Source organism: Medicago truncatula, chromosome 3 (genome assembly GCF_003473485.1).
Source record: "Medicago truncatula cultivar Jemalong A17 chromosome 3, MtrunA17r5.0-ANR, whole genome shotgun sequence".
Lineage (NCBI taxonomy): Eukaryota > Viridiplantae > Streptophyta > Magnoliopsida > Fabales > Fabaceae > Medicago > Medicago truncatula.
In genome coordinates, this window is record NC_053044.1 from 48,818,709 (window position 1) to 48,879,373 (window position 60,665).

The 60,665-nt window shown below is 32.5% G+C and overlaps 8 protein-coding genes across 9 annotated transcripts; 4 read left to right on the forward strand and 4 right to left on the reverse strand.

Annotated features, from left to right (window-relative positions):
• Positions 1–4,703: 4,703 nt before the first annotated feature.
• LOC11435068 (SWI/SNF complex subunit SWI3A) lies at positions 4,704–10,546 on the forward strand. 2 transcript variants are annotated; one of them, XM_024779590.2, is made up of 8 exons: positions 4,704–4,846; positions 4,938–5,036; positions 5,127–5,680; positions 6,938–7,429; positions 7,878–8,011; positions 8,138–8,187; positions 9,951–10,096; positions 10,214–10,546. In XM_024779590.2, exons 2-8 carry the CDS (start codon positions 4,970–4,972, stop codon positions 10,391–10,393), a joined length of 1,623 nt encoding a protein of 540 aa, XP_024635358.1. In that variant the 5' UTR covers positions 4,704–4,846; positions 4,938–4,969; the 3' UTR covers positions 10,394–10,546. The 2 variants fall into 2 exon arrangements, with proteins under 2 accessions (XP_024635358.1, XP_003602787.1); XM_003602739.4 differs by lacking the exon at positions 4,704–4,846 and having other exon boundaries at positions 4,853–5,036.
• Positions 10,547–11,494: 948 nt separating this feature from the next.
• LOC11421298 (HVA22-like protein e) lies at positions 11,495–12,734 on the reverse strand. The gene is made up of 5 exons (XM_003602740.4): positions 12,498–12,734; positions 12,361–12,387; positions 12,164–12,286; positions 11,811–12,057; positions 11,495–11,686 (listed from the first exon to the last, which is right to left on the reverse strand). The coding sequence occupies exons 1-5, from the start codon at positions 12,542–12,544 to the stop codon at positions 11,666–11,668; spliced, it is 465 nt and encodes a 154-aa protein (XP_003602788.1). The 5' UTR covers positions 12,545–12,734; the 3' UTR covers positions 11,495–11,665.
• Positions 12,735–15,345: 2,611 nt separating this feature from the next.
• LOC11419965 (palmitoyl-acyl carrier protein thioesterase, chloroplastic) lies at positions 15,346–18,651 on the forward strand. The gene is made up of 6 exons (XM_003602741.4): positions 15,346–16,038; positions 16,254–16,387; positions 16,471–16,584; positions 16,680–16,857; positions 17,994–18,062; positions 18,213–18,651. The coding sequence occupies exons 1-6, from the start codon at positions 15,622–15,624 to the stop codon at positions 18,462–18,464; spliced, it is 1,164 nt and encodes a 387-aa protein (XP_003602789.1). The 5' UTR covers positions 15,346–15,621; the 3' UTR covers positions 18,465–18,651.
• Positions 18,652–19,816: 1,165 nt separating this feature from the next.
• Positions 19,817–21,321, reverse strand: LOC11424388 (heavy metal-associated isoprenylated plant protein 7). Its single transcript, XM_003602742.3, has 4 exons — positions 21,189–21,321; positions 20,685–21,056; positions 20,507–20,591; positions 19,817–20,334 (listed from the first exon to the last, which is right to left on the reverse strand). The coding sequence occupies exons 1-4, from the start codon at positions 21,195–21,197 to the stop codon at positions 20,000–20,002; spliced, it is 801 nt and encodes a 266-aa protein (XP_003602790.1). The 5' UTR covers positions 21,198–21,321; the 3' UTR covers positions 19,817–19,999.
• A 2,676-nt stretch (positions 21,322–23,997) lies between these two features.
• On the reverse strand, positions 23,998–25,659 carry LOC11419966 (heavy metal-associated isoprenylated plant protein 7). Its single transcript, XM_003602743.4, has 4 exons — positions 25,539–25,659; positions 25,054–25,425; positions 24,865–24,952; positions 23,998–24,485 (listed from the first exon to the last, which is right to left on the reverse strand). Exons 1-4 carry the CDS (start codon positions 25,545–25,547, stop codon positions 24,046–24,048), a joined length of 909 nt encoding a protein of 302 aa, XP_003602791.2. The 5' UTR covers positions 25,548–25,659; the 3' UTR covers positions 23,998–24,045.
• A 9,986-nt stretch (positions 25,660–35,645) lies between these two features.
• LOC11431174 (uncharacterized) lies at positions 35,646–37,915 on the reverse strand. The gene is made up of 2 exons (XM_003602745.4): positions 37,193–37,915; positions 35,646–36,100 (listed from the first exon to the last, which is right to left on the reverse strand). Exons 1-2 carry the CDS (start codon positions 37,822–37,824, stop codon positions 36,091–36,093), a joined length of 642 nt encoding a protein of 213 aa, XP_003602793.3. The 5' UTR covers positions 37,825–37,915; the 3' UTR covers positions 35,646–36,090.
• A 6,279-nt stretch (positions 37,916–44,194) lies between these two features.
• On the forward strand, positions 44,195–47,895 carry LOC11431176 (squamosa promoter-binding-like protein 13A). The gene is given in 4 exon segments (XM_003602747.3): positions 44,195–44,557; positions 44,560–44,953; positions 45,961–46,097; positions 47,146–47,895. Coding segments are annotated over 4 exon segments (1,128 nt in total). The 5' UTR covers positions 44,195–44,523; the 3' UTR covers positions 47,709–47,895.
• Positions 47,896–48,201: 306 nt separating this feature from the next.
• Positions 48,202–57,472, forward strand: LOC11431237 (F-box/LRR-repeat protein At5g63520). The gene is made up of 10 exons (XM_003602748.4): positions 48,202–48,603; positions 48,707–48,814; positions 48,895–48,987; positions 49,071–49,205; positions 50,090–50,191; positions 50,292–50,331; positions 50,715–50,867; positions 51,551–51,726; positions 53,261–53,379; positions 56,893–57,472. Exons 1-10 carry the CDS (start codon positions 48,364–48,366, stop codon positions 57,332–57,334), a joined length of 1,608 nt encoding a protein of 535 aa, XP_003602796.2. The 5' UTR covers positions 48,202–48,363; the 3' UTR covers positions 57,335–57,472.
• Positions 57,473–60,665: the final 3,193 nt, after the last annotated feature.

A 60,665-nucleotide genomic window follows, 5' to 3' on the forward strand; every position in this document is an offset into this window, starting at 1 on the left:
ATCAAACTAAGACACATACTAGAAGCTTCCCACCTCTTCACCAGTAAAGAAACTTTCATCAAAAAAATTAAAACCTTCCCTAACATGATATTACTATCCAATTTACAGTATAGCAACATGTGGGTTTCTTCTTTTAAATGATGGCGGAAGGAGCAAAGTGGGAACCACGTTTTTCCTATATTCTCACCGGAGTCGGAGACGAGGGACGGTATTGGAGATTGCACAGGGACATGAAGCTGAAGTAGCAACACTAACCCAATAACAAAAGTGATTTTACATTGGTTTGGTGTGTTAGAGACAGGGTATTTCTGGAACACCAAAAAAATAGGGCCACTATTTAGACTTTCATCGCATGGGTGGAGAGACTAGAAAAAGTAATATTTTGGTCTTTCTTCTCTCACTCTCTTGTGTTTCTCTCCCCAACCAAACATGAGAGATTCTATATCTCTCCCCTCTTTCTCTCGCTTGCATCTATCTATCTCTCTCTCTCTCTCTCTCTCTCTCTCTCTCTCTCTCTCTCTCTCTCTCTCTCTCTCTCTCTCTCTCTCTCTCTCTCTCTCTCTCTCTCTCTCTCTCCAATTTCACATGTACCAAACACACCATTAACGATTGGAGATTATGATCCGATGCTATTGAAAGATATCTTTTGATGGTGTATTTATTATATTTCATGTGAATCGAAAACTGCAAGGCTCTCAATATTCAATATTAATTGTAGTGTAGTTTCTGATCGTTGGTTCTCGTGTATTTTTTAACCATCGAAGGAGCTTTTTATTTTACATCTTGTCACACTCTCTCGTTCTTCTGCACGTACTACATCCTATGTTCCCTTTGCATATTTTGTTTCAATTTGTTACATGAAAAAAAATACAACTAACATGAAAAACCTTGGAAGGGATAAGTTAGCAGTTAGATATTTCATGAAGAGAAGCTATATTTATAACTACGTTAAATATCTCTACCAGCTTTGAAACCTTTTCAAATTTTTCCCAATTGCCTTCATCGTAAAGAGTTTAGTCTAGTTCTCATTAATGAAAATGTGAGAAGACTTCTTTGAATCACATTGCAACCGACAAAGTTTGATAGTTGGAGTTCCAACGAGTATGGCAATCAACAATTTATTTATTACCAGGGAGCTTTAACTTGTGAACTATATGTGAGAATGTTAGTGCACTTGCTTCGGTCTAATTAATGAACTTCACACTTTTTCATGCGTTATTTCAGATATTTGTGCTATTCTTCCAGTAATATGGAGTACTAAACAAGCATATTTAGTATACATGCTCAACTTTCCATCCAACACTAATTTGTTGTGCCTTAAAAATATAACTTATAGTTCTTTTAGTTTAAGTCTCAAAGCAAAACACTTGCATTTTTAGCACTTCAAATTCCTTTTTATAAGTGTTTTTTGACTGATACGATGCTGAAATTTGAAAAACAATAAAAGAGGTTGTGTTGAAGATAATGAACTGCCACATTTTATTGCGAAGTAATTAATTATATCATGAAATAACGACATAGATGAAAGATGACACGTATTACTTCCAACAAAGAAGCGAATCTCAGTATTTGGAGGTAACACTTTCACGATCGAGGTAAATACTCATCATATATCATTTGTCGGCTCATTTGTCTAATTTTATTGTCTGTTATTGCAAGTTTATTTCAAAGCACGAGAAAAGTTGTTGTTTATATCCTCTAATGTACATTCAACAACAATTTTATTGTATACAATACAGTTAACGAAGACACGATTCTCAACACGAGGGACAAATTTATCAAATAACATGAAGAAAAAACTATAACAAATGAAAATTGCATAAACATGAAGGAAAAACAACTATAAATTCACATAGCTATCAAAGACCGCGAAGGGTTCAAGCATTGGAATGACAAGGGTTCAAGCAAGACGGACATGACGAGTGAATGAGAATACTTGGGTTTATATACTACCAAATTGTTTGGTTGGAGTAAAAGTAAGATGAATGAATCAAAGAGGAAGAAAATCACTAATTTCAATAAACTTTCCATTGTTTGGTCGTAGTGAGAAAGGGGAAAGCAAAAAGGATATACTTACGGGGCCCACTAAAATTGTATAAGTCCTTAACAAATGAGAGGGAAGCTTTAGACCAATGAATTTTTTGATATTGTTCCAAATATGCCTTTTTGTTTTTGTAAATGTGCTATGCATTTTTTTTTCCGACAACATTTTTTTTTATCACAATGAACATAATATCAATTTAAACAACATTGTGTTGTCTTAAATTTTTGTGTTTATCAAATTCTACTTATTTTCATTCCTTCCTCTTACTTTATTTCCTTCAACTTTATTTTATGATCCAAACATAGCACTAGTTGTCGTGCGTGAGCTGAATAGATCTCGCACCGTGCGCCACCTCTGTTTTGCAAGCCCATGATACTCTTGCATGCACCATATCATTTCTCTATTCCCCGTTTTTCTTCTAACTTTCATCAAATTTAGTGTCATTAGTCGCTGATCGACCACTACCGTTATATTATTTTCCTTTCTCACTCCATGCTTATTTCCAAACGGACACACAACCACACGTTCAGATTTTCACTCATGTTCAACATGCACAAGTTCCTCTTCCTGCGTCGAGTCGATCACCTTCACCGCTTATTCGATCTTAAAATTGTTACCCGTGGCTTCAATAAAGCTCTCTCTTGGCTCCAATTTTTATTTTTTATTTATTTTTATAAAGGCCCCGCTATACATCATCACTCTCGTTGTTCCTAAATTGATGTTGGCAACAACCCAATCGATAAAAAATGGAAAATTACTAAGGGTCTGTTTGGTAACACCCAAAAAGGAGCTTATAGCTTATAGCTGATAGCTTATAAGCTCGTCTGACAAAAAAAGCTCTGTTTGGTAACGCTTTTTTACAACAAGCTTATAGCTTATTTCAGGAGCTTATAAGCTATTTTTCAGAAGCTACTTCAAGTAGCGTTTGAGCTTATAGCTTATAACATCTTACTTTTAATTCCAATTTTATCCTTATTAATTTATCTAAAATCCATTTATACCCCTTTATAATTTATTTAATGTTAGTTACATTTATATATTTTGTTTTGACGAATATCTTTACCCTTAGCACATTTCAGTGACATATATATATCTCCCTGCTGTGTGATTTTTTTTTCTCTAAATGATAATATGCCTCACTTGTTTTTTTTTCCTTGTTTTGAACTGTATAATTTTTTTTTGAACCGTATAAAATTGTTTTCCTAGTTTTGAACTGTATAAAATTGTTTATAGTCTTTTGTGAAAAAAAAAAGTTTTATGTCTATTTATACATTCCTTGATTGATAATGCATTTAATAATTCAGTAAAATAAATTTCATGAAGGTCCCGTAAAAAAAAATCAAGAAGATATTATTCATTATATCTATCAATTATTGTTAATAATACTTTTTTTTTGTGTTATTAATAATACATTAGGATAACTGTCAATTTTTTTTTAAGAATTGTGATAACATCAATTCTTACCAAAAAAAAAAATTCAATTGTTGGGTAAAGTATAAACACTCAAATAAAAATAAATATCAAATAAAATTTTAGTGAATAAAATTTGATTTATAATATAGAAGATATATTAGATAGGCATTGTAGCTAAGTATTTTTCTAAATTTATAAATTTAAAAAAAAAAAAAAGTTAAACTAAGAATTCCTCAATACTTTAATATCAATTTTTATTTTAGGGTTACATATCAATTTATATAAACTATATTATGAATTAATAATATCCTTTTATGTCATTTTACATTTATCAGTTAGTTGAACAACTTATTTTACCAAACACCTCAATTAGCTTATAAGCTATAAGTCATCAGCTATCAACTATAAGCTATCAGTCATCAGCTATCAACTATAAGCTATCAGCTAACTTATCAGCTATCCGCTATTTTTACCAAACAGAGCTAAGTTTTTTTTTTAAACTAATAAAGAAAATATTATGTTGGGTTTTCGCTTTTTATGCTGGCAATATTCCAGTAGCAACATGACTTGTTTTTGTAAAGGGGATATTTTTATGGTGGATTTTTTTTTGCCTTGAATTTCCAGTTTTAAGGGCATAAAGAGTGAATTAACGAAGTGGAATTGGTTGGGGGTGATAAGTTTAGTGGAGTTTTCCAATCGTAGCTCTTCATCTTAGCCATGTCTTGGCGTTGTTTTTAATCGAGCATCAACATGTTTTTTATCTTTTAAGATTATACTTTTGGGTCTGGTGTGTTCCCATGTTACGAGTGATGTTTTTGTGTAATGCAGAAGTCTTTTACGAGTGATGTTATAAAGGGAAGTCCGATGTGGTGGTTGTATATAAAATAAAAGTCGAGAGAGACCTGATGTTCTGGTTGTGTCTATCATTGATGAAAGATCGTGAGAGGGAGACAAATGTTTACATTGATGAATGAAAAATTATCAATTATAGTTGGTTCATAATATAATAGGGTGCATTATATCAATTTAACGATTATAAAAGATGATATACGGTAGGAGATCTATCAAGATCGCCTATACTAAGTTATCTCCCTTGAGAAATCTACGAAGATTGAAGATCAAATTTGTCATCAACGAGAGAGAAATTGTGTTTTGCTGCGAACCACAAACGCAGGAGCAATTATAATTAAGGATTATTTTTTCAATAGTCAATACTAACTCGTGTTCTTAAGAACATGTTAAGCAATAACAATTTTGCATTGAAAAATATAATACTCCTTATAGGAAAAGGGTTTATGGATTAAATAAAATTAACAAGAAAGAAAAACGATTCGCACGACTCGGACCAACAACAACTGCGATTAAATTCATTCGTCCACTATTATTACGGTTAGTTCACTGACTCTTGTTCATACACTTCTACCTCCATCATTCCACTGACTGATCAATAGGTGGTTTTATGCTTCGTTTTTCTCTATAGATCAACATCATTCCCCTCCGGCGCATTTTAGCATGGAAGGCTCAAAAGACCCAATTTCAGATTCAGAACTCGAACTCTACACCATCCCAAGCTCTTCAAGTAAGCGCTCTCTCTCCCTCTCCCTCTCTCTCCCAAAACCCTAACTCCGTTAATTAACACATTACAATCTAAACTGTGTCGTTTTTGCAGAATGGTTCGCGTGGGACGAAATTCACGAAACAGAGAAAACCGCATTCAAAGAGTATTTCGACGGAACTTCAATAACACGAACACCGAAAATCTACAAAGAATATAGAGACTTCATCATCAACAAATATCGTGAAGAACCTTCTAGAAGGTTAACATTCACCGAGGTACGAAAATCACTCGTCGGTGACGTCACTTTCTTGAACAAGGTTTTCCTTTTCTTGGAGTGTTGGGGTTTGATTAACTACGGTGCGCCTTCTGCTGGTAACGATGGGGAAGCGGAGAAGGAACATGAAAAGGAGAGGTGTAAGTTGAAGGTTGAGGAAGGTGCTCCTAATGGGATTCGTGTTGTTGCTACACCGAATTCGTTGAAGCCGATTTCATTGCCGCGGGATACGAAGATTGCTGCTGGTGGTGGTGATGAGAGTGGGGCTGGTGTTAAAATTGCGCCGCTGGCGTCATATTCAGATGTTTATGGTGATTTGATTCGACGTAAAGAGGTCAATTGTGGGAATTGTGGTGATAAATGTGGCTCTGGACATTACCGAAGTACCAAGGTTGATCTTTTCTATGATTTTATATGTTAATATATGTTATGGTATTTCTCTTTTAGTTTTATTGTTCATAATTATTGTTTAATAGAAGGATTTGCTTATCATTTATCATCAACAACAATAATCAAAGTTATCTTTTAATTGGGCCGGGTTATATAGATCAAATGACGTCACAATGTTTTGTTGATTACATTATTGATAAAAAAATTGGAGAAGATAACTGTTCATTTGGACTTAGGTCGGGTGATTTAGGTTTGGTACCGTTTATGGTAATGGAACGAGGTTCTTGTTGATTACGTTATCGATAAAAAAATTGGAGAAGGGAACTGTTCATTTGGACTTAGGTCTGGTGATTTAGGTTTGGTAGGGTTTATGGTAATGGAACGAGGTTCTGGGTTCAATTTGTGGTGATAGCTTTAAACAAAACCTTTCAAATCATGTGAACTTAAAATAGTGTTTGGTTGGGAAAAATGGAAGGGGGAGGGGGATTGTTTTGAATCTATGCTGTTTGGTTAAACAATTTAAAGGGAATGAGAGTGAAATGGAGGCGAGTGACATTTATTTTACTCAAATTTGGCTCCTCTCCCATATTGGGGGTGATTTGCAGGGGATAGAAGATGGATTTTAAATATTTTAGATGCATTTACTTAAATTTTCTTACATAAAATGTAACAAGAAAGGTTAAAGTTAAAAGAGAGTAAACAAGTAGATTAGTTTTCCCCCATTAAAATCATCTCTACTTCCGAACCGAACAGCGAGAGGGTTATCACCCCGCCTCTCCTCCCTTTCCCTCCCACCCTTTCATTTGAACCAAACACTGTATTCGTTAACGTGAATTAGGGTGTGATTTCAAGGATTGAGTGATATTCTTCTAGTTGAAAAACTCACAAATTAGTTTTTTTTTTTTTTTTTAATTCCATCTTCCCGACCAAACATGGCGTAGGTTGAATAGGTGAAAAATGAGGTGTTAAGAATGAAAATAAATTTGCATTTGCTTGGTGAAACAAAATTACGAAGAAATGGAAAATACAATGTTAAGTTGTTTTTTCTCTGGGCTGTCAATTTCAAAACCATTTTCACCCTCTTCATTTTGCTTGCAATCAGTAAATGTCATTGATATGTTCATCTGTCTAACTAGCGTTTTTCCTCATACCTCTGCTTTCCCCTTCATGCACTGCAAATTTATTATGTTCCATGTCATTAGTTTTGCAAGTTTACATATTTTCTGAAATTAAAAGTGCTGTTATTCTATCATGGCAGGATAATTTCATTATTTGCACGAAATGTTTCAAAAACGGAAATTATGGGGAGAAAAGGTCCATGGAGGATTTCAAATTAAACGAGTCAAGTGAAATTAGTGCCAACCACAGTGCTGTCTGGACTGAGGGAGAAACTCTTCTTCTTTTAGAATCTGTTTTGAAGCATGGGGATGACTGGGAACTTGTTGCTCAAAGTGTTCGAACCAAGACTAAACTTGAATGTATTTCAAAACTCATTGAGCTGCCCTTTGGGGAGCTCATGTTAGCCTCTGTTCGCCGAAATGATAACAGTAATAGTGTTACTGGCATTGTGAACAACAGAAACCAAGTTCAGGTATCTTCATCCGATCACCAAGAAACTTCAATGACACAGGATCAATCTTCTGAGCCTAAAAATGAAGTTGAGCAGAATGGAGATGCTGTGAATGAAAATCCTTCAAAAAGGCGGCGGGTCTCCACACTTTCAGATTCCAGCAGTTCACTAATGAAGCAGGTAAGAGATATTATTGAGTTTTACACCTTTATGTTATCTTCATAATTTTTCATATTTGGTTGCATTCTCCTTTTTCATGTGGATTTTATCTTACATACATATATTTGAATCTATCAAGAAAGATTTAGTGGTAAATGAGTTGGATAACGACATGGTTTTGATAGAACACTATGGCGTCGTTTGATTCATGTACTAATACGTAGAATTTGTGAAAGACTAGTGGCTATGCGTGTCTTTTGTTTTTTTTATTGCATCTCTAGCATATACTGGCCAGGGAAAGGAACATGTAAATATTGATATCATTCTGACCTCATGTATTAATATCCGCACTTGGTTGATTGTATTCTCTTTTACCCTTTTAATATTTGAGAATAAGGGGTGTTTGCGGAAGATCGGTTTTTTTCCACCTTGCTTAGTATGATCATGAGTTCATGATGTTTTGAATCAGGTGGGTCTGCTCTCAACTGTGGTTGACCCTCATGTCACAGCTGCTGCAGCTAGTGCTGCTATTACAGCACTTTGTGATGAGAATTCGCTCCCAAGGGACATATTTGATGTTGAAGAGGATAATGCTTCAGCAAGGTGATCTATATCTGCCAGTTGTTGTTTACTTCTTTTATCTTTCAAATTTTGCTAGATGCTAACTTCCTCCTCTTAAATTGAGCCTTCAATTTATAAAATCCTTATACTTGTTATTATCTTTGTCAGGGCTCTCGAGGCTGAAGGTTTAGAGATGGTGGAGGGGTCCACTCAATCAGGTATTTTTATTTATACGTGCACGAAGATGCTATTCTGATAGTTAAGTCCCGCAAAACTTAACAATATTCTTATAGACTCGTGAACAAAAAGTTTTGGCTCCCTCAAATGCGAGTATTAAATATTTAAAAAATAATAATGATGCATGCTATCCGGTCTTGTGTGAATGAAATCTCAGGAGACAAAGTAGGGAAAACTCCCATTGTAAAAAAACATAGTAGAGTCCTGCCTCATGTGGTTTTGGTATAGGTGGAGAATCTTCGTAGAAGTGTTGGTAAGTGGATGGTAGAGTAGATGAGGATAGTTCAAGTATTAGAGGTGAAGCGAGACTAAGGAAAATTATTGGCCAAATCAAACAAGCTTTGAATTAAATGGTCTATCAATAAACATGGTTTATGATAGGACATTATGGCATTGTCTGAATAACGTCCCCTACTTCACTTGGCGGGGAAAGGTTTTAGTCGTTGTATTTTAAGCTTGCCCATGTTTTTCTTCATAAATTCTTAATATTACAACAACAACAACAACAACCAAGCCTTATCCCACTAAGTGGGGTCAGCTACATGGATTAAATTACGCCATAATGTTCTATCCGAAACCATAGTTGGATCCAAATTCTTAATATTATTCTTCTCAATACTTAGAAGATTCATCGGTCACTAAAATTAGGTTTAAGTAAGTGGACATTGTCTAGGAAACAATCTTATGGAGAGCAATAGTTTCCGAATGATGAGTTCATTTGCCATGTTAGTAGAGAATTTGGGTTAGCACCTTATAGTGGTATTATTCAAATGCAACCAAAGAAGCTGTTGGATGTGCATGGCATTATCAGTAACCTGTTTTGAGGTAAGGGGGGTTCCTGCAAATGAACCTTAAGGATGAAGTGGAAAATTACTGGGAAGTGGCAATAGAGAGGGGACCAAGTTAAAATAATTAAACCTTGGAGACACAAAAAGGGTGGATGGTGGAGAATGAAAATAGGAACAAAGAATTCAAAGGCTAAATGTGCTAATAATATGTCCTTTTTCTGTTTTTAATACCTTTCTGTTTCCCTTTACCAAAATTTTTTTTAACCTAGACACCCATCTGTATATTTTATGAATAAATTCATGACTTGGAAGGTTGACAAATTATAACATGAAGGATTGATTTTTTGCAAGTAATATGATAGGCATTAGATGAAAGAGGGTGATTCAGATTAGCTGTTAAAATAGAAAAAGATTACAGAAAGACGAGAGCAATCTTGCTCCTAGCCAAGGTCCACACCTTTGGCCATACGAAATGCTAAGAAAGTGATTGTAAAACACGTTCTCTCCCATGTCCGACGCCGACCTATACCACTCTACACATACTGGATCCATATTCTTCATTGTTGTAACTAACTTCCCCCATCTTGTCTCCCACAATGTGTTTAATAGCCTGTAACAGAGCAAGAAAATAAATAGGGGAATGGAGTAATTAAATTGTGTGCTTAAAGCCCTCTTCAGTTTTATTTCATTGATGTATTTAAATTTCTGGCTTTTCAATATCTTTGATGAAAATTGGTAAAAGAAAAGTAAGAAAGAAAGGAAAAAACAAATCAATGAAGATCAATTGATATTTGCGACACAAATTGCATTGATTCGTGCATTCAAGTTGCTCTTTCTGATTCTAATTGTGATTGAAAAGATTGTAATAACTATGTTTGGGCATCATCATAACACATTGGTTATGATTCTTGTAAACTATTACTGCATTCGACCTCTAATCTTATCTTATTCTGCAGAAGTAAAAGATGACATACCATTGACACTACGTATAAGAGCTGCCATTGGAACGGCTCTTGGGGCTACTGCTGCACGAGCAAAGTTGTTGGCGGACCAAGAAGATAGAGAGATTGAACATTTAGTAGCAACTATAATTGAAGCTCAGGTTTCTAGCTCATGATTTTCTACATCTGTAATTTTTGACATTGTTGGAATTTCTCTGGTTCAGGTATACATCTTAGCGATTAACCATTTTTTTTGTTGTTGCTGATTTGTTAATTAGGTTGAGAAGTTGCAACAGAAGGTTAAACATTTTGATGAACTGGAGCTTTTGATGGAGAAGGAACACGCTGAAATGGAAGAGCTGAAAGATTCTATCTTAACTGAACGGATTGATGTGTTGCGGAAGACATTTAAATCTGGTGTCGCTAGATGGAAGCATTATCCTTCTCTAAAATCTTAGAGACAAGTCTGAGTGTATCTGTATAGTTATGGTTCTGTGGCGTATGATTCTACTATCATTTTGATATCATTCTGATAAGTACGGTAAAATTTACACAATACCGTTGTACACTGTTAAATGTTAAAGCGTTTAGAAAGTTTTTATTTGGACAAATTAGAAAGTTTTTATTCGGACAAACGAATTGAATGAATTTTATTCACAAAATCTCATCTTTTTTTAAACAAGTATTTTCATTGAATGTGTGTTTTTCTTATTAGAGTATTACACATTGGTGAATGAAAAAAAGTTTAGCTAGATGTAGATTCATCAGGACCAGGAAAGATTTCAAGACTCATCGAGTTTGAATGAGTCAAACTCCTTACTAACAAAGTCAACAATTGTTTAGACAAAGATTTCGTCTTTTCTAATAGAATATATTTGAGTTTTTGTCGCTTTTAAAAAAATTTATTTGTTAGAATATCCAAGTTTTTGTCGCTTTTACAATAAAAATTCGAACAGTAAACTAAATCAGTTATTTCCTTACAAAATTTTGTCGACTCTTGATTATTTGATATTTTTGTTTCAATAACCAGCAATAAATATATTGATGACAAGATAATTAATATTTTCTCTTAAAAGGGTAAATTTTAAAGAAGGATACTATTTGAAATATTTGAGACTTGTTGATTGAAGCTACGAATGACATTCAAACGATAAATCAGATCATCCTCTACCCTTTTCTCAATTCTAATCACCAAAAAGTTTGATTCACAAAAAAATCTTTTAAACACATTATTATTATTATTATTATTATTATTTACAGTAAGAGGAGTGGATAGTCAAAAGTAAAATAAAGTTCGGTATTCCAATCTTCATGCGTGACCCAAGATGAGGTGATGATATAGGGTGTGAAGTATGGAATTTGGTATAACTTCCGTGTTAGGCCAAACTGAACTAATTACAGCACATGCAATGCAAGTGAAACAAACACAAGATTAGGTGATATAATACAACGAGAGAGGAGAGGATACTAAACAACAATATAGTATAATACCATATATATATATATATATATATATATATATATATATATATATATATATATTAATAGGTTCTGATCACTCCTGTTACAAGTGGTATATATTTATACAGTGTGGAAATATAGTGTGTTTTTTTCTTCATATAAGTTGCCTTTGGTGGTTAAATAACATTACTCCAAGCTTCAAAAGTCACATACACATAAACATGTAAAACCGTTTATAACTCTATTTCATATCCACTGCTCAGCACAATTCAATACGCCTCCTGATCCCCCTGTCAGCCACACAATCACAATTGAATGAAATTTGTATTAGAAGTATAACAACATATCTAATTAATCCATTAATTTCAATTTGATAAAATGAAGAAAAAAAGTTGAATCAATTGATGAACTCACTTTCTTTGGAATAATAAAATCAACAAACTTCTTCTTGGTCTTGGCTCCAGTGGGTGACTTTTTGTTTTGTTTTTGTTGCTGGTTGTTCTCTGGAGGATGGTGGTGGACCCGCTGGTGTTCCTTCTCTGTCACATATTTTCGTATATGATCTCTCACAAACCTCTCATACAAGTAAGCAGCCCCCATGAACTGAGGTAACACCAACCATGCTGCCACCAATAGCTTCACATCGTACCAAATTGGTATCCTACAAATTTCCAATTCATTTTTTCATTACATATTCCTAGTACTTATGTGTATAATAATCAATTTCATTCATTCTAAAAACAATTAAAAATAGTTAAAACTCTCACCACTCTAGAGCAGGTTGCATAAGCATCTCCCCAAGGGTGAGGAAGGAATAGATTATCCAATAAGCTAGCCACTGTTCATCATCCAGCTTCGATGGACTCTCTATTGCTACCACCGATGCATACCTATAATTTTAATCATAATCATAATAATCAAATAACACATTTAATTAGGAGTTGGAGTTTATGAAGACACTTACAAAGGGTACAATAATGTTACAACCGGCCTGCAAAAAAAAAATTACACACAAACAATTAATAATACATACTGAAAAATGAATTAGTACATAGTAAGTGAATATTGAACATAAAAGAGGTTGTTCAAAAGTGCATATACCCAGCAAGGGAATGAAGCTGGGTGATCAAAGTCCACAACTTAGTCATATGTGTGTGTGACTATATCTCCCAAATAATCTGATTTGATTGATTATAGCAAGAAGCAGAGACGATTTGATTTAAGATGAAGATAACTGAGAAAACGGTTAAACGAGTAAAGTTTGTTCAGGTTCAAACTACATAGGTATTTGGCGTATGCAAGTGCAATTCTTTCTAAACAATAGGAATGGTCCCTCTCTCATATACAATTAATAAATAATGTTTCTGATGAAATGAATCGAGGGACACGTGGAAAGAGAAGAGTTGGTATTGGATTCTGCCTTGGACGTGTCATATTTAGTTTAGCACCGTCCAGATGATAAATAATATGTCATCTTATTTAGTTTGTTTCATGATTAGGTCAATTTTTATGAAAGGTTATTTGTTTCCTTGCCTAAAGCATAAGCCACGTGTGCACAAAATTTAACAACACAAGCATGTTGCCGACATGTGGCGATTAATCTGCTTCATCAATCCCTATCTGATGATCATGAAAGTACATAGGTACATACATCAGTTTGGAATTTAGCTTGAAAAACTCAGTATTAGTTTTTAACAAATTTATCATTTTGTAAAATATATGCTTGTTATATTATTGGTTTTGATTGTTTATTGCAGCTAATAATATTAATATCGACTTTGTGACATTACTCTCGGTCAAATTTTAAGGTAGTCTTGTCTTGGAGTGGTTTCTGGCAAAATGTAACCGTGTCTCTGGTTGGCCAAGGGGGAATTTTACTTGCAAAGTGTTGATCAATTTTATATCCCCATTGGTTACAGTTGGCTTGTACGTAGTTGCATGGACACTGCCAGAACCCTGTGTTTTTTTTCCTTGTTCGTTTGGCATAAATTATAACATTATTTTTACAAAGGGAGTTTTGAGTCTTGCTAAATATTTATAAACTCTAATAACTTGGTGAATTAAATATCGCATTCAGTTGAGAGAAGTGTTAACATTTTAGTGTGGCGAATAAATATCGCATTCAATTGAGAGAAGTGTTGCCGTGTCTCAAAAAATATCACTTTCAAGATAAGTTATAGTAAAAAGCAAAAGAAAAAAAGTGTTGCCTGTCTTTACAATTTCAGCTCCCCCACTGGTGATTGAGTTCTCAAATTATAGTCTTCAAAGGATTGGGCCGTCTCTTTTTCCAATTGAAAGCAACTCTTTTCACTTTCATTTTTGCTCTACATCCACCACAAAAATACCAAGATACCTTTGATGATAGTTAACTGTCGCTCGCTTGCGGAAAGACAACTAACTACCGTAAAAGTATTTTGGTATTTTCGCAAAAATGGAAGTGAGAAAAGGACTTTTCTTCCAATTTGGCTTTGAGCAGTAGTAGTATCCCCTGACCCACTATGGTGCTAACTGGACTTTGACTGTGCTTAAGTCCTGCAGATTTTTTTTTATCTCTTTGTTTTAAAAATTCTCACGTTATTTTTACTTTTTTAATTTGTATTTAAACATTTGTACAGTATATATATAAACAGTAAACAAAAACAATACTCCATATTTTCAATGTTTTCTATACAAATCTGTAGAGATAAGAAAAAAAAAAAAAAGGTGGCACATTTATTTAAAATTAAAACAAAAAAATTTGTTTCGGCGGCCTCGGCAGTCTCTTCTATCAAAAATACAAAACTAAATAAACTTCTGAAACAAAATATGTCAACCTAATATGGTAGTTCACCCATATAATATGAGGTACAACAACTTATTTACTTTCCTCTAGTTAATTGACATTTATCACATGGCCATTTAAAAATACAAAACCATAATTTTCCTTTTACTTGCTCATTAAATTAACAATGTTGCCATATATTTTCATTTTTACATTCAAGTTACAATTAATATTTTGGTTAAATGCATTTAAAGGTTCTTTAAGTTTTTCGTTTTTCCCAAAGTGATCCTTTAAGTTTCAAAAGTCCCAAACAAGTCTTTTTAGTTTTTGAATCGTTTCAAACAAGTTCTATTGTAGATAGCATAGTTTGATAATTGCTTCTTTAAACTCATCTTTGGTACCAAATCTGGCTCATAACACCACTTAAAATTAGTCATCTTTTTATGCATGGTAAATGGTGGATAATGCTCTTTGTTGCTATCATCTGAATCATCACCATCATCCTCTAAAATGACTTGTTTGAAACGATTCAAAAACTAAAAGGACTTATTTGAGACTTTTGAAACTTAAAGTACTTGTTTGGGACTTTTGAAACTTAAAAGACCATTTTAGAAAAAACGAAAAACTTAAAAGACCTTTAGATATATTTGTCCTAATATTTTTGTCATCAACAATGAATTGATCTAGTGTTAAATAACTTAAACTTCTTAAACAAGTGATTAAATGATTGATTGCGTACGAAGAAAATTCAGCTAGGAGATAAGAACTAACGCACATTTGTATCAACACATACTCTGACAAAAATTAGTCACGGTCAATGCGATCGGACCTGTAACATGGAAAAGAATTATGCTTTTTTTTTTCCTTGTCATAAACATCACCTATCTGTCTTTTCCCTTCCTATTTGGTTTTATCCTAGAGTTATATATTATACACAATCTCCTAATCTTGTGAAAATGCAATTCTATTATTAAAAGGAATTATTTATTTCACGAGAAATAGCTTGACGTGTAAAACGGACCTTTGATTATGTCTCCCATTTCTAAACTACTAATACTATTCTCAAGGACATCAACATTAGCAGTAGACACCATTATTTTTGGCAAGAATTTCTAAACTAAAAACATATCTAGAATCACACACAATGAACACGTCTCACATTGTTCTATTTTCGCGTGCAAGTTAAGGATCTATATCTCGTTACTTTTACTATGTTATGAACACAAATTCTCCTCTTTTTTTCCTATCTTAATTAATCTACTCCTACCTAAATAATTCAATAGTTGTTACAACTGCAAATTATACATAACACTTTATTCAAGGAAAAAAATAATCAATCCCTCTTCCACAAGAAACGAGCTAGATTTATATGTAACATTACTTTTTCCACTTTTCCTAGTTTTTGAATTCTAACTAGGCTGGCTTATAAAGTTTCCTTGTGATTTGCATTGTTTTATAATTTCAATGGCAACAATCAGCAACATTGGCTTACAAGGGAATTGGAATGTGAGCAATGCAAAGAAGGAAAATATGATCAACTCAAGGAAGGTTTTGGAGGTGAATTTTAATTCCTCTCATCAAAACAATGACACATTGAACAACCACAACAAACGAAGATTTTCATTGGTGATTACAAATTCTAATCATGGTAGTACTTTTCATAAAGTGGACACAATTAATGGAACTAAGGTGAATGGTTTACAAGTGGTAGAGGCTCCTAAAAAATTGCTAAATGAAGAAAATACAACAGATGTTGCTCTTGTTACCAATGGGAGATTTGTTGAAGGAAGGTTTGTGTTTAGGCAGATTTTTGTTATTAGGTCCTATGAAATTGGTCCAGATAGAACTGCTACCATGGAGACACTCATGAATTTTCTTCAGGTTAGCTTCATAGTTTTAGTACCAACATTAATGTCTACAACAATATTCAAACATTGCTTTCTTTGCCATAAGTATAACATGAAACTTGATTCACATTTGGTTTTTTTCATAACTACTATTAAGATCACCCACATGATCAATCGTCGGATTTGTTGTTTTAAGTTCTAACTAACATAAAGCATGTATGAACTAAAGAAATGGAAAATATTTTTTAGGAAACTGCTCTAAATCATGTTACAAGTTCTGGGATAGGAGGAGATGGATTTGGAGCTACCCGCGAGATGAGCCTAAGGAAACTCATTTGGGTTGTTACTCGTATTCAAGTTCAAGTACAGAGATATAACAAATGGTAAACACATCCATGAGCCCCTACCTTGCATAATTATACATAATTGTTAGTGAGTTGTAAACACAAAACGATAAATTTGACAGGGGAGAAGAAATTGAAATCGATACTTGGGTGGATGCAGCAGGAAAGAATGGAATGCGAAGAGATTGGATAATCCGAGATCGTTGTACCAAAGAGATCATAACTAAAGCAACAAGGTGCATTATTTCATATACTTTTTTATGCATCCAAAATATGTTATGATTTATAATACCAAATAATATGTTAATAGGAAACTTTGTCTTTGATACAGCACATGGGTGATAATGAATAGAGAAACAAGAAGACTATCAAAGATACCTGAAGAAGTTAGAAAAGAGCTTACTCCTTTTTACCTTCATAAGATTGCTGTAGCTAGTGAAGAAAGAGATTGTGAAAAGATAGACAAGCTCACTGATGACACTGCTGAGAGAATACAATCTGGTTTGGCTGTAAGTTTATTTCATACCTGATTTATAAGTTTATTTTTCCACTCATTTTTCGTTATCTATGAAGCACTGAGAGAGACATGAACACTGGACTTCACACTGACATTCATTCGTCAACATCAGTAGTAATTTAAGAAAATAACATATTTGAATGTAATCACATATGTCGGTGACATGTTGGTGTCAGACACAGACAAATGTCGGACACCGGACATGCCTTCGATCAGAAGTATTGTGCTACAAAGTTCATTATTTACCAATTAGTCAATTCCTTTGCTTTCTCCACTTCTATGAAACTTATTGTCATACAGAATTACGGCTTATTTTTTATTTTTCTAAATTTTTGTGTTACTTTTACTTGTTAACAATGAGAAAAGACTCTTGAAGTGAATAATTGTGTTGTACTTTCGGAAACAATGAAAATGTTAAATGAGCTATTTTTTGTTATTTCTTGAAATGTGTCATCCCTAGTTAGCATTTAATCTTCTCTCAATCAAAATGGCTCATTTGATAAATGAAAATAGAAAACGTGTTTACGAAGTAAATAGACCCTTAAATAACACATTTGATAAATATGTTACAATAGAAGATAAGAAAAGTAATTTATTTTAATTTCATGAAAAGTAAAACTGATTTGAGGTGGACTGAGATCGATGGTCGGTTGATGAAACGCAACTGAGGACGATGGCTGAGCTCTTTGGCAGGGGTGTTGTATATGCAAACACTAACGCTCAAGTCAGTTTTTGAGTGCGGTGCATGAGACGTTTAACATAATGGAATGTGTATGTTTATCCTAGCTGAGGTGTCCTTTTATAGGTAGAGTTTCAAGAGAATTGAGCAAAAATTCGTTGAGGCCGTTGAGAGATTCTCTGCATGGTTCGCGGAACAACATCTTATGTTGATTATGTGCGTGCTGATTGATTGTTGGACGGATACACTCAGACATGCTAGCAGTATGGTGTCCTACCATGCGCCTCTGTAGTAGACTTCATTAAGGATTGAGCTTGGGTTCGGTCCGGAACAAAAAACTAATGAGATAAAAATAAAACTAGACATTCTGTATATTCTTTGCATGTTCAAACATCTTAGGTTTTAGTTTTGATGATTGTACTGACATCTCTTTTCTCTATGTAATACAGCCAAGGTGGAATGACATGGATGTTAACCAGCATGTGAACAATGTGAAATACATTGGATGGATTTTAGAGGTACGTATGACATAACAATGCTAATGCTAATTTAATTGTGACAGATATAACTGATAAAATATGTGCAAGATGACATAGAATAATTAGTGACGATTAATTTATATAGTAAAAAGTACTAATGCAAATTTGTTTTTTTTTTTTTTTTTGCAGAGTGTGCCAATAAAAGTACTAGAAGATTATAACATGACAAGCTTGACATTAGAGTTTAGGCGTGAATGTACACAATCAGATACATTGGAATCCTTGACTTGTCCAACAGAAAGAGTGATCGGTGAATCCGATAATAATTCAAGCAATAGAAAACCTGATCAGCAATACACACATTTGCTTCGTCTACAAGATGATCAAAAAGATGTTGTTCGAGCTAGATCTGAATGGAATTTAAAGCAAAATCAACAATGATAAATACTATGGCCAAAACCAACCTAGCATCTGTGGAAGCTTTATACATTATACCCTATTATGTTTCTTGTTTTTCTTACTAGGATTCTTCAATCTATGTTCTTATTAATTTTGTCAATTAATCCTTTGTAATTTTTTTGTTGGACGGGCACAGTGGTTTTTGAATAATTGAGAAATCTATTGCAAACATGAACATGTTGATTCATAGAATAGTGTTATTCCAACAACTAAAAATTGTTAACGTACTTGACACCGTATCAAAATAGATCATTTATAACTATTAGTTAGATGTATAAAAACTCAATATTTTTAAAATGTTTCCATTTACATTCTTTATACACTTCAAAACTATATAATAAATCAGTTTTTCCAAAAAAAGAAAAGAACTATAGTAATAGGTCTCATAATTTCTTTTTAGAACCTTCAAGTTGAAGAAGAGTAGCACCACTCGCAAGTAGTGATCTGAAACAAAAGAAATAAAATCTTGAAAATGACGTTACTGAATTGGATGACCTTGAAAAAGCTTTGAAGATTGTTGGTTTGCATTATTTCCAAGTTAACAACAAGAAAGGGTCCATAAAACAACTAATATATTGTTACAAAATCTAGATGCTTAATTTAGGACTTGTGAGCCCTCTTCTCTTTCTACATTAATGCTGTATTTTCTATTTCTCTCATGTACTCTACAAATTGGGTTGATACAAGCCGACAAGTCTAGAAAGGATCACATAGCAAACTATACCCATGTAACACATTTCTATATTAGTAATTGAATTCAACCACAGTAAAGTTAGTATAGTACAATTGCTTTTTTCCACTAATTAATGGCATTAAAGTGGAGTTAAAGATGACAATGTGGACATTATGTGCTTGGACCCCGTTATTTTATTAGCTAGCTTTTGACAATGAGATGTAAACCCCTTTAACAATCATAACGTGATTAATCTAATCATATCAACTTATTTCTTCTTAAAAAAGGATTTTTTTTTTATTTTTATGTTAATAGTACTATACTAATAGCCATGACACTGCACCAACATCAAAGAGCAAGTGATGAATATTCGGTGCATCATGACCTACTTACTTACTTGAACTTTGACTAGGAGCAGCTTTGTTTGTTAGAGCTCAAGGTAAATCTTAAGCTAGTAAGATTAGTAATGAGTCTTGAATTTTTCCCTTTCTGATTTAACACCATACTAAATTCTCCATTGTAATATAGAGCCACTGAGATTGAGTTTCGTTTTTTCCAGCAGAGCAAAACTATGACATCTTGGTCACATTTCTAAATAATGTAGGAAAGATGGTCCCACAAATGTATGTCTCTTCCTAAAGTATGTTAAAATGCAGGACCGTTATATATAATGCTTTCCAAGAAGATATTGCAATTCGCTAACTATCAACATCATTTTTTGGGAGAGTTGTTATAAGTATATTCCTAGCATTCGAAAATACTACAAAGTGACTAAATCTAACTTATTTTAGCCTTAAATAATAAATTTAAATACAAACCCTTGATATTTCTGAAAATTATAACTTCACATGACACAGCAAGCATTTGGGTTCTCATCACTGAACATTTGTGGTGGTGGAGGGTATGCATACATATTGATTGGTGGATTAAAGTAGTGTTCATTTTTTTTCATCTCCTCCTCCAACTTAGTTGTCTCTTTCTCCTCCTCTTGTGGCTTGGTATCACCCTCTCCTTCTTTCTTCTTGTTTTCCTCCCCTTCTTCAACTTTCTTCTCTTCCTTCACAATCACTGCATGCTTCCCAATTCTCTTGTACATGTATTCAACCAACATTGCTGAATCATACACTCCCTTCACGCTTACCTCAGAGTTCTTCAGATTAGCTTCCACCCATTCCACTCCTGCCAATCAATTTCATTATTACATTACTCCACTTCAATAATATAAGCGGAGTGAATATTATACGCGTAATGATTTAATTGGTTCGGTCTGATTTTTAAAACATCCAACAAATAGTGAAAATACAATTCTATATAATTTTGTAAATAAAAAGACTTAAATATTGTACAGTACCCTTCATTTTCAGTATCCTTTTTTTTATCTCCTGTGCACAAGCTTCACAATGCATGTGAATTTTAACAACAGTCACAATCTGAGGCTGCAAATGGGAAAAAAAGCATCATTCCACGGATTCAAAGGATCAAATCAATGAAAAAGTAAAAAGTTGAAAGAAACAAAAACACAAATTTACCTCTTTTTTCTTCTTCTCTTCAGGTGCAGCCTTATCTTCCTCGACAATTTTTTCCTCCTCAGGAGCAATTGGGATCGGAGAAAGAAGCTCAACCTTCCTGTGACTCTTCTTCTGAACCCTCTCCAAAACCTTCAATGGCTCTGCTTTCTCTCCTTTCACAACCACCATATGAGATTTGCAATCAGTTATCACTTCTTCAACACCTGGAAAATCTTTCAATGACCGACGAACTTTCCGAGCACAGCCTTCACAATGCATGAAAACTCTCAGCAAAATCTCTGCTGGAGGCGGTGGAGTTGCAGCAGCTTCATCTTTTCTTTCCTCTGGCTTGGTTTCTTCTTCCTTTTTCGGTTCCTCTGTTTTCTGTTCTTCCTAAATAAAATAAAAACAACCAAAACAAAAGATGCTGAGAATCAGAACCAACAAAAAATGAAACTAAACTAAAACAATGAAAATACAATGATTTGAGAAACAAAGGTTAAAACAAAAGTTATCATTAGAAACCTCTCCCATGGCTTCAAGTTTCACAAAAGGAATCTGCCTCTAAGATAAGCTTCGTGCAACTATCACTTATGCCGTCTTTGCCTTCTCTCTCGCTTTTGTATACTACTGCTAAAGTACACCTCTATAGTACTACTCTATGATATGCTAAATCCTATTTATAATCTCATTTTTAGTATTATATTTTTTTTAGGGTTAATTAGGTTTTACGTCCCTATAAATAGGCGCGTTTCCAACATTAGTCCATACTTAAATTTTTGATCCCAACGTTTTTTTTCTATTAGCAAAATAGGTCCTTAGTGTTAATTGTTGCTGATTGAGCAAACGGTACACGTGGATGCCACATCTGACTTTTTTTTGTTGGGTTGAATATGTTTTTAGTCCCTATAAAATTGAGGCATTTTAAGTTTAGTCCTTACTTAATTTTAATAGATGTTTTAGTCTTTACAAAAATACTATGTACTCAGTATTAGTCTCTGCTCAATTCAAAAGTTTTTTAACAATTTTTTGTAGACGTGTTAAGAACATTACTAAAAGTTCCTACGCAAAAAATTATCGCAAAATTTGATTTATATGTCCAGATTTTATTACTTTTATCTTTTACTTTTATCTTTTACTATCATAGGCTGTTTTTCTTTGTCTGGCCTGGCCGATTTAAAAGTCTGGACTGGCCTGAAAGCCTACTTAGAGGCCTACTTTAAATTAAGGCAATCAAATAGTTCATTTGGCCTACTAAATAGGCTAAACATGCCTTAAAACCTAGCTAAAAGCCTATTTCACTACAAGTAAATTTTAATTAGATTAAGGCCTACTTAAAAGACTATAACAACGAAGCTTATTAAGGGACTAATAGATAAAGAAAAAATGTTTATATTTTTAATGTATGCAATTATTTTAATATAAAAAAACATTTTTTAACTAAAAATGTTAGAAAATTCTATTTCAACAATGTTTTCTTTAGAATTAATGGAAGTATGTGGTCCACGTATTTCTAACTAAAAATTTCAACAATACTTGGTTTTAAATCAACGGAACCTCAACAATTTTTTATTTTGAACGAACGGGAGATTTAGCCATAAAAGTAAATAAATAAATAAAACAAGAAAAACTTAATTTTAAAAATAATAAAAAACGAAAATGCAACAAAAAAAAAACTATATTAAATGTTGAATAGCATGGGGGTTAGGACTCGATCCTAGATTTGATCCCAACTCCCGAAGTGCATCAATGCATGTTAAAAAGAACGCAAAACAAAAATATGATTGGTTTAACAAATTACTCCATTACATGTCCTTTAACGTCAAATGATATAAGACACACGTTTCGCTAAAAAAATAATCATTAAACTTTGGATGGAAGAGGAAGGTCGAGTTTTGATGAAGAAATATAGTACAAGTAATGTTTTTTGATATATGATAAAGGTGAATGATGTCATAACACCCGAACAACAGCGAGTTGGAGTTACCACCCGATAGATTCAGGGATTATGAACCGAGAGAGATATGACGTTTTTAAGGGGCACAAGAACAATTAAAATGGCCAATATAACAATTTTCTGCGTATGATAACATGGTCAGTCCAATATATTTTAACAGTATGAGATATTTTAGACTACATATGAAGTATTTAGTTTATAAAATCTAAGGTTAAATATGTTTTTGGTTCTATAAATATATTAACTTTTCGTTTTAGTCTCTCTAAAATTTTTCTTCAATTTTTAGTCCCTATAAAATTTTCAAGCACTACTTTTGGTCCATATTTTTGTATTATTCAATGAAATTGTACGGAAATGTGTAAAATATTCTAAAAAAAAATTAGATTTTTTTAACAAAACACAAATGAAATATGAATTTTTAACCTTAAATATATAAAATTTGATATTAAATTCATGTTTTGTTAAAAAATTCTAACTTTTTTTGGGAGAGATTTTTATTATATTATGAATTTTTCTCAAAATTTTATTCAAAAATATGAATTCTACTTATGAGTTTACTTTAAATGGGGGATCAAAAGTGATGATGGAAAATTTTTTAGAAACTAAAAATTGAAAAAAAAATTTAGAAGGACTAAAATCAAAAGTTGACATATTTATAAGGACTAAAGATATATTTAACCATAAAATCTAATAAAAAATATGCTTTGTTGATAGGCCTAAAACGGCAATTTCAATAACCTTACCCTTTGGTCGACCCTGTATGATAAAAACCTTTTGACTAACTATCAACATCGATCAATCCTTTTGAAATAGTTGTGATATTTAATGAGCTAAATTTAGATTTGTTTTGATTGATTTATTTGAACTTATTGTCATATGTTTTATGAGAGATTAGCAAAAAATTATGATTATATGAGTGATAGAAGAAAACATAGAAATAGTGGTAAATATTTTTAATAAAGCAATAACGTTTTATCTTTAAAAAAAGAAAATTTACGACCAGAAAGTATAAAAAGATTAAGCATGCAAATTTATTCATAAAGAAAAAAACAGAATCATTTTTATTGATTTTTTTGGAAATATTTTATCCATTCTTTTTAACAATATATCTTATCAAAAAAGTAATTGATATCAAACTTTGAACTCATTTGTTGATGTTATTTAGTTTAAAAATAATAATTTTTTGTTTTGAAATTAATTATTGATCACGCAATTATTTTGAAATAAAAAACAAAATAGCAATTCCCACTTCAACAGAAAGTATACCAATCTTACAAAATTGAAAATTCTATGGTCCATATGTAGAGTATACTCTAAGTTTTGTATATTTAGAAGGAACTGAAAAAAGAAAGCAAAAACAAAATAAGACTAGCTAAATTTTCCAGATTTCCAGTACAACCTTTGATGTTTCTCAAATTTGCAATTTCACATGACGCTGCAAGCATTTGGGTTCTCATCACTGAACATTTGTGGCGCCGGCGGCGGTGGTGGAGGGTATGCTTGATAGTAAGCAGCTGGGTATGCAGGATATCCAATTTCTGGGTATGCATACAAATTCATGGATGGATTATAGTAGTATTGATATTTCTTCATCTCCTCTTCCACATTTGTTTCTTCTGCTTCTTTCTCCTCTTCTTGTGGCTTGGCCTCACCCTCTCCTTCTTCTTTCTTCTTTGCCACTTCTTCAACTTTCTCCTCTTTCTTCTCTTCCTCAGCTTTGGCTTCCACATCCACTTTCTCTTCCTTCATGATCACTGCATGCTTCCCAATTCTCTTGTACACATATTCAACCAACATTGCTGGATCATACACCCCCTTCACACTTACCTCGGAGTTCTTCAGATCAGTTTCCACCAATTCCACTCCTGCCAATCAATTACATCAATCATTTCATTATTCCACTACTTATTACAATGATAATTAACAGATTACTCCTCACTAAAATTTGATTAAGCATTCAAGTGGAGTGAGACATTCAAATTAATGTTTTAAGTTTTAACAAAAACCGGACATGATATTCCGCACACAATGATTTAGTTGGGTTCAGTCAGTTAAATCACAGTTTCTTTCACATGACTTAGTATAGTAAAAAACCCGACATGATATTCCGCGCGTAATAAATACATTGGTTCAATCAAATAAATTGCGCAATTTCTTACACACGACCTAGTATAGTAAAAAAAACGGCTGAACCAACCATGGTTAAATCAATTGAATTTGTTAAATATTGGAATTGGACAGTACCATTCATTTTAAGTATCCGTTTTTTGATTTCCTCTGCACAAGCTTCACAATGCATGTGAACTTTAAGGACAGTAATCACAATCTGAGGCTGCAAATGAGGAACAAAAAAAAAAACATCATTCCACGGATTCAAAGGACAAAATCAATGAAAAGTATTAAAAGTTGAAAGAAATAAAAACAAAAATTTACCTCATCTTTCTTCTCCTCTTCAGGTGCAGCCTTCTCTTCCTCAGCAGGTTTTTCCTCCTCAGGAGCAATTGGGATCGGAGAAAGAAGCTCAACCTTTCTATGACTCTTCTTCTGAACCCTTTCCAAAACCTTCAATGGCTCCGCTTTCTCTCCTTTCACAACCACCGTATGAGACTTGCAATCAGTTATCACTTCTTCAACACCTGGAAAATCTTTCAACGACCGACGAACTTTCCGAGCACAGCTTTCACAATGCATGAAAACTTTCAGCAAAATCTCTGCCGGAGGTGGCGCAGGAACAGCAGCTTCATCTTTTGTTTCCTCTGGCTTGGTTTCTTCTTTCTTCTTCGGTTCCTCTGTTTTCTTCTCTTCCTAAACAAAATAAAATTGCTCAGAATCAGCGCCATATAAAAATTAAAGTAAATATAACCAATGAAAAATTCAATGATTTAAGAATAATAAAAAAAAGAGTTATCTTTCAATACCTCCCCCATTGGTGTTACTCTGCTGCTGAGATAAGCTTCGAAGAGGGACTCTGCTTTTTTTCTTTTTTTTTTTTTATCTTTCTTTTGTGCACTACTACAATACACTTCAAATTCAATAGGTATATGATATGATAAAGGCTATTTATAATCTCATTTTCAGTATTATTATATTATTATTTTTGACTGAACAGAATTATATTTCTACCAATTTCATATTTATTTTTCATGTAGTCAAATAAACAGTAATGAGGCAGTTAACTCATTTAATGTAATTATAGTGTGTGCCAGAAAAACTAATGTCATTATTCTATATCTAGAACTAATAACGGATATAAAGAAAAAAAATTGATGATTACAAGATAAATTTTTATTTTGCTATGATGATTACAAGATAATCGAATGATGATTTTTGGTTTCATATGTTTATTTTAGGTTTTAAGTAGGTTTTAAAAGTTTAAAAGTTTTTAAATTGATCTCTTACGTCACAAATAATTGAGCCATTTGCAAAAAAAAAAGGTGTCTCAAAATAATTGAATCATTTAATACAATATTAATTACTCTCTTCATTTTAAAATGAGTGTCGGTTTAGCCAATTGCGCACATATTAAACAAAGGAATAAAGTAATCAAATGTCATAGCAATTTTACCAAATTATCATAATCAACTATTAACTGTTTTTCATTTAAGAAAAAATAATTGAAGGTGATATTCATTTTGAAACAATTTTTTTTGGCTCAAACGACACTCATTTTGAAACAGGGGAGTACCTTTTTCCTTTTATAACTCTAATTAATATTACTTTCATCATTTCCAATTCAATATATTTCACTTTACATTTACGATAGTAGATAATGCACCAATAGTTAACAAATTCACTTAAAACTATTTCTCTTTCTCCTTTATTTATATATTTTTTTAATACGTGTAAAATGAGTTTTTGGCTCAGTTAATCCGGAACGGATGAAGTAAGAAGCTAGCTTTTTTTAGTCAAATTTTCTTTTAAAATGTCGATGTATTTAACCGAGGCGCACACTATGTTTGAAGGGTGTTATGTTGAGGTTTTATATATATAGTTAACATAAAATTGATGGAAATAACAAAGTTATAATAAGTTAGCCCTTTTAGTCAACTTTTTTTTTTTAAGACGTCCACGTGATTAACCGAGACGCGCACAATGATAACTTTAGATGGTGTTACTTTGACGTTTTATATTGAGTTAACATAAAACGTACGTTGATGGAAATAGTGATCGAACTTGTTGACATGAGTGAAGTAGGTACCAACATAAAACTTTGTAATCGAATAGGACTAGTTTGAAATTTAAAATAAATGTTTTTTTTCTTCTAAAATACCATTTTCAATATGTTCTGCATTTGACGGAAATGTTTATACTAAAATACCATTTTCAATGTTTTTGATACGATGATTACAAGAAAATCGAATGACGGTTTTTGGTCTCATTTGATTATTTTAGGTTTTAAGTAGATATCTTAAGTTTAATTTTTTTTAAATTTGATCTCTTATGGCACAAAGTTATAATAAGTAAACTTTTTAAGTCAAATTTTCATTTAAAACGTTGATGTGATTCATCGAGGCGCACACAATGATAATTTTAGAAGGTGTCACGTTCACGTTTTACAACGATCGAACTGACGTTGACATGAGTTAAGTACGGTCCAACATAAAATTGTGTAATCGTAGAGGACTATCTCGCAATTTAAGATATATATTTTTTTTTTCTTTCTAAAATGAGTTAGGATCCATTGACACCAAATCTCAACCGTTCAATCTAATTAATCTAATGGTTGATAATATAGAAACTAAAGATTTAAATGTGTGTGTATCATGTGATAATAATTTGTTGTTATAATTAATCCTTGAAATTACTCCAACAAAAATAAAACGCTTAATCCCTCACCGTCTTCCCTGTCGGTCTATTGTTATTGAGCGCACAAGAATAAAGAATGAAGTAAGGACCACAACATTAAGCCTTTGAAACTTAATTTAGTCCCTAATTGAATTTCAATTGAAATTTTGTTTCTTGACACTACATAGGGGGATTTTTGTCACCATGTACTGCAGTTTCTTGCAAAGGGCAATAAAAGTGAATCTGAAGCAGCATGCTTACACATATGTATACTGAAATAAATCTCACAAGACATGGTGTAAGCAATTGGAATTAGAAAGCAAAAAAAATTTGTATTTCCCTATCACGTGTATCCACCAACAACAACAATTCATATTATTTTGTAGACATAATCAATTGAACAATCCGTTGATAAAAAAATTATGATATGAGATGGGATTTAAGTTTTATCGGTGACGATGAGAACTGATCATGGATGAAAAATGGATCAAAATAATGTGTGGAATTGATTTGTAATTGCAAAAGGAAATTAGGTTAAGCATATTTCTACTTTAATCTTTGTTTGAATTCAGCTACGCCACTAATTGAATAGTGGGCTTTTAATTTCTAGGAGTGTCACATTAGATTGATGAAGGAGATGACAGTGCAGGTATACACAATGGAGGAGATGACGGTAGACACAATGGAGAAGGAGATGATACACTGATAGAATGATAGAACGAAGAGGGTGAGGGTTCACGTGCACACTTTAAGTGAGTTAATGAGAGCCTTTAGATTAAATAAAATTGATGGTTGAGATTTGGTGTCAACGAATCCAGACTCTTCTAAAATACCATTTTCAATATGTTCTGCATTTGACGGAAATGTTTTTACTAAAATACCATTTTATCCCCCTTTTCTCTCCCACTTTTATGCTACAAATCAAACAATGATAATGGGAAGAGCTAGGCATAAAATTTAGTTTAGACTTTACGATTTTTTTAAGGGTTAATTAAGTAAATGGTCCCTATAAATATTCAGAATTTTGTTTTTAGTCCTACAAAATAACATCACATTTTTTAGTCCCTATAAGATTTTCCATCAACATTTCTAATCCCTATAAAAAATTTCATCAACATTTTAGTCTCTGTCAAAAATTTCATCAACATTTTTGGTCCCTAAAACTCTCAAGAAAAATGTCACAAGAACTAAAAAATATAATTTTATTTTGTAGGGACTAAAACCAAAACTGTGAATATTTATAGAAACTAAAAACTTAATTAACCCTTTTTTAAAGATTTGTTATTGTTTGAATTGATATTCTTTCACCTGTGAGAAAATCAACTGTCTGCGGCTGTCCTACAATATCCATTTATTTCAAGTAAATGGAGATGATTTTTTCCCACAATTAGGAGAGCACATATTAGGGGGACCGGTAATTTAATTTTTTTAATTATTTTGTTTTCTTTCAATTTTTTAAATTTTGTTTGAGGAGAAAGTTTGAGTGAATCACCGATCTATATCTTGAATGGTAGGGTCAAGCAATTTATTTATCTGAAATATGAAATTAAATATACTTAATTGCTATTGTTCTTCTGAATAATTTGGAGAACGATTGATTGACATAATAAAAATGACAAATATAATTGAGGTTTTCAATTCGACTAATTATCATCTTATAATTTTGTTACTTTGAGATACCAAATTGTTATATATGCCTACAATATGAAAAACTAAAACGGTGATTTTACTCAATTTTGTATTAGAACCCATCCATGCACAATCATATTCTCTATCATAGTTCATTTCAAAGAAAAAACAAAACAAAAAAACACATATGGTTACATAACAGGTTGTTTAAATCATTGAGTTGTACTAACTCTATTGGTATTGGATTAGGACCACCAATCCACCATCACTCACGTATATAGATAGATGTGATGCAGCTAATTCTATTATCATCATCCTGGAAATCACATTACGTGGACGTGGCATATTATAAGAGGCACGTGCTTCCAACACATGATTAGTGCTCTAAAGGTTACGTTATCATACTAATACTATCTATCTATTCATTGAATTGGATCCATATACTATGTAGATTCAACCCCTTTTTTTATATATATTGAGGTAAAAAAGAAATGTCATCCAAAAACGTTATGGTTTGGCATTTGCCACTGACTATACTTATCTCTCTAGTCAGTATTCAGTTATTAGATAAACAATAGTGCTGAATAGTACGAGACGAAAGCCAACGAGCGGAATTTGTGGACATCAAGCGGTGGAAAGGAAAACATGGGATGAGAGAATATAATTAGTTAATGGAAAGAAAAATATCCAAGGATGGTAATAACATCGTGGGTTTCTCGTGCATGGTTTATGTCGTGTAATAAAGCATTTTCCTTACACAACCGCGGTGTCACTATGGTTGAACTATGTATAACGTAGCACCTCCTTCAATTTTCATCATTATCGTTGGATCACGGGGAACTTTGGGAGACCCTCCACATCGAGGCTAGAGCAACCCCACAAGTGAGAGAGACACCACACTCTTACCCAAAACATTAAGACAATGGGTTTATGGATCCTCTTACTTATAACGTGTTTAACCTTTACTCTTTTATTCGATGTGGGATATATAACTTACACTTGCACACAACAATTATTACGTTATTGCAACTCAATGTGTTGATTTCTTTAATAAGAATAGATGGATGCAGCCGTAGGATTGTGAGGATCAGAGTTCACAGTTGAGGGACCTATGCATTTGAGATTTAGGTAAAACTAAGTTGCAGATTTGCATGTGCATCAGTCATCAGTACTCTTCTATCACCAATTTCTCAATTTCCAGGGCCGTAATGCATTCATTTGTAGGTTAATTCAGAAAATCGGATATACCACAAATGTATCACAGATTCACGGTACTATTTTTTTTAAAAACTTGATATCTAATCTAAGGATCGACTAACAATATTGTCTTACAATATAATAAAACATTACTTTATAGGTAATTTTACTACTTCCTTCTAATTTGCTTTTTTTTTTACTACACTTCACTTACTGTTAACTATTTTCATAAACGTCTAATTATTTATTATTCTACCCTTTTTTGACTCTTGTAATTTCATTTTCAATTTCTATGCTGTTAATGGAAGATAATTTCTAAAGTAAATTAATAAAATTGATTGTGTTTCTTAATAATTTGATGTCATTTGTTGAAGTGATTTTTTTACTGCAGCTGTTAAAGTGATTTATATTGTGAGAAGGTTGAGAACGAGTATACTATATAATGATTTGCCTTATATTTTTTGGTTACAATGCTTTATACAACTTTGATCATATATGTATCTATACTTTTTAAAAAGTTTTCTCATAAAAAAATCAATCCGATATGAAAAGGAGTTTGCATTTGCGTTATTCTGAATTAACAATATTAACAGCAAAAAATCATAGACCCCAATTACAAACTGACATTTCAGTTCATCTCACTGGGACAAAATAGATTTTTTAATTAAAAAGACATTTTATCACCTCAAAAGGATCAATATAGAGAGTAATATGAAGAAAAAGGGGATACAAAACACTGAAATTATGATGGTGCTTTTGTTTTTGAATCCAGAAAAGGGAAGTGGGTTAAGGTTATTATAGTGCATTTGTTGCAAGGATGTGATGGGTTGGTGAATGTCTTAATTTTTTTCATCACATTAATGATGAAAATTGCTGTTTGTAATATAAGCAGATAACTTGCTTTAGGTGATTTACCTAACTCAAACGGAGTCCGTCCAAATCATGATTGTTTGTTAGAGATAGAGATTTTAGTTTGTTGACAAAATTAAGAATTCAATCCTTATCTAACTTTGCTTTTTCATTAATTTTTATCTAATTTATCTAATTTGAGTTTGTGATGGTGTTAGTTTAAAATCTTAACGTGCATTCTTTAATATTTTAAATTTGATTCTCCTCATATTATTTTCAGTGTGCTACTTTAACTTCTTACAAAATTAATTGTTCTATATTAACTTTGATTGTAATCAAATAAAATTCTCTAATCTTAAATTTTAGGGTAAAAGTAAAAATATAAATGAAAAGTGATATGAAATTTGAATTTTAAAAGATTTCGGGATATACTCTTTTCTAGCTAGTTCTTTGGAATTGCACCACAATGCATGTCCTTCACAACTCGTGTGTTTGCATCACTTCACTAATTCATCTTATTGATATTCCTTTACGCACACGGAAAAAGAACAAAATTCCAAATGAATTGGCAACAAAATTAGACAATTGGCCAAAACTCATGACGTTCATAATTATGGCAAAAGATGTATACGTAATTGTCTAAAGTTGGGAAAATAAAGTTGACTCGATGACGAATAAGGCCAATAATATATATGACGTGAATGATTGATGCTTAGCTTAAGCAATGGAATAATTGGATGTTATATAGTGGCTACATGTTGGCTTCATGGAGATTGGAGATATTCATAAACCATCACACGAAATAGATAAGGATATATAGCATGGGCTAAATATTAAAGAATAATTTATTTATTTGTATTTGTATTTGCATGCTAGCACGATTTAATGATTAAAGTCTAAAGTGTATATTGCGTTACGTATATATGATCACCTTGTAAACATATGGTTGGTTCACTTGTTAGCTGTTAAGCCCTCCCAGCTATATTAGACCATTAATCAAAATTTTATTTTTCTGACCTATAAAAAATGATTTATATTTCTAATCAAAAGATTTGAAGAGTTTATTATATATATAAAAAAAATTAAGAATTTGATCATGTATATACATGCAACGAGAAATGACAAAAAATGGTTGATCCTTACGAAAAAGGTTCCCAAGGATAAGATTTTAAATATATATTTCGTCATGTCCTATTTTCCCCATAATACATATATGAACATTTATTCTACATATTTAATTATATAATGGAGATGACTCTTTCAAAAAAAATATAATGGAGATGACACGAAAGTATAATTTCCACTTTGGCCAATGAAATCAACTTTCTAGATGCTGCAAACTAGAAACAGATGATAATAATAAATTAGGTTGGGCTGTATAACAAAAAAGCTTGAATATCTCCATTAATTCTAATGTTAGGATTAGGTGGGCACAATTAAATTGTACATATTTGTATTGAGCATTTCTAATTCACAATTTAAAATCAGCATATATAACTAAATAACTATTAAAATCAAGTAGTACACGGCAACAGCACATAGAGCTTCTTAATCATTATGCAACATCTTAATCATAACAATCATATGAACTTCTTTCGCACATAGTCAATAGTCAAGGAAAAAAAAGAGGAATAATTTCAATCTCATTCGATCATGCATCATTTCTAATTGACTTGTGTATACTCAAGTTGACTATAGGTTATTTCATGTCTCATATATATCTAACCAATCAAACCACATAGTTGGGAGTCATTTGTAGTGTAAAGAAGATGTAGAGGTTGGAAAAGTCAAACCATCCATTATATGCAAAATATATTTCCAAGAGCCCTCACACTTACCAGGCTCTTCAACAAACTATGAATACTTACATGAAAATATAAAGTAAGAATAACAACACTATGGTGTTTCTCATGTGCACCAGAGGCGAGGGGTGCCCTGCTGATTTGGATTTAAAGTCTGGTGGACCGATCACTTTTGATTCGAGATCGAGAGTCAGCTCTTTGATTTAAGTTGGTTTTTGGGCTTTTGTTTTATGCTCTTTCGATGGATCGGAGGTCGAGAGGTTGTGGAAGCTGCATGTTCATTCGGTTATGAGCTTTTCGAATGTGGCGCAACTTAGGTGTTGAAGTTTGGGAGTTCTATTTTGTGGGGTGTTCGTTGGGGGTGAGTAGTGACGATGGATGATTGTGGATATTGTGTTTACAGTGTTTTGTTTCTGTTAAGGTGTCCGTCTTAGGTGGTGATGTGTTTTGGTGGGTTTATCTTGGTGGTTATGGTGTACCGTCTATATGCGGCACCGTTTGTATCTTGTTTCGTTCATACCTCGCGTCTTTCGGAGATGTCGTTTAATAATATTTGCTGATTAAAAAAAAGAAAAAAGAATAACAACACTAAACAAGGAGCAAAATAGAGAAGGCATAAAAGGACTAGTGAAACACATAGATGTTAGATCTCAAACCATGAGAGTAGGAGGCATGGGCGTGCCTAAACGCATATTAGTAGTGTTCACAAATGTTGTGACCTTATGGGTCAGTTTAGGCAGTGATGTAATACGACGACCCAATTTCGAACATAGAGCGAAGGCCGATAATTATTCCATACGGCCGTGTTAATGCTCATGCATACTACTCACCGCCATAAATGTAACCATTGAAAAAATATGATTTTTTTGAAGTACAAAGATTAATTATTTTAAAGTTATTTTTTTTAACAAATCAAAATGCCATACTATATTAACCAATAGTGATTCACCCTGCATAAGACGTGCTGAAAGGTGAAACACTAAACAGAGTACAAAGAAACTCTCATACAAAGAAGAGGGTGTCGAAACCAATCGTGGTAAAGAAAAATAAAAGATGGCTGATTTGTTTTCAACCATAAAAAGGAATTCAGCTTCACTATATCACCGAGAGCAAAAGGATCAGATTGCACACCTTTGAAGATTCAGTTATTTCTCTCTTTCCAAATTGCCCACACACAAGCCAGCCAAATTACCTTAAAAAATAAATACGAAGATCGAGGCATACCTGCCATATGAACAAATTGAACAAAATGTTCCTCAATAGTACCAGATGGGACAAAATCGATGCCAAGCCACCACCACACTCGGCCAAACAGGAGACAACCTAGAAAGAGGTGATCCGTTGTTTCAGGGAAACCACAACCTTATGTTTAAAAGCAATTGAGATCTATTTAAAAGATTGATATCTTTCAACAAATACTTTTACATACGTTTCGTTAACTTCTGAAAAAATATGTGTATCATTAGTGTGTTTATGGTTCTCTTAAACAATAGTGTCGATCTCAAAATATGGATGTGAATAATCCAACTCATGATCAATTTGATTGTATCTAGGTTTATTCTACTTATGATCAATTTTGCGTAGTTTACATTTCATTTCAATCAAAACCCTCAACAAAATGTGTTTTAAATTCAATTTCACGGCAGAAACAAATTATCAATCACTTTATTACATTAATCAAAGCAATATGTGTGTTCTTAATTAGGGGTATATGGATGATGGGTTAAGTTGGGTTGTGTGCACCTCCCCAACTCTAATTTGAGCCAATTTTTTCGACCCCAACCCTTGATCCGATAAAATCCAGTGAAGCATGTGTTTATTAAAGACGGGGAGTATACGATAATAAGACCAGATTTACAGAATAATAATACATAAAAATTTATTTTTATAAAAATAAAAATTAATCAGCAAATTACTCATACATTAACGTTATTAAATTATACTATTAAACAAAATAAATAAACAAGGCACCAAAATTTTAATAGAGACTTCTGAAATTTAAAATTTGTCTTTCGAAGAGACTTATCTTTACTAGTCAACAACTCGAAAATGAAACTTGGATTTAGTCTCTCTCTTAATCGGATCATGGCCTTAGACAAAATTTTGTCCTCATATTTTTTAGATTAGGGTGTGATCCGACCCAATGCATAAGGAACGGGACAAATTAGCGGAACAAATTGAGTTTTGTATTGTACACGAACATTGCGTTTTAAGCTCCCCTAAAATCTCCAAAGGCCCCCTAAAATACCAATTTTGGCCTTTTATACAACATAAAGGTATATATATACCGAACTAGTTAGGAAGGTAACTTCAGAACGACATGTTAGAGAGATATAATCCGGATTCGTTAGGGACATAACTTCAGAACGACATGTTACAGAAATTGCGGTGTTTTACAGCAGCTGTTATACAAGACGATGTTATATAAGACATAACACGATTTTGGTTCTCTTATTTCCTCTTTTACACTTCACTTGAATTTTATTCTAAACTTTATGATTTTCCATAACAATCATATCAACAAGCAGTGTTAAGTTCGCTTAATTGCAATCAATTAACAGGTAAATCATATTTCTTCCTATCACATAGAAAATCTGCATAATTTTAATTCTTTTGACATGAACACATGCTTAATTATAAGAACAAGACTTTTTTTTAATATTTTCAAAAAGCAGTTCATTTGCTAAACATGACATAAACATCATGTTAATTAGCAGTAGGAATAAATTTAAAGATACGTGAATCGAACAAAGACATAATTATATAAAACAGAATGAAAGTTGTGACCATAAAATAACTTTGGCAATGATAGTACGAGTTTATTATTATTATTTTTTTTTGGTAGAAGTAATAGTTTATTACAATGATAATTTTAGATATTTTGTTTGAAATATATTTCTTGGAGAGCAGGGGTTATTAGTTCTTAATTAATGTGTTCATTTGGGTTATTAGTTACTTTGCAAAGCCTCTATGTACTTTATGCTTCCTGGTTCCTTGTCACAAAGGTTGAATTAGTTTTTATACAATGACTGAATCATGTGTTCTGCCTTTCTTTGTTTTCATGTTGTTTTCATTGTGAGACTGTGAACAAGAGCATTTTGGTCCCTCGCTCCAACCACGTGTCCTTGCCTGAGTGTTTGCCACTTGCTCTATGCGAACGGAAGCATCCATTGACTTCTTACCATGTAGTGTCCTACCAACATCTTCATTATCCATATCTACTACAAAGAAAAACGAAATTTACTCATTCAGGCATTTTGTTGAACACTTTGAGCACATTAAAACAAAATACTTGAATTCAATTCAAATATAATAAGGCATCAAACTTTTGCATAGTGAAAAATCATTGAAGCTCCCTAAAATAAATTATACTCGTGCACCATAATTTCTTCCCAAACTCGTGCACCTTGCAACCATAACCAAAACAACAGCAAACCAACCTAAGTAAACAACATACCTTGTTCCATTAACGAACATGATTTATAATTACAAACTCTAATATCTGCTATGCTAGCCACCAATCTTGTGCACAAAATAACCAATGGAATGAGACAAAGAAAGACAACGATGCACTCTCATGTTCATCATCCGAGTAAAAAAAAAACATTGACCTTACTTCACGGCAAAGAAACAAATTACCAGTCACTTTGTTACATTGACAAAGCAATTAAGCAAGGTTTAATGTGTTTTTTTGGCTTGCGCATCAGTTTCCGACCCACTAAAGGTGAACGACTAATCCGGCTCATGCGTAGAGGCATGCGCACAGGCCGAGTGTTGTTCCCTCTAGGAATCGAACCCGATATTCCCCGGGTACATCCGAATGAGCTTCTTGCCACTGGAGCCCAATCAACTTAGTTAGACATACTAGGTTTTGACACTCATATTCTAATAACAAGTACACCAAAAGACGCAAATAATGTATTTAATAATAAAAAACCAAATAATTAATCTGGAAAGAGTAAATATCATCCATGTATATTCTCTCAAAAAAAAAAAAAAAAAAATCCATGTATATGCTTTTATGTCTTATAAGAATACATGAATTAAATGCTTGAACCTTATACCATAATCCTGAAATTACATATTTGTTTCCTGGTGATTGTCAAAATCATAATTAACCATCGTAGTTATATGAATACACTTTAAAATTGCAACAAAATCACCACTTTGCACTAGAACAATCTTAAACAATTCAAGTTGGAACCAAAATAACATCGAAATCATTTCCCCAAAAATTTCTTCCCAAACTAATGCACATTGCAACCATAAGCAAAGCAAAGGCAACAAACCCACCTAAGAAAACAACATACCTTGTTCCATTAGCAAACCTAGACTTACTCCCAACTTTAATATCTGCTACGTTAGTCATCATATCCTTGTCCACAAAATCACCAATAGGAGACAAAGAAGAAGACAACGATTCATTCTCATGCTCATGTTCATCCTCCAAGTAACAAAAAGACATTGACCTCACTTCATAATTTTGACCTATGTTGTTGTCGTTATCATCACTCTCACTCTCCATGGTTGAATCAAAAAGTCTTCGGCCCTTCAATTTTCCTCTCTCAATAGCTTCTCTACGTTCTTGGAGAGTCTCTCTAGCTGCCACATCATGATTCTTCCATGTTTCTTCTTCTGATGATGAAGAATCTCTTTGAAGACTAAACATGAGTTCTCTAGGAGAAATAATGCTGTTATTAATTTCTAGCCCTAGGTTTTGAAAAATAGGTTTTGTGGCGATGTTTAAAGGGGAACGATATTTTCGTGAAGTTGTTGATCTTGATTCCTTAAACGCGTTCCAATCTTGTTCTAGTTTCTTGTATTTCTGATGAAGTTCTCTTGTTCGTGTTCCTTTTTCTTTGAAGCTTTTCACGGTGGAGTGTGGGGTCGATTCTTTTTGTTCTACTGTTCTGCTTTTCTCTCTTTGATTTTTCTTTTCCATGACTACTTTCTGGTTCTTTCTCTCATCTAAATCTCATGATGGTGTAGGATTCTTTCAAATATGAAATCAAATTAGTGGGCTCAATTTGTTTGAAAAGTGAGTGAGCACAAAAACAACTGATTGAGTTACTTTTTTTTAAAGAAATCTGATAAATTTTCGTAATAATTAGTTTAGATTATTAGAATCTTCCATATTTTTAGCTTCTTCGAAAAAAAAAAAAAAGAATCTTCCATATTTTTCTTAACCTAATTGGGAGAGAGAGATATTTGACCCAAGTAGTGTCAACTGTCAAAGCACAATGGTCTTACTTTTTTTTTTTTTTTTTTTTACAAAATTAAACTAATTACTTTATTTAATAACAAATTAAAATAATTACTTTGTCAAGATAGTACTACTTATTAGTAAAAAAATTAATTAATTTAGAGTTTCTGTTGAAATAATTGTTTGCTAGTCAAAATAATCATCAGATTCACATTTCTTAAAAAAATAAAAAATTAACTCGTTTGTTTTTAGGAAAAAGCTTAAAGAATGCTAGCAACACATATTTTTCAACACACTCTATTTGATTACTTAAAATCCATGTGGGTCTCTTGAAGAGCCGCATAATACATCCACCCCAAGACACTTCAATAGATATGTTTTCTGGCCCAACTCCAATAGTTATAGTAAGATCAAAAGCCGACGAATAATTCAGGATGAATTTACCCTAAGGTGTCTTGCTCCACTACAAATTTTAAGGCTATGATTTGATCTCATGTCATTTTAACATCTACAATATACTACATCCGTCCCTAATTATAAGACCCTTTTGAAAAAATAATTTGTCTCTTTTTATAAGACCCATTTGGTGTTTCCAAGTACATTAATTATTTCTTTACCAACATACCCTTATTTATTTTGCATTTTTTCTTCAATCAACGATAAATATTATATTGAAAACATAAATTTACTCTCTCTCTTAAGGATAAAATTGTAAAAACAATAGTAATTATATACAAATTTAATACTACAACAAACTTTCTTAATCTCCGCAATTTTGGCAAAAGGCTCCTATATTTAGGGACGGAGGTAGTATATATTTTTCACTCTTTATCCATAATAATGCCTGCCTCATTTCTCGATTTAGTTGTGAATCATCTAATTATTTCGCCTTTTTACCTGCCCACTTAGTTTCTCATATGAACATAAAATTAAATTAAGAGTTAAATAAGTAGATGGTCATCCTTGGTATACAAACATTTGATTTTAGTCTCCCTAAAATATTCCTTAGATTTCTGGTCCCTCCAAAATTCCATCCATAAAATTAGTCCTTACTTTTCAGTCAACTCATGTCTAACCTTCATATTTTTTAATGAAATTTTCAAGAAATGGGTAGAAAATTATGACAATCTCTCCAAAAAAATAAATAGATATTTTTAACAAAGCATATGAGTTGACTAAAAAGTATGGACTAATTTCATAGATAAAAATTTTGGAGGGACTAAAAGCCTAAAGAATATTTTAGGGGGACTAAAATCAAATGTTAGTATATTTAAGGGGACAGTTAACTTATTTAACCATAAAATTAATCCTCCTCACAGTCACAATGTCTACCAAATTCCTAATTTTTCTTGTAAGAGTGCATACATTCCAAGTTCCAAAATGAATCTTCCTCTTAGGAACTAACTTCTTTAGCTGCACATGTTCACGACGATATGGAAACCATTGCTTACTTTTCATCGCATTCAGTAGATGAAGTAGCAATTCTTGCTCATTTAACATCGTATTTTAGTCATACAATGCATTGCTTCGGGACAATGGCCTAGCATTCACATTGTTATGTATTTGGTCTATGTCATAAAGATTAAAAAAAATTCATATTAGATGTTGATGTCTAACACGACCCTCTCCTTTTATCTAAGCACCAAATATAGGGTCTGATGTCGTTCGAATTTTATAATCCGGACAAACTTCATGCATTCCGGATTATATAATCCAGAAACCCTCAGTAGTTTTTCGACTATGGCAACACATCAAAGGTTTGACCGGTTAGTGGAGTTTTAATGCATTTTTGGACGGTTTTGATTGTGGAACACGTTTTATTTGACTGTACTTATGACCTATGACTGATTTAAGGCTATAAAAAGGTTTGGATCTTCAACAATTTCTTTCATTCTTCACTTCACCTCCTTTCTTACATTTTGTTCAATTTTTTTTAATTTTTTAGGTAGTTTTTAGGTGTGTTTGTGGTGTCATAATCATTGTTGACCGTTCATACGACCACTGCAATTGCATTGCAGCTTATGTGGGGGTTGTATAACGGTCAACAAAGATCCTTGACATAAAAAAAGATACAAAATATTCATATCGATTTTGTCCGAATTTTTATTTTCCGGAAATGCTAACAATATTCATATGGATTGGTTTTTAGAAGTTTTATTTTGATATGAATGTTCCATTAATAAATACTTGCACGCGTATTGTTTTTTTCGAAGCAACACAGACATAGTATATCTGCCATTCATTAAGCAGTGTTCACATTTGTAGAAACATTATTCCAGTGTATTTTTTATACTAAATACGAATAATATTAAATAATAATTTCACAATCTATTTTATTTCACAATAGAGGGCCCGTATGTTATAAATTTTTTTAAAAAAAAAAGAAGGATTTTTCTTTGTATTTTTAAAAAAAGATTTTTTGGAAATTTAATAAAAAATGGTAGAAGTTATTTCAAACTTATTTGATATAAGTTAAAAAAGAGATTTTGACATTCACTATCTTATATATTCATTGTTCGAGATTTTACATAGTAAAAATCACATACTTTTTCAAAATGACATCTTTAAAAAATAATTTTTATGAAAAAACTATTTGAAATAGCTTTTTTTTAGAGACTTTTTTCCAAAGTTTTAGTATCCGAAACAAAATTATAACAAAATGATAAAATACTTACAATGATATTTTAAGATAAGCTATTCAAACTAATTTTTTATTTAAAACTTTCCTTAAAAACTTCTTTGTTACAAAAATTATAATAAAAATATATTATACTGCAAAAGTCTATTTAAAAACAACTATAATAAACGGGCCCAAAACACGATTTAATCGCAAATTTTTTGCTTAAACTCTTAAATTTTTGAACAATTTTTTGCAGACATGTTTAGAACATTACTAAAAGTTTCTCCGCAAAATTTGATTTTTACATCCAGATTTTGTTACTTTTAATCTTTAACTTTTGTCGTTTTAAAAAATTCATATTTAATTCGATTCATGTTAGAAAATTCTAAATTTTAGTAAATGAACCTTTCATAGTGTTCTAAACTTTTCTTATAAAAATCGTTCAAAAATTTAAGAGTTTAAGGATAATTAAACAAATTTGTTTTAGCATGGACTAAAATTATAAGTAATTTTTTTTGTAGGGAGTAAAAAAGCTATTAAAATTACGTAAGGACTAAACTTAGAAGTTTCCAATTTATAGGGACAAAAAACATATTTAACCCTCATTTTTTTAATAAAAAATTATCATCTAAGTGTATCGTATAAAATTGAGAAATCCCATAACATGAATCATACGAGAGTGAGAAATAGGAAATTAAATTAGGTTTAGGACGACTATGCAGCAATTATTATCTTGAAACCGTTTGATCAAAATCAAACGATTTAGATATCAAGATGGTTTTAAATTTTTGATTAATATAAAATTCTAAATTTAAATCTGAACCGTCATATCTTAATCGAACAACTTCGAGTATGCCATCTACACAACTGCATCGATTTTCGAGTGCACAGAAACCTAATCCGAGAAATAGTGATTATTATGTAGTCCCTACAACTCACATCAGTATGGGAGATGGAAGACATAAGGAGTAAAAATGAGCACATGGTAGAGGTGTTCGGGCATATGAAAGTTTCTTGGGGTCTCAATGCTTGTTGTGGCTGAAATAAGCAAAGTATCTAATCTTGGAGCCCTCAGAATTAATAACCAACGTCTACTTACAAGTCCCCACCAACGACAGTCATCATTAGCGTCCCGGCATCAAACTTCAATCCACCACAACCATTAGACACGACTAAACATATTTGGAAATTTTTACTTGCACTACCTTTATCATGCAACCATGTCTTTTTCTTTTCTTTCATTCTTATAGTCCAACACGTCTATCACAATTTATGAGATTAAGAAAGACTTTAGTAACAGCATCTCGAATAATTTTATTCATATTATTTTATTGAAATGAATTGAGATGGTAGGTTATGGGATTTCAAATTTAGAGTGTTTTTGTTTGGCCACTATAAGTTCAGTGCAGACAGAGGGTGTGGGGTCCACTTGCAATTTGAAACTTTGGAGGAAAAAAATTGAACACCGGTCTTAGAAATAAAAATAGCAAATTGATAAAAAAAAAAATATATATGTAGAAAAATGAATATTGTTGGTTCTCTTTTAGTATTTTCATTTATGAAAATAGGATGGAATTGCGAATTTTTTTTGTTCAAAATAATTTTTTTTTGGTCAAGTAACTAGTTGTTAGAAACTTATGAAAAGTGGGATGTGTCTAAGTTCGAACTTCGATCCATGTATTTATTATAAAGTTGAACTAAAGTTAATGCAACCACTTATATGAATTTCAATATATATATATATATATATATATATATATATATATATGTTTTGCTAGAAAACACCTTTTATGAAAGTGTCTTTTAGCAAGTTATTCTATGAGCATTTGCTAAAAGACACAAACTAATTTTTATGAAGGTGTCTTTTACCAAAATTATAACTAAAAAGTGGAAATCACACCTTGAGGTGTGCGTTGCTAAAAGACACCAACTAATTTTTATGAAGTGTCTTTTAACAAAGTTACAGTGGAAATCACACCTTAAGGCGTGAGTTGTTAAAAGACACCTTTCATGAAGGTGTCTTCTAGCAAAACTATATATATATTTTACTAAATGGATTTCAATACTTATTTTTTGTACAATTAGTATGCAATATTGTGTTGATATATTAATATATTATTTGTTGCTTTAAGTTCTTTTTTATCAATGTTTTGTTTAAGGATCTTGTTAACCAATGACCTCAAGGCAATGGTTAAAGAAACTATTAATAAAATATTTGTCTTAAAAATATAACTTTTGACTTTGATTAAGTAATATTTACACCATTTTTTATAAAAATGTTACTTGTTTTTGTTGTTTAACCAATGTCTGATGACAGTGTTTAACATTCTCCTTTGTTTAATTAATGAATTTTTTTACTATTTTATATCGTGAATATAATTGTATACGTTCATGTTTTTTTTAGGGAATTGTATATGTTGATGTTATTTACCGTATGTTTGGTTTAGCTTTTCCAATACTCAAATCACTTCCGATGCCCATGTGACCTTGATTTATGGAAGCTGCTAAACGTGACTTGCATTTTGACGTCTGTTTGAAATTGGTTTCATAGTGTAGAATGAATCCATTTAGTTGAAATTATTTTTAATTGAACGACAAGTTTGTGAAGTCGTCCATACCAAACCAATCTACATGTACTTTAATATTTTTAAATCTCTTACTTTTTCATTTCAAAATAAAAATTTCATGATTTGTCCATGTGAACATAACTCAATTGATAGGAATATTGCAAAATACTATTGTATATATAGAGGTTGAAGTTCGAAACTTGACATCTCACATCTTCATATTTTAAATGTATGAGCTTCGATAAATAATAGGTTATTTGACCGGAAAAAAACTTATGATTTTTGACTTAAAAACCGATTTAACATTTTTTTTTTTGTGTAAAACCGATTTAACATTTAACACTATTAATAAGTATATATATATAATAATTGATGAAGAAAAAAAAAAAAGAAGAAAAATGAGAAAGCCCAAGGGAAAGACATGCCATGAAATGTGAAACATAATGCCACATGCCTTTGTCTAGAGCATCCATTCCCAAGTACTGACTTATAAAAGTTGAAAGCAACCAACAGGCTGTCCTTATTATATGATGAAAAAATATGAATGACTATGATAGTAAGTAGTATATGAATACTATTATATTCATCCTCCTTTCCTTTCTCTCTCAAGCTACTATACATACTGGGAAGAAGAATCCCTATATTTGGCAAAAATAAAATATTAATAAATTATATTTTTGGTTGAACTTGTTACAAGAAGCATATCATCCAGGCCCCCTTAACACTGTTCCTCTGATCTCTTATCCATTATCCTGTGATCCACAATTTCATTTCATGTATGGTTTTTAAAGGAATCTCTTTCACCCTCACCTAACAATACAGTGTACCCTCCCTCACAGAATCCATGTCAGGCAACGAGTGGTGGGTGAAGGAAGAAGTAAGCATCCTTCTGCTGCTATTGTCTGCTAGCTAATACTCTCTCTCTCTCTCTCTCTCTCTCAATAAGCATTTATTTATTTATTTTCTATTTTTGTATTTTGTCGTTGCTTCATTGTATTATGTTAGGTAACCTTAATTTAAGGTTCCAGTGTCTTTGGAACTTTGTTACTTGACATTTTTTTACTTGGATTCTTAATTTCAGTTCAATATGGTTATGCTACTGGTCATTACTCATTATGTTTTTTTGTTTTTCAAACAATTGTGAATGATATTTAGGTAACCAACCAAACAAAGAAGGACTTTGAAGAAGCATAGCTGAAAAGTGATATTAATTAATATTTTTAATTTTTACTTTTTGTTGTTATTAATATTATGGAGTGGAATTTGAAAGCACCTTCTTGGGATTTGGGGGTATAGAAGAGGCAACATTACCCAACATAGAAACAATGGAAGAATCAAACAGATTTGGAGTTTATAAAATGAAAGGGGAGTTTTCTGTTGATTTGAAGCTTGGTCAGGTTGGGAACTCTGCCACTGATCAATCACCACTTCCTTTGTCTAATGATGCTGTTGTTGTCTCCAAAATTGCAACACCTACTTCTTCATCAGGATCTTCTAAGAGAGCTAGAGCTATGAATAATAATACAACATTGACAGTTTCTTGTCTTGTGGATGGGTGCAATTCTGATCTTAGTAATTGTAGAGATTATCATAGGCGTCATAAGGTTTGTGAACTTCATTCCAAGACTCCAGAGGTTACAATTTGTGGCCTTAAACAAAGGTTCTGCCAACAGTGTAGCAGGTATATATGCATCATCAGTATATCATATCCTATATTTAAATTTGATATTTACGATTAATTTAATCCCTAAACTATAAAATATAATATAATAGATGTCCACATGTTATATGAAACCAGTCAATTTATTATCTAAAGTAAATGAAAATCCGTCAAATTAGTCTCCAACATTTTATAGCAATGACTAAATTGGCAGATCTTATATTTGTTTGATGACTACTTCCTCCTGTCACATTTATAAGTAAATATTGTTTTTTTTCAGATTCGTTGAATAACTGATATATCTGGACTATAATATTATCCCGATACATCAGTTATTTAATGAATCTAAAAGGAAATAGTTATTTATAAATGTGACCAGAGGGAATACTAATTTATGAACTAACTTAGAGAGAGTGATAGAAAACAAAATTTATGTACATTTCTAAAATAGTTCTAGATTGTTTGTAATTTCTTCTATTAGTTTGTATATGCATTTGAATCCTTATCTATTGTTCATGTTAGCTTCCATTCCATTGTTCATGTTGGCTTCCTAAGTACTATTGTTTGCTATATCTTTAGCATCTTAATAACCTTTTTTTATTCTTAAACCAAAAAGATTCTCAACAAATAAGAAACCTGCAGGTTCCACTTTAAAATTTTATTCTATCATACATTTACAAGTTTATACGACACTCACACTTCAAATTGAAGTCATATCCGATATCTGACACGAGTTGGTGTCAGATTACATTTAGTTATAAGATTTTCTCAAATTAATTATAATTGGTGTCAACGTGTCAGTTTGTGTCTAGTGTTCATAAGTGTTTCATAGCATGCAAGTCTCATGCAAAAAACATAGTTTAATTATATGGTTACTTTTAAAATCATTGTTCTTTAATTTACATATAGATCCATGTTTGTGTTTAAACTCGATGGATCTCACATTCTTACATCAAGTTACAAGTGAGTCTGTGACATCATGTTGGTTGAAGTTCCTTAAATCCTGAATCTTAATTTCCTTTATGTAGGTTTCATTCACTGGAGCAATTTGATGAAAGAAAAAGAAGTTGTAGGAAACGTTTAGATGGACACAACCGAAGGAGAAGAAAACCTCAACCTGAACCTATCACGCGACCTGCTGGTAGTTTTTTGTCCAATTACCAAGGTTAGTTACCTTTTAGTTATATTTATTAAAATTTGGGTTGGACCTAACTCAACTTTACACAACCGGATAGTAAAGTAAAGTAAGGATTGCCCTCCGCATGACTCGAGTGTTTCAATAGCAGAAACCAAACACTAACTTCTTTAGCTAAGATATCATCTTAGAAGTTGTGGTTTATATTCTAATAAGTTTAGTTATTTCCAACCACATTTTTATCCTGAGTGGACCCATTTGCATATATGCCTAGATTTGATTTGTTGCATGCGTTACCTAAAGATCCCCACATAGATACTGAAATATATATCAGATGAGCAAGAAGCTTCATGTGATTACGTAATGCACTTAGATGGACTAGTGCGCCTGATTTGTCCATTTATGTCTCTGTCGTGCTCATGGCAATCTAATGGCCACTAATATAATATTGTTGGTAGGGGTTGCATTCTTTCACTTATGGAGTGAATTAAGGTACTCCACCGAATATTTATAGATGAATGAAACCTTCAAGAGAGAAAGTCTATCATTGGGATAAACCGGTAGAGTAAAAGCCATCGTGAATGTTGACTTTTAGAGAGGTAGCAATTTTAGGAGTCTCTATGTGAGTAAATAAAAGTGTACTCGATGTAGTATGTAAGCTACGACGCTCTCCTACCTATATATAATGGGCGAGTAATTTAGATTGAGGTTTTCTTGTGGACTTCGGTCCTTTTGCGGTATTGTGTCTACCAAATTTCTAGTTCATGTTATCCTTAAGGAAATAATTGATAGTGCAAATTAAAAGAGATATGACTTGAATTTTGTTTATGTAAGTGAAGGATATCCACACATCTTATGAGTTAGTTTTGTTGGATTGAGTTAGTCTCAACTCTCAACCTAAATTTTAAGATGTTATGAGACTAATCTAAGATCCCTTAGGGCTCCCACTATTTTATTACTCGTATCACGTTCTCCACATGTCTGGTCATATGAAAACACATGTTCATAAGTTTTTAATCGTTCCATTAATTAGTTTATTTGAAGTACAAGTAATTCAATGTCTGCCATACCTTTTCAGGCACCCAGTTGCTACCTTTTTCAAGTTCTACTACCATGGTGAATTCAACTTGGAGTAGCGGACTCATATCTTCCTGTGAAAGTGGTAGACTTCACATTAACAACCAACACCAGCAAGTTCATGTGGTTGATAAACAAGATCATTTTCTTGGTTCTACTGCAACCACCTACGAAGGGAAACAGCTTCAATTCTTACACAATGACAACAACAATCCCTCACTTCATAATGAAACCGCACCTCTTCTTAGGACAAGTAGCAAAATGTTCTGTGATAGTTTAGCAACTTCAGTACACGAGTCACCTTGTGCTCTCTCTCTTCTGTCATCATCACAGACGCGCATACCTGATAATGGTTTGAATCAAATGGTGCAGCAACCTCATTCAATGTCCCATATGCAGCCCTTGGGACTGAGTCTGCATGGTAACAATAGCTTTGAGTCCATGGAAGGAGTGTTGGTCCCAAATGGAAGTGAGAGTGATCATTGTTCCTCGTTGTATAACATGGGTTCTGATGGATCACAAGGCAATGATGCACCTCAACTATTTCCCTATCAATGGGAATAGAAAATTTTAATAAGTATCATAAGTGTTCACCCTTTGTTAGTTCATTTTGAATGAATTCTTTGCACTTGGACTACTTAGTTATGGTGGTTTTCCTTACCGAGAAAGTAATGTATGAAATTTAATCTCTATCATGAGGAGAAAAGAAAAACTAGAATAATATTCATAATGGGATTTTGTTTCTTTCTCACGTACAGTTCCTTCGGCAAATGTGATTCAACAAAAAATGCACGAATATTTTTAACAAGGTAATTAAACCCAGGTGAAAACTTAAAAGGGAATTTTTTGTTTTGTTTTGAAAGAGACCAAAAAGTGAAAACTTAAGGGGCTGAAAAGTGATTTTTTCAATAGGGGCTAAAATCACAATTATGATAAAGTTAGGGGACCAAAAATGTATTTAAGCTAAAAAATAATAGTCAGTTTAACTTGGTAGAGACGATGCATTCCAAGGACTGGAATCAAACCTTAAAAAAAATAAAAATAAAAATAAAAATAAAAATAAAAAAACGCCAAACCTAAAAAGCGATCCAAACCCATATGCACAATCGTCATCATCATCTTTTTCTCGGTACATTTTGTCCGAAAGCAAAATCAAAACACTGCAAATGCAACTATACCGCATTTTGCGTTGACGAGTCGAACTCGAACCACCACAGCAATGGAGGAACCACCGTGTTCATCATCATCGCGATCGAGCTCCAAAGGAAAATCCTCAATCGATCCCATCACCGGCATCAACGTCCTCAGCGACGATCTTCTCCTCAACATTTTCACCAGACTTCCTGCCATATCCTTCGCTTCTGCAACTTGCGTTAACAAATCATGGAATTCCGTTTGTAATCGCATCATTTCTCGTCCAAAACTAGCTTCTGCACTTTCTCTCAATCCTTCACTCCGCGTAAGTCCTAATAGAACTCGCACAGCTAGGTTTAATACTTTTAAATATTTTGTAGGGTTTCCAATGATTTTTTTTAATCTGAATTTCATTTCTATTTGACTAGGATGCGGTGAATGAAGTTGTTGATAAGGTTTTGTCTGAGCCAATTCGACCTTATTTTGCTATTGTCAATATTGGATGTGGATTTGATCCGAGCAAGATTCTGAGGCTTGTAAAAATTTAATTAATGTCAACTTTTTTTTAAGCGAGTATTATTTGTGTTATGCAACTGATTTAATGCCAATGGTGTAGGTTAAGCGGAGAGTGGGGTTCAATATTCCGGTGGTTGTTACGGTGAATAATGGTATTATTGGAAGGGATGCTGTTACTGATGAATTTAAAGAGGTTCGATGTTGATAATTTTTTCTGTTGTGTTGTAGAGATTTGACAGAGTCATGTGTAAATCTGAGTGAGGATGATCTGTGTAGGTGAAATGGGGTGCTCTTTTTAGTGGCATTGACGATGAAGAATATGCGAGACATATAAATGAAGGCATAGTTTTGACAATTGGCTGTTTGCCAGGATTGAAAGTTGAAGCTATACCGTTAATACGACCAGCAAAGGTAGTAAATTTATTCAAAAATTTGGACTTTGCTCGCTATGAAAATTAATAAGTAAAAGTAAGACATTTTTTAGATTAATTAGTTAATTAATACCTTGCTACCAAAGGTAAGGTAGTCTCGTGCAAAAGGCACCCTTAAGCTATCAACTTGCTTTAGTAATGCCTTAAGGCAAGAGGTGGCTGACTGAACTAAGGTGTTAATAGATAAGCAAAGATAACAGTATAAGAAATTAACTGTCCATTTAAATTAATCACTCAATTTGAAAAGTAGCAGAGTCCCAAAGATTGGCATTGTTTATTTAACATTATGACTAGTTTATCCTCTTTATCATCACATTTAAAATGGACTAAAGTGTAATACATATTCATTTACTACTGACTACAGGGGGGAAAGTAGATTTTAGTATAAGAGTAAAGGGAAATATTCAAGCTTGAGGAAATTTGCTGCTACAAAGGCAGTCTATGTGCGAATGGAGATTAAAAAATCATAAAGACGTGAAAGTGTGTTCTAAGTTAAGGGAAATGCAGAAAAATGAAACTGAAATTTAGTATTATTTTATAAGTTGTCAAAAAATAATTATATTAGATATTGACTGCTAACCCTGGGCTTAAGTATATGATTTTGTTAATGCATGAAGTTTAATGATTTTTATAGCAATATCTTTTAAATATTTATTTACATTTCTCATAGAATCTCCGGGTGTTATGATTGCATGATTTCTTCTCCCTTCTGATTCAAAGAAGGATCTCAGTTTTTAAAACTTCACCACTAGCAAGAGGAATACCCTTCCCTCACCTCAGAATTAGATAATGTGATGCTTTATTCTTTTTTTTTTTTTTTTTTAATTTCATGAAGTTATTAATTAATAGTATTTCTGATACCAGACACCTCAAGAACCATGCGTTGATAGTTTTTCAATGGATATCAAGGAATACTCAGCCTCTGTCTCTGGTCACCAATTCCCTGTTGGGATTATATTATTTGGAGTGAGTTAACAATCACACTTATTTACCGATATTGATTTTATTTTTATAGTTAATTTATCAATCTTGGTTCTGTTCCTAACATTTTGATTTGGTGGCACAGGAAGCAAGCAGTGACATGAAACTGGTCATGGAGAAGTTGGGTTAGTGATTCTTGAATACATATTTATTTACTCGAAAGGAAAAAATCGGAAATTAAATGTTATGCTTATTAGAATATTTGAGGTTTATCTCTACAATTGTATTGTGTTAAATGATAAAATAAATAAACTATTCCAACAGTTTATATACACAATGCTCTATTTAGTTTGGAGATATTATTATTGACTGCTTTGCCTGTAATATTTTGTTACAAAACAAGTATGGGATATACATAATGACAATTTTATACTTAAACTTAGATGGGACGACTGTTTATTTTGTGTTAGTGCTCTAATTGGAAAGAACATGACTTTAATTAACACATTTCTGCCACAAATACATGCTTACTTTCTGTCTTATTTGACTGTATTTTGTTTCATTTCAGATTATGCCATGCCTATGGACACAGTCGTTGTGGGCGATGAAAGAGGATGCTCTGTATTCAGATGTGGAAATGATTCTAGACACGCCTGTGGTAGTAAAGGGTGCATAGAAGCTGTTGCTCTTGTCTTTGCTCAGGACAGAAACAGGTCTTCTGGTACCTCTCGATCCCCTTTTCTTCGCTCTTGCCACATAATTCCAATGTAATGCATGCAACTGCTACAGTGCATGTCGTTGTATCTTGTTAATGGACAATGTAATTTTGTATATTCCTCTGAGATTCAAACCGTCAAAGGATATCAGGATTGACAAGTCATGTATAACTTGGCTATAAATAATCTAAACTTTTCCTCGATAAATTTATGTAGTTAATCAAGGCAGTTTTAAGAAAAAAATAAGTGGGAATTTTTTTCAAATTTGTTGGACACTTCTAGAAATTTCCATTATAAAAGGGCAGCCCGGTGCACAAAGCTTCTGCATACGCAGGGTCCGGGAAGGGGTATATTGCTTTTTTTTCTTGCGACAGGGATCTAGGTGAGATGTTGGCGGAAATCAGTATTGGATACGGATATGATACAAATGTGACTAAGTTTGTGTTCATGCAATATAGGGGAAGTTCCACTAGTCTAGAAAGTTACCTATTGCTATATTTTTTTTTTGTATTGCTTCCAATTCTTCTCGGTCCCGCTTTTGTGTTTGTGCATGTTGAATAATACCCTGTCCTGCATATGTTTTTTTACTGCCATGATTGTTTCTTGTGTTACATGGGCTTGTTTATGTCTTTTTTTAGTCATTTTTCTGTAAGTCACTCATCTTCATTCCTAATTGATTTTGCTGCAGGAAATATTAGATTTCATGTTGCCTTCTCAAATGGTGTTTCACCTGTTGGTGGCAGATACAAGGCAGCTTCAGTTAGAACAAACAAATCCGATTGTTCAACATGGCTAACTGCCAAAAGGGAAGGGCATCAGCAACCTCTTGATGGTCAAACTATTCTTCATGATATTAACACTTTGGTGCGCATTTATTTCTTATTTTTGGCACCTACAAGTTCCTTTCATTAAGGCAAAATAATGTTCCAGGAAGGAATATGTACTGTTGAGGAATGTAAAAAGTTTAAGTTATTAAGGACTAGTCAAAAGTTATCATTTACAGAAAGGTTCGTTGGATTTCACCTGATCGACAAAAATACTTGTGCGGGGATAATACAGCTGTATTGGAGATGGATAAGTTAGGATCAGAGGGAATAAGAGGTGGAATTGGTAATAGATTAGAAACAGACTATTGTAACAGGGATGTAGAATGAAGTATCTTCAAAGACAGTTACATTAGCTCATACTTAGAAACAATGAGTAGAAGAGGAATAACATAGTATCCTTTTTGAACTCGAGAATAAACAAGAAATGCACACTTTATATATAACACAACCCTTCAACTTATCAAGACCTGAGGTATGATCATGAACATAACAACTAAAATAAAAAATACGAGGATAAACTTTAAAGTGAGGTTCATCAAGAAATAGTAGAGAATGAGGTGCTTTGTTGTTTAGAGACGAAGTCTAAATTCTACTAATCAAATAATAAATAGTGGTAAGAATAACATCCTTGGTTGTCAATCCCGAATAGCGGAACAAAGTGCTCGTCATTTTCATTCATATCCCTTACTAATCACTCATCACAATCATCAATATTGTATTTAGGAGAATGAGATCAGTTAAATCCTTGATATCAAATTGGTATTCAAGAGCTTGGTTGTGCTTTACAAAAATCAAATGTCACATTTACACAACTTAGTTACAGACCGCTTTACTGGTTGAACCTAGTGTAGTCCATGGCGGAGAGCCGAAATCCTGCCATACCGGCTGCTTTGTGGCGCTGTCGAATCGGATTATGGCAAAAAATCCTGCCATATTGGCCAAAATTGGGCAAAAACCTCCACCGATATCCGCCACAACATTGGTTGAACCAACTGATCCAAGTCAGTTTTAATAACACTAGTCCAATTACTGATTCAAAACAAGTGGAAATGCACATTGTTATTGCGGGCTATCTTAAAAGATAAAATCATTTTCTTTTCTCCCGCTTGTTTGATGATTATGGAATAATTCAATATGATTTTGAAAATTGTTTGGAGGCAATTGAAGAATGAAGATAAAACTTCATATGTCAAAGGTAATTGAAGAATGAAGATAAAACTTCATATGTCAATAGCCTGGTTGAGCATCTAAACATGCCTAGGCTGTAATCTGGCTGGTTTTCTTTTGTTCAGTAGCATATTTTATTGAAGCAATAATAACATGTATCTCTATTGATACTGATCATGATGGACCTCAGAAAATGTGACGACAAACTGCTAAATGTTGTGGAAAAGATGAAAATAATAGACTGACGCTATCTGTTAATTTTTTTTTTTTTTTTTTTGTAAATATCATTCCAATGTTTTGTAAAACTAATGTGATATAAATTTTGTGCTTGTGGTTATTATTTTCTTTTCCTTTTATTGCTATTTATGTTTTTTTTTCCTCACCAACTTTCCAAAATTTGGCAGCTGGAGAATCACATTGAGCCTCCTGAGTTGTACATTGGGGTGACTAAGCATAGGAAAGTCTCCATTGGAGCAGAGAAGCCAATGCCAAGAACTTGTATTGCATATCATGGCGTTGTGGGGTATGATATAAACTTTTAACTTTTCTGATTGTAGATCTTCTAATGCCATGTTAATATGAATTCTTCGGAGATGTTGTCGTTTAAGTTGAAGTAAGACATAGCAAATAGAAAAAAAGTTAGGGATAGAATTCAAGGTAGTTCAGACTTGTGACTGAAACTAGGAGAGAGAGAGAGAAGGAGAGAAAGAGAACTAAAAAAATTCAGGTTTTTATTGAATTGATTACTGAGTACGTGTAATGGTCATATGGGATGAAGAGTCTTTGACTCTCTGCTAACTAATTCGCCGACTAAGCATAACAAAAACTAACCGTTAATGATAGAAGCTAACTGCTAATAACATAATGTGCTGTCATGTACACGGGTTAACCATATAACTTGATGTATATGACTACTATACTATTTATGAAATGACAGGAAGATAGAGTGAGATGCCAACCATCAGATCCAAGCAGGGTTGTAAGAAATAGAGGGATTTTTCAGTTGTAATTTGTGATTAAAAAAATAAGGGTTAAATATGTTTTTGGTCCCTATAAAATTGGGAACTTCTGAGTTTAGTCCTTACTTAATTTTAATAGGTTTTTTAGTCCCTACAAAAAAAAATTACTTCTAATTTTAGTCCCTGTTACAACAAAGTTTGTTTAATTATCTTTAAACTCTTAAATTTTTGAACGATTTTTTTTAGACAAGTTTAGAACATTATGAAAGGTTCATTTACTAAAATTTAGAATTTTTTAACATTAAATGAGTTAAATATGAATTTTTTAAAACGGTAAAAGTTAAATATAAAATTAACAAAATCTGGACGTAGAAATCAAATTTTGCGACAATTTTTTGCAGAGGAACTTTTAGTAATGTTCTTAACACGTATGCAAAAAATTGTTCAAAAACTCAAGAGTTTAAGCATAAAAAACAAATTTGAATTGAGGAGGGACTAATACTGAGTGCAGAATTTTTTTTAAGGGACTAAAAGAACTATTAAAATTAAGTAAGAACAAACTTAAAAGGTCCCAATTTTATAGGGACCAAAAACATATTGAACCCAAAAAATAAAACAACCTATGCTCTAGGAATTTTTTTTCCCACATATCTGTAAGACCTGTGATGCCATATGGTATTGAATACACTAAGTATTGTGAAGAGAACACTGCAATTGATCTAGGCTTACACAAAACGAGATATGATTAGAAACGAAATCATTAGAAAAATAGTTGGGTAGTTCCTATTGTAGAAAAGATGATAGAATCTCATTTTAGGTGGTTTGGACACGCATTGAAAAGACCCAAAGAATTGATAAAGAGGATAGATGAGGTGGAGGGTAGTCTAATATAACTAGAGGTAGGGTGCCAATGAAAAATATAGAACAAACCATTAAGAGAGATTTAAAAGATCTATCTCTATCTTAAAAAAAAATGATCTATCTTTATACTACGTGATTAGAATATTATTGTGTTATGTGCTTCATGCGGCTGACCCCACCTGGTGGGGATAGGCTTTTAACCCAATTATCTCATCAACACTGCCATGTTCAACAGCTGATATCAATTAGCTGATATCAATTTGTCTTGGCTAGATTAGGTTATATGTGATGAATTCTAGTTGCTTATAAGCTGATCGATCAAGTGAAAATTCAAATCATCTAAAATTATAAATTTGGTGACCTATTGATTTTTTTAATGTCAGCCATACAAAAATTTAACTTTTGTGAATCTTGTGCTATGTTGATAAACCATGCCATGATGGGCAACATGCATAATTATATCATACTGTGCTTCGATATTTTGAGTGTTTGGAGCTAGAAACGATCTTCTAATTTGGTAATTGATGTTTGCTGTTTGTACAACTGTAGTTGTTGTTACTTATTCAAATTCTGGAAGTAAAAAATGCTTGTATACATGGACTTTCTATTTCTTTTTGTACAACTTATGATAGGTGGGCAACTTTTCTTTTTAGGCTAAATTACATATTTGGTCCCTTAATTAATTTCTAAGTTTCACTTTGGTCCCCTAATTAATAAAAGTTTCGTTTTAGTCCTTTAATTTCATCTACGTTTGCCAAACTGGTCCTTTCTGTTATGTTTTAACCATAAATGTCTAAGATGAACCAACATTAGAGGTGGTCCACCATAGACCTTATAAATGTTTTCAATTTAAACCACTTGATCTTTTTTTGAAATAGAGAACCGTTGGATTTTGAAGGACTATGAGATCTATCAATGGATCATCAACAGCTTATTTTATTTTATAATTCATCTTCTTTCTCCCCTTGTTCTTCTCCATCATCTTCTTCACAATACCTTCATCAAAAACCCAGAAAAAAAAACATAAAATTGATTCACATCTAAATTATTCAAGCATCTTCCCAAAGCCATTTTTATTCAAGCACCTTCCCAAATTTTTTATTACACCATCTTCCTTCCTTTTATGTCGTATTTTTTTCTTTTTCCAAAACATAGGATTGAATCATCAAGGTTTTTTGTGTTCAGTTTATGGGCATCTGGTTTTCTGTGTTCATGTTATGTTTTGATGTTTTAGCCTTTTGCCTCTTTTGGTTTTGCCTTGAGTTCAAAACTGGTGGGTTTAACCTTTCGGCTTGTAATGGATTCAAATTGACTCTTGTAAATTCTTTCTCGATTTCTTCTCTTTTCTTATGCAAAGAGTTCATTTATTATAAGCTGATTCAGAACCAAAAAAAACCAAGGTTGTTTGAGGAGTAACTAGCCAAATCTGGAAAAATTATGAAATGAATAGGAGATAGGCCATGGGAGATGAGAGAAGACGGGAGAGAAGGGCCATGAGAGGAGTTCCTTTTGATTTTTTTAAATAAATTTTTCTGGGTTTATTTTGAGTTTGATTGATGAATATTTATAAAGTTGATGAAGAAGAAAAGGAAGAGGAAGGAAGATGAAGAAAAATTGAAAAAAAAATCAGGTGTTGGTGGTTCACGGTTTGATACAATAGACCTGCAATCAAATGGTTAATATCATATCAAGAATATTAGACATTAAAAAACTAATAGAAAGGACTAATTTGGCAAACGAAGATGAAATTAAAGGACCAAAACGAAACTTTTATCAAGTAAGGGACCAAATATGCAATTTAACCTTCTTTTTATCATTTAGAGTCTTTTTCAAATTATTTATTGAGAATAGTTGGACTAAAGAAGAAAAGAAAGAGATGCCGAAGTTGACAATTGCAAAGTATTTAGTACTAGTTTGAAAGATAAATTGTGATAGCCATTTGAAGATTTATTTTTTATCGCTGCTGCTTTGATATGTCCCATTTAATAATCCATTTTTTCCCTTCCACTTTCCATAAATTTAATACTCTACTAGCAATCATTGGGCTTTACAAACACAAAGTTAACCAGGGCATCTATTCAAATTGTTGCCATTGGTGCCTTTAGGCTCAGCCGTGTGATTTTTTTTTTATACTTCTCTTAAATGGCCCCTGTTTACCTATCCTTTCTTGGTCTATTAATCCCTATTGTAGCTATAAGTTTTCATGTTTTGGACAGAGGTGATGAAGAGTATCTATATGTTGATGGAATGGGCATCAAAACAGGAGATATCTTTCAGTTCTACCATTCAGATCCTAATGTTGCATTAGCTTCATTAACTGAAGTTCGTGGTTCCTTTAAAAAATTTAAGTTGGGGAGGAATTCCAGGAGTTCGGAGAATGATGGAGACAATGCTATCAATGTTTTCGGTGGTATTGTTTTTGCTTGTTATGGCCGCGGCGAATCATTTTTTGGGCGTCTTAATGCTGATAGCTCCCCCTTCTTGGAGAATTTTCCAGGAGTGCCATTGGCTGGAATGTTTTGTGGTGGAGAAATGGTGCGTCCTTGTACCACTATGATTGGTCTATGTCCAGATGCAAAGCCCATCAGTTGCTTTTTGCATGTTTATAGCAGTGTCTATTTACTGATGTCATATGATCCTCCCTCTGTGGATCATTAGATGCTGCTTATAATTTTTTCTTCAAAATGTACACTTCTAGTTTGAGGAGGATGTCGTTTTTCCATTTGCCATGGACATGGACTAGACTATCTTGTCGTGATTGTATCACATGGGCATGTACTTCATACCGTCCTATAAGTAGTTGTACTTCATACCGTCCTATAAGTAGCTTTGTGTATGTTCATTATAACATGTTTCATTATGTAACCGACTTCACATCTTCTGAAGCATAAGTTCTACAAGTGAAAAGCTCGGTGGGGATGTAATCAAGTACTTGTTTCCGCAACTTTGTTGCTGTACTTGCTTATGAGTGTTTTTCAAAATCTATGGATGGTAATGCACCCAACGGCACTTCAGTTTACCTAAATAAACCCAACGGCAGCTCAGTTAACGAACTGTGGTTAACTGCCGTTGTACGAACTGCAGTTGGTTCAACTGCACTTAATGCAGTGGTAATAAAAAAATGCTTCTGATATAGTACTTTAAACTCCAAACTGTAGGAAGCTAGGTGCAGTTGTTGTCATTTAAAAGTTATATACAAAGTTCTAATTAGTGTGAACTATGTTTTTAATGGCTAGCTCAAAGGAAAGTAAAATCACATTTTGTATGAATTACTTAGTGTGTTTGGTTCTGTGGTGGCGAAAATTGATTTTGGCATAATTGATTCTGATAGAATTGATTTTGCCTAAAAGTGAGTTGAACTTAATTGGTTTATGTTTGGATATATTAAAGTAAAAGTGATTCTTATCAATTCATGTTGTTTGGATAGCTTGAATCAAAATTGATTTTGGATGTACAATTACCAAAATGGGTATGCATTATTAAAATTTATTTCATTTCTATTGTATTAATAAATTTAATTATTTATAAATTATTTTGACAAAATTATTAATAGATTATTAATTTAATTATTTAATTTATTTTGTTTTCTTTTGAAAGTTTATCTCATAATTTATTAAATATAAAAATACAAATATTTAAAGGCAATAACATAATATTTTTTAAAAATAATTAGTGCATAACGTTGGTGCACTAATTTACAAAGTATAGAAACATATTTAATTATCATTGCTATTGCTAATAAAAAGAAAAGGGTGTCTTGACCAAAAAAAGAAAAGAAAATGGTGTAATAACCGAAAATATACAAGGACAGTAGGGGAAGAAAAGTAATAATCGATTTACATTGCCGCACACATATTTAGCAAAACAGACTCACGTTTAGTCTTGCAAACGTACGTTTGCCACATTTCAACGTGCAACCAAACAATAGCTTAAAGTTATTTCGATTTGTTGCCCTTTTTCCCCTTTCTTTGTCTTCAATAGGTGTTGTTTAATATATAGGGTCTGGTTAATTACATATTTCTCACAAAAAATAAAAAATTATAGAGGAGATGGCCTACGTACAGGATCTACACGGTTTTGTTGTTTGTAAGTATTTAAATGAAAAAGAATAATATTGTTGATTCAACCTAATTTTTTAGTTAGAGAAACTTCAATTTCTTTTTAAACTTTCTTTTTTCTTTATTTATTGAGGAGCGCTTCGTTCATTGAGGAGGGGGTTAGGTCATTCTTTGACCTAGAATCACTCATCTACATCTTTTTTCCCTTTCAATCTAAATAAGTGGTTTTTATATATAGTTTTTCCTTTTGTGATTTTCTCATTTAAGTGCAGTGGTGTGTTGTTTGTCGTCCTGTGTGGGTTTGATTTCGCGTATTGTTGCGGTGTTTGTTTAGTTCCTATTGAAAAATCGACATCGGTCAATTACAAATTCAATCAATGATTTGGGCGTCAACATTGCAGATCCGGAATCATGGGTACTTCGGTGACTTCGATTTTATCATATTATTTGTAGGCATTTCGGTGACTAAATCACTTTTTTTGGAACGAATAGATTATTCTCATTATTTATTACAAAAAATAATAGTCTACGGTTTACCACAATTTAAAGGGTTGGTTTTCTTTTTAAAATAAATTATATTGTAAATTGTGAAGAATTGAGGAGAATTGACATGTAGGGTGTCGGGAGTGAGTCTTAAACAATTTCACATTATAGAATTTTTGTTTTGACAGGAACAAACTTAACTCATTTCATTAGTGATATTTTCTCTTGAGATTCAACATTTAGACGAAAAATCACCACTTTCGAGGCCAAAATTCATTCATTTGGGGTAGAAAAAGAATGTCGAGGCCAAAATTCATTCATTTCTAAGTATTTAAATGGAAAAGAATAATATTTGTTGGTTCAACCTTGTTTTTTAGTTAGAGAAACTTCAATTTCTTTTTAAACTTTCTTTTTCCTTTATTTATCAAGGAGGGCTTCGTTCATCGAGGAGGGGGGTTAGGTCATTTTTTGATCTAGAATCACCCATCTATATCTTTTTTCCCTTTCAATCTAATTAAGTGTTTTTTTTTTATTTTTTATATATCAAGTTTTTCCTTTTGTGATTTTGTCATTTAAGTACGGTGGTGTGTTGTCCGTCGTCCTATGCGGCGTTTGATTTCGCGTATTGTCGCGGTGTTTGTTTAGTTCCCATTGAAAGATCGAAATCAATCAATTACAAATTCAATCAATGATTTGGGCTTCAACATTGCAGATCCGGAACCATAAGTATTTCGGTGACTTCGATTTTATCATATTATTTGCAGGCATTTCGGTGACTATATCACTTTTTTTGGTACGAATAGAACATTCTCATTATTTATTACGAAAAATAATAGTCTACGGTTTACCACAATTTAAAGAGTTGGTTTTCTTTTTAAAATAAATTATATTGTAAATTGTGAAGAATTGAGGAGAATTGACATGTAAGGTGTCGGAAGTGAGTCTTAAACAATTTCACATTATAGAATTTTTGTTTTGACAGGAGCAGACTTAACTCATTTCATTAGTGATGTTTTCTCTTGAGATTCAACATTTAGACGAAAAATCACCACTTTCGAGGCCAAAATTCATTCATTTGGGGTAGAAAAAGAATGTGATTTTAATGAATCATTCATAGAGTTTATGAGAAATTAATTAAAGGCACCAATTTTAACCAATAGATTGTTAATTACAACTTTTGCAAATAGTCATAAATAACCATCCACGTGGCCATACATGAGTGTGTATCCTCAAGTGGGACTTTTTTAGTGCTCTGTTCGTAAGCAAACATTTATCTTTAATACTTGAAGATATGATAATCAATTAGAATTTAGTCGCTCATTTGCTCCTTTAAGCCATTGTTGTCTCTTCTAAAAATTAATATTTTAGACACTCGCTGTCTTTTCTAAAAAGGCAGGTGTTGATGTTAATCTTTAAAAGAATTAAAATTTGTTACATGTTCCTTCAAA

Excerpts from the sequence above, each read along its gene's own strand:
- LOC11431237 (XM_003602748.4), top strand. The coding sequence starts at position 48,364 with ATGGAGGAACCACCGTGTTCATCATCATCGCGATCGAGCTCCAAAGGA. Across the intron at positions 50,332-50,714 it reads ACTGGTCATGGAGAAGTTGG|ATTATGCCATGCCTATGGAC; the intron begins GTTAGTGATTCT and ends GTTTCATTTCAG. Across the intron at positions 50,868-51,550 it reads GGACAGAAACAGGTCTTCTG|GAAATATTAGATTTCATGTT; the intron begins GTACCTCTCGAT and ends ATTTTGCTGCAG.
- LOC11419966 (XM_003602743.4), bottom strand. Across the intron at positions 24,953-25,053 it reads AAGAGGAGAAGAAAGATGAG|CCTCAGATTGTGATTACTGT; the intron begins GTAAATTTTTGT and ends CCTCATTTGCAG. Across the intron at positions 24,486-24,864 it reads ACGGATACTTAAAATGAATG|GAGTGGAATTGGTGGAAACT; the intron begins GTACTGTCCAAT and ends ATTGATTGGCAG.
- LOC11431174 (XM_003602745.4), bottom strand. The coding sequence starts at position 37,824 with ATGGAAAAGAAAAATCAAAGAGAGAAAAGCAGAACAGTAGAACAAAAA.
- LOC11424388 (XM_003602742.3), bottom strand. Across the intron at positions 20,592-20,684 it reads AAGAGAAGAAGAAAAAAGAG|CCTCAGATTGTGACTGTTGT; the intron begins GTAAATTTGTGT and ends TCCCATTTGCAG. Across the intron at positions 20,335-20,506 it reads AAGGATACTGAAAATGAAGG|GAGTGGAATGGGTGGAAGCT; the intron begins GTACTGTACAAT and ends ATTGATTGGCAG.
- LOC11419965 (XM_003602741.4), top strand. The coding sequence starts at position 15,622 with ATGGCAACAATCAGCAACATTGGCTTACAAGGGAATTGGAATGTGAGC. Across the intron at positions 16,388-16,470 it reads GTACAGAGATATAACAAATG|GGGAGAAGAAATTGAAATCG; the intron begins GTAAACACATCC and ends TAAATTTGACAG. Across the intron at positions 18,063-18,212 it reads ACATTGGATGGATTTTAGAG|AGTGTGCCAATAAAAGTACT; the intron begins GTACGTATGACA and ends TTTTTTTTGCAG.
- LOC11435068 (XM_024779590.2), top strand. The coding sequence starts at position 4,970 with ATGGAAGGCTCAAAAGACCCAATTTCAGATTCAGAACTCGAACTCTAC. Across the intron at positions 5,037-5,126 it reads CACCATCCCAAGCTCTTCAA|AATGGTTCGCGTGGGACGAA; the intron begins GTAAGCGCTCTC and ends TCGTTTTTGCAG. Across the intron at positions 10,097-10,213 it reads CAACTATAATTGAAGCTCAG|GTTGAGAAGTTGCAACAGAA; the intron begins GTTTCTAGCTCA and ends TTTGTTAATTAG.
- LOC11421298 (XM_003602740.4), bottom strand. The coding sequence starts at position 12,544 with ATGACTAAGTTGTGGACTTTGATCACCCAGCTTCATTCCCTTGCTGG. Across the intron at positions 12,388-12,497 it reads CAGCTTCATTCCCTTGCTGG|GCCGGTTGTAACATTATTGT; the intron begins GTATATGCACTT and ends TTTTTTTTGCAG. Across the intron at positions 11,687-11,810 it reads ATTTTATTATTCCAAAGAAA|GGGGATCAGGAGGCGTATTG; the intron begins GTGAGTTCATCA and ends TGTGGCTGACAG.